Source organism: Papaver somniferum, chromosome 6 (genome assembly GCF_003573695.1).
Source record: "Papaver somniferum cultivar HN1 chromosome 6, ASM357369v1, whole genome shotgun sequence".
NCBI lineage: Eukaryota > Viridiplantae > Streptophyta > Magnoliopsida > Ranunculales > Papaveraceae > Papaver > Papaver somniferum.
In genome coordinates this window covers 93382124-93454212 of record NC_039363.1, presented here as the reverse complement: position 1 = coordinate 93454212, position 72089 = coordinate 93382124, and the positions used below count along the sequence as shown (strand labels likewise).

Genomic DNA, 72089 nt, shown 5'->3' with positions numbered 1-72089 from the left:
TGAGCCAAGTCCGCGAACTCAGTCCGCGAACTGCTGAAGTTCTTAAACCCGAGAATTTCTGCTGGAGTTGACAAACTACTTGCGTGAAACTAAGTCCGCGAACTCAGTCCGCGAACCCAGTCCACGAACCGGCGAAGTTCTCATACCCGAGAATTTCTGCTGGAGTTTGTAAACTCTGCCCGGTAACTTAAATCCGCGAACCTAGTCTGCGAACTTGAGAAGGTTATATATCTGAAGATGATTTCTGAACTTAAACTTAAAAAGACTAAGGAATGCAGTTTACAAACCGTGGCTATAAAAGTTCATGAACCGATTCAAGTGAATCAAATCATCTTTGCTTCAATTGTTTCTTGTGTAGTACATGAGATTTCCTTGCAATTGAACAACTCTCTAACTAGTTCATTTGAAGTCATTTGAACTAGTTATGGTGAAGAAGAACATGGTTGATATGAAATGCTCATATGGATAACCATTTGGTTAACTATTGTTGAACCAACAAGTGCATACGTTTGGGTACGGTTAACAAACCTAGAAACGTGCATTGTCAAGTGTGTGTAACAAGCTAAGTTTTCGATCTAACGGTTGAGAAATATTAGCTTGGTTCTAAATCAGGTTTTCATCTAACGGTGGATATTGATTGCTTTGTACCAAGGTAACTTAATTGCAAACTCTGATTTGAAAGACTATATAAAGGAGACATCTAGTATTGTGCCAAAATAATCCCCACACCTTACGTGTGATACTAGTTTGCAAGCTAGAGTCGTTTATCCTTTAACCTTTGGTTTTCTTCTTCTAAAACCAGGTTAACGACTTAAAGACTTCATTGGGATTGTGAATCCAGACCGATACTACTTTTATCATAGTTGTGTGATCTGATCTTGCATCTTCTATCGTACGAGTACAATCAGATTGATTGGATTGAGATTGATATCTCCGATAGGCAAGATATAAAAAGTAGTCACAAACATCTTCGTCTCATTGTTTGTGATTCCGCAAAATCTTGTTTCTCTACCATATGATTAATATTGTTGTGAGGTGATTGATAAATCTAGGTTGTTCTTCGGGAATATAAGACCGGAATATCAATTGGTTCCTGTTCACCTTGATCATTATCAAAAGACGGAACAAAAACTTTAGGTTTTATCTGTGGGAGACAAATTGATCCTTTGATAGACTTATCCGTGTGAGACAGATTTGTTTATTGTCAAAGCCTGCGATTTTGGGTCGTAGCAACTCTTAGTTGTGGGTGAGATCAGCTAAGGTAATCAAGTGCGTAATATCCTGCTGGGATCAAAGGCGTAGGGAGTACAACTGTACCTTGGATCGGTGGGAGACTGATTGGGGTTGAACTACAGTGCAGTCCGAAGTTAGCTTAGAGTAGGCTAGTGTCTGTAGCGGCTTAATACAGTGTGTGTTCAATCTGGACTAGATCCCGGGTTTTTTCTGCATTTGTGGTTTCCTCGTTAACAAAATTTCTGGTGTCTGTGTTATTCCAATTTCCGCATTATATTGTTTTATCTTTATAATTGAAATAATAAAGGTTGTGCGTTTAGATCATCAATTAGAGTAATCCAACCTTTGGTTGTTGATTGTCATTGACTGATCCTTGGATATTGGTCTTTCGTACCATCCAAGTTATTCCTTGTGTTTGATTAAAGACTCGCTGATATCTACTAGCTTGAGTAAATCAAAACAAGAGAGAGAGATATTAACTCCTTGAGATACTTTTACCTAGATTGAGTCTGACTGTCTAGTTGATTCTCTAGAAAGTATTTCGGAGTTAGTCCATACAGATTGCTAAGATAAATATTGGGTGTTGTTGTTAGACCCCCGCTTTTTCATGGTTCATCTGACTTTCAAGAACTATGCGATTGATCAAGAACACTCAATCGCAAATCATGGGTGTAACGGTCTACCAAAACAAGTTTCGGTTCTACCTCCATGTGAGTATTGTGCATAGTCACACTAGCTTTCCAAAATTCGGTTAACTAGGTACTAGGATCGGTTCCCCACATATATATGGTATCTAACTTATATGTGTTGCACATGTCCATACGATGGTTCCCCTTTGCCTAAAAACGTGTTGCACATGTCCATAGGATCAGTTCCCCTTTCTGCTATAAACCTGCTGCACCTATATAAGGATTGATTCCCCTTTTTGATGTACTCCACCTCTTACTAGGATCGGTTCCCCTTTACCCAGGTTTGGTCAGACACAAACACAAACTCGATCATACTATCTCAGGTGATTACATAAGATCGGTTTCACTAATAAAAGTCATACCAATACATAAGTCAGACCTTTGTGAATAGTTCTACCAAGAACACAAACAAATCGTGAGCGGTTATACTAAATCACACATATTGGTTGTTCATAAGATATGCAATTAATAACAAAACCAATAACGCCTGGCGATTTCCTTTTCGATTCACAAACCAAGTTCATGAATTTACTTCCTTAGAACACATGTAAAACATCGTTCCCTAGGATGAAATCCTCACCTCATACCCATACATAATCACAATAGCATTCAAATAATTATGGCGATGTCTTATCTACAAAGTTTAATGGTTAAGAAATAAACCTTGTATTGTATTCCTTAATACTATGTCTATCTAGAGTTCAATCATGCTTTGTAGTTTTTTTTCAATATGCACGACTTGAAAGATACGTTAGGGAGTGAAACACTTCAAGTCAAATATCACTAACCTCAAGTGTAAGGATGAAGTTGTCGTTGTATCTCCTTGCTTCTTCACATCTTCAAGTCTTCGCAATACTTGTAAAGTATTATTATCCTAATACTTTCAAGCTAACCTGTACGAAGTTGACTCTAGTACATAATCAAGTGACTCTTAACTTGAGTTTTGATTCACTAAAATATGACAACCAAACTTGACATATCAACGCTTGGTGGATTCAACAGAGCTATGCTCTAACAATCTCCCCCTTTGTCAATTTTAGTGACAAAACTCTTACATCATATGGATAAACAAATTACAAGAATTCATTACACATACGCTTGATTCCCGAATTCAACAGCACAGTAATCTGCATATATTCAATCCTTAAAAATGTCGTTGTTGACATTATAATAACAAAGCTAATACCCCCCCCCCCCCCCCCAAAGGAATATAGGTAGATTTTCAATCTGCACGTATTTGTTATACCACTTAATATGATATGTTACTCCCCCTTAGTCTATTCTTTCACTCTTTTCGTTTAGATAAATGTTTAAGCATCAATTGTCCTTTTCCTTAGTGATACCAATCAATATAAAATCAATGCCAGTATCACTTGTTTACTCCATATATTTCTCCTCCTTTTTGTCACAGAATGGCAAAGAAAAATAAAATAAAGGACAAACCGAAAAGAATCTTACAAATCTCAAAATAGACTTGCAACCTATAGAGTTAGGCACGAGGGTTCCACACACCATGTTCTGATAACCAATATCAAAACCGAAACTGCAAGTAGTTTTATTTTGATACGTTACCAAGGAAACAATTGTCCAAACAAATTTTCCCACTTTAGTTTAGCAAACCAAAAATCAACTAAGCGCCTTAGTTCCTTTTCTAAACCGATTGCAAAAATACAATCGCTTAATTTGATAAGACCAAAATAAAGATAACTCTATTTTTCTTATCAGGTTTTAGTTATCCATAAACTTAGACCTTTCAATTTTAAACAAGACAAGTACTAGGTTAGTTAACTAGTATTTCTTGTTAAGGCATTCGATTAGACTTGAATAACCGAAACCTCACTTTGATAAGTCTAACTAAGATCAGAGTTAACTTAGTTTCTTATCAGGAATCGAATTGTACTAAACAACTCATCTCGTAAACCTTTTCTTTCGTTAATCCATAAATAATTCATACAAACCAAATAAATCAACTTGCATAATTATTCACCTCAACCGGAAGCAATTGAAACAACATAGACATTAAAGCACCGCAATTGCACCGAAATTTTGTAAGCCTAAACAATTGATACCACACAATAAATCAAGATAACAATATTGGAATAAGTCCTGCCAGATTTCTAAAAGAATTTTTGGGTGTGGTTTCTAGACCCCCACATTTTCAATTGGTATCAGAGAAGGCAAACACATTAAAGACCTCATAAGTCTGTATTTGTAGCGATCTGATATGGACAGAGGTGTTATCTCTATAAACGTACCACCAGTCTTCGATGGCTCAAATTACTTGTGGTGGAAAATTGCTATACGTGCCTTTCTTCAAGCGCCTGATTTTCAATCATGGGTTTATGTAGTTAATGGCTATGATGCTCCTGTTGTGGCAATAGAAAATGCGACCGTTCCAAAGAATATTGGTGCATATGACGCTGCCGAGATACTTGATTCAAAGAAAAACTTCGATGGTTTGAATGTCATCATACATATCATTACCCCAGATCTTCAGCACCACGTAACTACGTGCACTCGGTCTAAAGATGCTTGGGATATCTTAGATACCGTATTTCAAGGAAATACCAGTGAAAAGGAAGCCATGCTTCAAAACCTAAATTCCGATTGGGAAAACCTTCGTATAGCATGCAGATGAATATTCACTTGATGAGTTTAATCACAATGTGTCTGAAATTGTTAATGCATACTTTGTATTGGGTACGACTATTCCTGAAAAGCACATTGTGATGAAAATTCTCAGACCACTGCCATCTAGATACGATTATAAGAAGCATGCCATCGTTGAAGGAAATAACCTTGATGCTCTCTCCAGAAACATGTTGGTTGGAAAGATAAAGATCTTTGATCATGAGCATACATCCAAAATCGGAAAGGATGTTGCCTTCAATGCACAAAAGAACACTAAATTACTTGACAAAAGTAAAAGTGTTCATGTCTCTGAGGATGATCTTTCTGAGGATGATTCATCAGACGAAGATCTTGACAAGTCAGTCTCTTTGATCACAAGACAGTTTAGAGGTCTCTTATTGAAGAAAAGTAAACGGTTTTCCAAGGACAAACCTAGGTCACTATTTAAACCTCGCAATCGCATTCCTCCTAAAAACAAGGATGCTGACGAGGATGATGACGAGGATATGCCATAATGCTTTAAGTGTAAAGGTTTTGGTCATTTTTCAAGTGAGTGTCCAAACCGTAAAAAATACACCGGGAACAAAGGTTTTGCTGCGACTCTTGATGAAATGTCTGATCATTATGATTCCAATGAAGACGAAAAATCAAGTGTTGCAATTCTTTGTGAAGATATTGATTTTTATACATCAATCTTGATATTATTCCAGAAGAAGACTCAACCAATCTGGAAGAAAAAATTAACCTTTTTGTTGGTTACTCTCTGTCTGATTTTTCAGGCTCCACTATGTGTCTAGCAGCTTGCACATCTTGGGCGTCTGAATCATCTTATCCATTGACATGCTCTTATTGTTCACTCAAAGGTCATGAACTCTCAAAGTGTTTTAAGTACAAACACAAGATGAGATATGTCAATAAACTTCAACGAAGAGAAAATCGCCTAGCAATCAAGCTTAAACTTGTTCAAAAAACCGCTGAGATATGTAAGATTTTATCCTCTTCAAAGAAGTTGGTTTCTAAAGATAGGTCCAGACTACTATAGAAAAGAGTATGGTCTAAACAGTTTGATAGATAGGGTCTATGAATTCCTTTCGAAAAGGTTATGGTGGACAGATTGTTGTTCACCGCAGCACAACTTGATTGTGTTGTTGTTTGTGCATCTTGTCTCATGTGCCTGATTAAAAGAGACAAGATTGTGCACACCTCATGCTTTAAAAAAATGTTTTTGTTTTTCTCAGATTTTCCGTGTGTTTTGTGAAATTGGAATTCTTTCATATTAGAAGGGAGTTCCATGTTTAATCAATAAAAGAGGGTTATTCTTTACAATTCTACTCTCTTTAGGGTTGTGATTTTGCGTGCTTGAACCTGTGTGGTTAAAGGTTTCTTAACCCTACATTCCTTTTCCTTCTCTGAAACTCTTTTCATCTTAAGACTGCCTGTTGAGTTTAAATTGTGATTTCCTCTCACAAACCCATACACGTATGGATACTCCAAGAATCATATGTTCTGATGGAAAAGATGTTAATATGATCGTTAAGCCATCAATCATGAAGGAAAAAGAGAAATCTCCGTTATCTCCAACTTTGAAAAGAAAAAGAAGGAATGTGAGGAAGCCAAGAGTTGTTCCTTCAAATTCTCAAAAGTTTTCTGGTGTTCTTGAAGAGTTTAAGGAAACAAGGAAGGAAATTCATCAAATAAAGGCTTTTTTTATAAGAACTATCGAAATTCATAAGGCCCTGGTTCGACATCATCAGCCTAGAAGGTTTGTTGGAATTGACTCTTTTCTCCACGAACCTTATGTTCCTATGGATGTTGACGACAAAGAGTTCGGGGACAATAAAGAATTCTTCAGAGGTCTCAATATCTAGTAAATCTTCTAAGAATAACAAGGGTTTGGAATATCCATTATTGTGAGTATACATAGCTATGTCTAACGTTTTCATATTCATGTTTTTAGATTTATTTATTTAAATTCTAAGTTTTTTGGAAGATGATTTTTGCAATTTTAATCTTTGTGATTTTAGATACTGCAAATTGTTATGGGATATGTTGTTTACGTCCATGAACCTATGACTGTCCCATACTTGTTCAAAAGTTATCTCTATTATGTCGGTATGAAAGTATTGATCAAAGATAAAATGAACTTTTGACTAACAAAAGTTAATGCCTTTTATGTCATTATGATGGAAGAAAGGATGAACTTTTGTTTACAAGGATTATATCTAAGATATGTCATTGTGCAAATAATGATGGAGAATAGAATGAATCCTCGTGTATTCCGCAGTATTGGTCGATCTCCGATCCACATTTTTGTGCACATACTGTGTTGCTCTGTAAGTTCTCTTATGTCGAGCATGACCAATTGAGTTGATCATCTTTTTTTGGTTGACTCAATTGAGATTGTTGGATTTCAAATTCATGTTTTCATGTGATTTGATTATATCCAAAGAAATCCTTATTTTCTTGTAAAAGCAAGGTCGCCTTTGTTGTTCTTTCGGGAATGACATTTTATGGGGGAGAGTTCTTAATTGAACTTGTGCTTTATTGCCAAATCTTTGTGGGGAGTGCGGCTGTGGAGTATTATAGGGGTTATATTGTATCTTTATAAACTCCTTGATGAATGCATTTAGCTTCGGCTTTATGATTGCATCTAAATAAGTTGGTATGTTATTCTCTTTTGGTCATGAAGTATCTCTATGAAAATTTCATGAGGATCCCACTAGTTTTCGTACCTTTGCCAATTTATATTAACAAAAAAAGAGATAATTAATGTGTAGTTTCACACTACAAATACATATGGTTTACGAATTATTATGTAAAGGGGAGTGGTTTTCATGTTGAGATGAATTATTGACTAAGGGGGAGTGAAACATATCACCATAGTATTGTTTTCAAAGTTGTGATACAATTGAACTTTGATGCCGTGTAATAATACCATGACATTGTATAACAATGATCAAGAGCATTTGTTTTCTCATTGTTATCTCTATGGATCTTATACAACTATAATGCTGAGTTGAACACGTTTAGAATCATGGAGTACTTGGAAGTGACGAAGTGAAGTTTTCGATTCGTATTGAAGATGCCATGGAGATCAAGCATTTGGATGAGAAGCTACAATTTTTAATTATTTTGTATCCACATGTATTGATAGTTTTGTCACTAAAATTGACAAAGGAGGAGATTGTTAGAGCACTGCTCGGTCGAACTCGAATGCGTTTTTATCTCAAGCATGTTTGTCAATGTTAGTGATCAAAACTATAAGTCTTGATTTCTAGCCTATTTATAGATGTCTCGGACCAGGACATAGATTGTGTAGTTGAGCTTAGACTTCACGACGTTCATTATTTGAAGACGAAGAACTACTAAGGGGAGCTTGTGGAACTTCATCGACAAAATATATGTGGATACTTAAACTCATCTATCACTTGGAAACTCTATTTCTACTCTATATCCTATATTGAGACATAAGTCTTATTACGATATAGTTTTCTATATACACATTTGAGATTTCGAGCTGGTTTTATCTCGCTTACATATTTCTCGAAATATGTGTTGGAAAGCTTTCGCTTCGACCAAGTTCATCTTATATCATGTGAAAATTTCCGAGTAACATCATGGTTTGTGTTATACAATCATTTGATGTAGTCTTGGAATATTTCGTTATGATTATTTCAATAACTTGAAAATTGCTTTGATGTTAATAGTGTGTGAAAACGGCTATTGTCATCCTCTAAGAAAGTTTCACTGATTGAAATAAGAGTTTAGAACACTTAACCATTATTGAATATGTCATGTTGTGCACTCTTGCACATATGTAATCCATGTCCTGGAACCATAGTATGCGCACCAGTTCGCATACCTGTTGGTTTGAGAAATTCGGGAACCTAAGTATATGTACCCGTTTGCGTAATGTGTACAGGTTCATGTCCGAGAATTTCAGCTGGGATATAAAGTTCACGTACCCATTTGCATACTGGTGAACCTCAATCTTAGTCCGGGTATTTCAAGTATGCGTACCCGTTTGCATATTTGAAGGTTAAAGTTCTAAAATAGGTTATGAACATGAACATAAATATTTATATAATAAGGAATGCAATCTTTGCGAATCTTGGCTATAATGTTCATGATTGATTCGAGTGAATCAAACCGATTTTGCTTTAATTGTGTTCTTGTATAATTCTATGAGAATATAGCAATTGAATAACTCTTTAACTAGTTTCATTTGAGTCATTTGAACTAGTTATGGTTAAGATGAATAAGGTTGATATGAGAGTAATCATATGGATAACTTCGGTTAACTATTTGTGAACCAACATGGTTGATAGGTGTCTAAAACACCTTAACATTTATCTATTTTTTATGCTTTCTTTGTTAAGTTTTCTTGTAAATCATGTATCTTATGTTTTGTTTTGAGTTTTAGGTACTTTGGAGTCATTTGGAACAAAAGATGAAGAAACAGGGAAAAAGTGTCATTTCATGTGCAACTGATGTTGAAGGAAGATTATTTCTCATTATTTGCTTTTATTTCTTCATCTCTATCTGAAAAGCATGTCAGCTTTAGTGATGCAAATTATTATCTGAAAAGCATGGAAGCTTTAGTGATGAAGAGAAATTGAAGAGAAGAAGTGAATCTGAGAAATAAGAGACAACTGTTATTAGTGGAAGAATTCAAGGAACGAAAAAGACGTCGGAATGGCGGATTGCGTGCTTAAAGCTCATGTCAACAGAGTCATCGTCCAAGTGAGAGCTGCGATGTTGGACCAGCTGAGCATCAGGTGCTGAGAGTCTAAGATTAATTGCCACATGGGCTTAAAATTTAGCTTGGCAGTTTACAAGCCTGGAAACCAACATGAAGTAAATCAGACTACAAAGGTGTTAGTGGATTTCACCACCGAGACACTACACATGTGCAGGTGAAGAGAGAAAAATTAGGTCTCAATAGAGAACCAAATTGAGCAGAGACGCAGTATTCTTTTCTTTTGTCACCAGTTAACAAACAAAAAATGGGATCTGGTTGTTGTTGTCGCACCGTCGACCTAGTCAAGCAGCGGTGTTATGGCTGTTCACCATGGGTCAAGACCCCTACCTGAAGCCGAGAAGAAGAAAGAAGTGGGCACCAGTTTGTGGTCGATACAGACTCATGAAATTCAGCTGAACCAGGGAGATGATAATGGTGTTGCTGCTGATATTAGAGTAATAAATGGATGAGAAACTGAATGGTTTAGGTGTTTTTGATTGTTATATCTGAATGGGTTTAATGTGAACTGAACTTACATGAATCTGGGTGATTTAAGAAGCTGTAGAAGTCCAAAAGCTACACTAAGAATAGAATGGCACAGAGCATGTTCGAGAAAAGGCCTGAATGAGCTCTTCTTCACTACTGCAAGCTCATCTGATGCTAATTGAGTTTGTCTACAATGGGTTGTTGCTGCAATGGTATGTGTGAGTCGATATACGGGTTCTAGTGATTACTTGAAGAATGAAACAGAGGGAAGTATGGGTCTGTATTAGAAGATCTGAACTAGGAAAAGTGGTTGTTCTCTGGTAGTTTTTAGCTCGAATCTGTAGCTGAATTGGCTTCGACTTGAGAAGGATTTGAACTGGGTTTGTTAGGAGAGTAGAAGTATGCAAGGTTGAGTGGTGGTTGGATCAAGTCTTGGCTGCAGGTGCAATTCGAAAGACAAGCAAGAAGACTGAAAAAATGACTCGAGATCGTGGATTTTGGTCAAGATTTTATGCAGACAGTCAGGCAATGAAACTGATATTGTGCCATAGTAGCTAAATCTTATATTATTGGTTAAGGATGTAGTCCTATATCTACAACTTGTGCTTGATTAATACATTAGTTTTCTCTCTTGATTATCGTTCGAACTTCTACTGTTTTTACAATCACTTGATTAATGTATTTTGATAAGACTTAGATGTTTGATTAGTTAAGTGGACAATCAATTGACCTTGCATCCTTGTCCATAGCTATTTTAGGGTTTTCATCAAGCGATTTCCCCAAATACAAGTAGCATGATATGATAACGGTTTGTAGTGATACACTCTTGTAATCATATGTAGAGTTTGACCCTTGTCCGAATTGTCATGCGCAATGTATGACAATTGCATTGATTAGCCAATTTATGAAACTTAATACTCATAGGAATTGAACTTAATTAGCGCAAGGCGTTAGGTTATTCTTTAGGTAGAATTCACATGCGCAGCTCTAATGTGTGTGTTGATGAACTTAGGAAATTAATGGAATATCTTGCTCTCTTGATACTCTAGGCTTTTGATAATAAAAGAGATTAAATTGTAATTTTAATCATATATGCAAGCACTCGTTTAAGATTGAAGATGAACTCCTTGACCAATTTCTCTCTCTATTGATTATTTCCAATTATTTTATTTGCTTTGCTTAATTTTATTGCTTTGATAAAATAAAAAAAAAACCCTGGTTACTAAGAAACTAGAATTTTGTAACAACAATTGCCTCTCTGTGGAAACACACTCTTCCTTACCTTGTACTTCATTTATATTTCATTGAGTAAGAAAGTGAATTATTTTTGACGCATACGACTGCGATCAATGGTGTACACGTTTGGGTACGGTTATATAAACCCAAATGAGGGTACATTTCATTTGTGGGTAACAAGCTAAGTTCGATCTAACGGTTGAAAGATATTATCCTGGTTGAATAAGGTTTTTTATATAACGGTGAATATTTAATGCTTTGTTACCAAGGTAACTTGGATTGCAAACCCTGATTTGAAAACAATATAAAGGAGAGCTCTAGCAACTGGAAAAACTAATCCCCACACCTCTTGTGTGTTACTAGTTGCATAACTAAAGTCGATTATCCTTTAACCTTAGGTTTCTATCGAGACCCTGTAGGTTAACGACTTGAAAGACTTCATTGGGATTGTGAAGCCAGACCCAACTATTTCCTTTGTAGTTGCGTGTTTTAATCTTGCCCGATTCTATCGTATTGAGTACAATTTAAATAATTGACTTGAGATTAATTTCTCCTATAGGCAAGATAAAAGTAATAGCAAACACCTTCGTCTCATCGTTTGTGATTCCACAATATCTTGTTTCGCTAGTCGATTAAGATTATTGTTAGGTGATTAATAATACTAGGCTGTTCTTCGGGAATATAAGTCCGGTTTATCAATTGGTTCATGTTCACCTTGATTTATCAAAATACGGAACAAAAACTCTTGGGTATATCTGTGGGAGACAGATTTATTAAATCTATAGACTTTTCTATGTTAGACAGATTTGTTTATCAAGTCTTCGACTTTGGGTCGTAGCAACTCTTGGTTGTGGGTGAGATCAACTAAGGGAATCAAGTGCGTAGTATCCTGCTGAGATCAGAGATGTAAGGAACGCAACTGTACCTTGAATCAGTGTGAGATTGATTAGGGTTCAACTACATTCCAGTATGAAGTTAATTGGTAGTAGGCTAGAGTCTGTAGCGGCTTAATACAGTGTGGAGTTCAATCTGGACTAGGTCTCGGGGTTTTTCTGCATTTGCGGTTTCCTCGTTAACAAAATTCTGGTGTCTGTGTTATTTATTTTCCGCATTATATTTTTGTTATATAATTGAAATATCACAGGTTGTGCGTTAAGATCAATCAATTAGAATATCCAACATTTGGTTGTTGATTTACATTGATCGACACGCGAACATTGTTTTTTGGTACCGTTCAAGTAACTCCTCTTATATTTAATCGGGATCGTAGATTTATATTTGTTGATTGCGGATTGAATTAAGAGTTAGAGATATTAAACTCTTTGATATACTTTTCTCTAGATTAAGTCTGGCTGTCTAGTTGATTCTATAGAAAGTATATTGGAGTAAGTCCTCTCATATTGCCAAACGAATTGTTGGGTGTGGTTGTTAGACCTATGCATTTTCAATAAAGATACAAGATAACTCCTACAATATTCCACATCCGCACTCCCCACAAATATTTGGAAATTAATCACAAGTTCAATTAAGAACTCTTCCCAATAAAATGTCATTCTCGAAAGAACAACAAGAGCGACCTTACATTCACAAGAAAAGAAAGATTTCTTTGGACATTAACAAATAATCATGAAACATGAATTTGTATCCAAAATACTCAATTAAATTAACCATAAGAGAACCCACAATTGATTTAACCGGAAATGTTCACAAAAAAACTTACGGAGCCGCACAATATTTACGCAAAGATGTGGATCAGGGAAAGACCAATACTGTGAAATATTTAAAGATTCATTCTATTTTTCATCACTATTTGCATAGAGACATATAACAGACTTAATCTTTGTAGACAAAATTTCATCCTATCTTCCATCAATATTTGCATAATGACATAATAGGCTTAACTTTTGTTGTCAAAAGTTCATTGAATCTTTTATCAATATTTGTATAATGACATATGAAAGACTTAACTTTTGACATCTATGGGACAATCATAGTCCACGGACACAAACATACATATCCCATAACAAGTTGCAATATATGAAACCATAAAGATTAATGCTGCAAAATCATCTTCCAAATAAACTTTAGAATTTAAATAAATAAATCTAAAAACATTGCAAGATGAAAATCGTTGGCAATAGCTATGTGTACTCACAATAATTGTTATTCCGAATCCTAGTTATCCTTCTTAAAACACAAGAATAAATTCTCATAAGAAGTTTCCTAGACAAACTTATGCAAGAACTGAAAAAAAATTCACTTACTTTGAAGACTCTTCTCATATTCCCTATAATCATCACGTTCATCTTCGATTCGATCAATCCTGGATTCAAGATTATCCATCTTGTCTTCAAGTATCTTGGTGGAGGACTCTAGTTCACTCTTTAACGCCCGTACTTGCTCCAGGACAAGATTCATGGTTAATGAGAGTTTATCAAAATGACAACTAGTAGGATTTCCATCGGAGGATGAATCATGTTTATCTTGATACATCTTATTAGAAGAACCAAAACGAACTTTCTTAGAGGGAAAAAGAACTGTCCAAACATCATCCTCTTTACTGGAAAGACTTGAAGAGGACATGATAGAGAAGGTAAATGAAATGGTTGCTTATGGGGAATAAATCTCTTTTAAAAGGAAGAAGAAATGACAAAAACCCTAACAAAAACTTAAAAGAGATAGAAAAGACCTCCAAGTGTTCAGAAACGATTCTTAGCTTAATAACTAAAACTAGAGAAATTTAGGGAAATGCACGAACAAGTCAAAAGGAATCTTTTCACATCCCTCTTGGAGATTTTTATTCTTGTCCAATGGAAAATAAATAAGAACAATCTCAAACTCTTACAATGAGAAATTTCTCCAACCAAAAAAGGATCGGGAGGATTCTCAAGAGAGGAGGATAATTTTGTTAAAACTTGTTTCAGATTCCTCTTTGTGGAGTGAAATTCAAAGAGGAACTTTTTCTTCCCTCGTGCTTGTTTGTGCAACTAAGTACACTCGCACCATTTTCTCGGGGCTTACTCGGTGGTGGCCCATATGAACGAAAGGTGAATATTTATTACTAATCTATGGAATTCAGCTGAGAAAACCCGTGAATTGAAGTAATAAAATATTATGATGAAAATAGAATATTTTTTAGGAATTCAATTGATGAATAATGCACTCGAATTAATCAGTTGATGTCTCTATACTAGCAGGAAATCTGTCTAGGAGCATTATATTTATTCGAGAATCGAGGTATGAGATAGTATAAGCATTTACTCGTTCTGAATGCTTATTTTGCATAGTCAGGGAACATTTGCGACATCCTGAAAATGTTATTACTCTATACTAGTGGTCAATCCATCTAGGAGCCGTTCAATCATTCTTGATTCTATACAGAAGTGAATACTGGAATTAATCATTATTGTTGATGAAATATGCAAAATATTGAAAGCTCAGCTGAGAGGCTTTAATAATTACATATTCATGCATATTCTGAAGAGGTCACACACTCAACCAGAAATCATCGTGACATGAGCTTTCATGTCTAAATTCTAAAATATGAATTTCATACATTCGTCTGAAGTTGTTTCGGAAATATACAAATTATGATGTTACGACGTTAGCCTTCGTCAAAAATCCACCATTAGCATGAAGTCCCATTCTTAGCGAGGGACAATCATGTTCCGTAATAAGCAATGAATGGTGAACTTTTTAATCATAAATGAAATAACTAATTGAACTCAGTCATTAGAGAAGTTACTGGATTCCTTGAGTGGATCCAATGATGTCAAATGCGAATAATGGTTTAAATGACCCTGGAAATATAATAAAGCGTCGTCCGGTGAGCGTGAATCGATGAGGCATCGTTAATTTTGATGGAGGAATGACCAACTTGGTAGGTTTAGCACTTGTGGGCCCCGCCACCCAAAAAGAAATCCTTATCTAATTAGGTTTAAGAAATAAAATTAGTATAAATAAAAGAGAACTAAACCCTTTTATTTTAATTTTTTCCCAACCGACTAGAGCCTTATCATCATTCTTCATTCTCCCATACTCGAGCAGCAAGGAAAAAGAGAGAAAATTCGTCGGAGCTCCACCGTCTATCGTCACCGGCAAATATCTGAGCAAGTTCCAGCCGGCGGCACTGACTAGGTAAGCAAATTTTTTTTGATGGATGTTTGTTCATTTAGTTAGTTTTTTCTTTGATACGTGAGTTTTCACGATTTTTTTTTGAATTGACGTCTGTCCGATTTCGAAAAGCGGACGACTGTCTATAATAATGTTTTTAGAAAAAAATTTACGTGAGTTTCTCATGTTATTATTATTTTTTAATTTTATTTGAAAAGGTGGATGCTCGTCCATAGTAAGAAAATTTTTACGTGAGTCAATCATGTTTTATTTTATGAAAATCAAGATTTGATTTTGTTTTTGAGGACACTTGTCCAGGGTAAAATAATATATTTACATGAGATTTCAAGATTTTAGACTGAATGGCTATCCATACAACAATTTTTTTTTTACGTGAGTTGCTCACGATTTTTGAAAAATCAAGTTATGATATTTGAATACCGAACTTTGCTCGCTTTTGCAGGTATTCTTTGTGAAGAAACGAGCATGCCTTTAAAGTATCAACTTTTGTGTTACCATCACTAGTTGCTAGTGAAATTGTAAACATGTAAGAGTTTCGATTGTTACCATTTTGTAGACTCATATTGTTTTTAGTTAATGTGAGCATATTTATCATTCAATATTGTTGTGCCTCAAGTCCATTGCGTGGTTTGCTGATAGTTGCATCTTGTACGATTGATATATTCAAGTAGACGTATTGCATGAATATCACAACTATCTTACAGAGATGTCAGTCAATAGCTATGATTATTGATGACAAAGAATAATGATCAATAATTAATAATACTCCGAATATGGATGATGATTTTTTTTAGTTCAGTATAAACCTAAAAAATATCCTTCATGTTATGTGTTTCATCTCCTCATAAATCCCAGCATTACTCAGAGAAAGCTGACATCTCCCCAAGAAATAATTCAATTCCGTCTGCAAGGAGGACATTATTCTGCTTCGTCCATAGATTTCAAACTTTTTCGAAGACCTTTGACAGACTTCTCAGGATGGACAAGACATATACTGGGTCATGATCATGTTCGAGCCATGTTAGACAATGCTCAAATAACTGAGGCCATCAGTGCAGCGGGAGATTTGTTCATTAATTATGATGTGCGAGGTATGGTGGTTCTGCTTTCTCGCAGGTGCGTCCCTACTCACACTTTCATATGCATATGGGGAGAGTTCACTATCACTTTGGAGAACATGGCATTCTTGTTGTATCTTCTTGTTACATGTACTTTTCCTGAAAAGTCCTCAGCAGAAGAGGCTGCAAGGGTCTGAAGTGTTGACAACTAAGATGCATGAGATTAATAAGATGCCTATAAACTATTATCCCCAATGGTTGAGGTACTAGTCGCCGTTAAAAAAGGATCCCAATAAGCATGCGGATAGCAGTCTATTGCTGCTTTCTTATCTTTATGGTTATCCAGAGATGTGCTTAAAGATGGTGTACTTTTGTTGAAGCCGTCTGCTCCTCTCGCTATCAAAATGGCTAATGGTGGGAAACTTCCCATTAACAGTCTGTTTCTGGGTTTATTATATTCTAACCTGGACTCTTTAGTTATAAACACCATTGTCTCTAATGGCTTTATGAAAAGTGAATCATATGTTAATACAATATTTCCCCAAGCATTATTGTGGGAACGCTTCAACAATATATTATGCACCTACCCCTCGTAGTGTATTGCAAGGGCCAGGTGTTGATTTGTGTCATGCTTTCCTTGAAGAAGACAACGCCAGGATATTTTACTAGTATACTAAGTTCCTCCGGTCTAAAGAACACCTCGTTGAATTGTTGGTCAATGAGTCTGAATTTAATGGGTGTTTGTTCCTCCTTTTATTTCTCGGTTGATTAGTTTTAATGCTAAAATAAACATCATTTTGGAATCCGGTACAGACATAATGATGGTGAAAGGTCTTTTATGTTGAATAGTAGTCTCGGCCATTTGGTACCTATGATAGGAGACTTTCTTGTGGAAGAATATAAAATTGAAAGGGAAGCACGACAGATGGGTCTTGATCAATGTGTCCCATGTGTTCGAATTGGTAAACCGCTAGTTGAACAACTTAACAATTTTTTAGATCACAAAAATGTGAGTGGACGTGGCTACTTGTTTCCTCGTTTAGACCGAGCAATAAATATGACTCTGGGTTATGTAAACTTACGGTAAGAACAACACGAGCGTCTTTATAATTTTGTATTGGCCGTTCATCCACTGGATCAAAAATCTCCTACCGCTGAAATGATTTCTGATCGACCGAGGTTAAAGGAAATCTCAGGTGACAAGCGGAAAATACTTTTAGGGTCTTGATCAATGTGTCCCATCTGTTCGAATTGGTAAACCGCCAGTTGAATAACTTAACAATTGTTTAGATCTCCCACATGAGAGTGGACGTCGCTACTTGTTTCCTCGTTTAGACCAAGAAACATATGTGACTCCAGGTTATGTATACTTTTGATATGAGCAGAACAAGCGTCTTTATAATTTTTTGTTGGTCGTTCATTCACAGGATCAAAAAGCTCCTACCGCTGAGATGATTTCTGATTGACCGAGGTTAAAGGGAATCCCAGGTGACAAGTAGAAAATACTTCAAGGATCTTCGCAAGTAAGTATTTCTCTTATCTTTTCTGTAGAAGTATGATAGCTACAACTCTAATTGTTCCATTAACCTTCATTATATGATGAGCGTGTATTGAGGCCGTGATTGATGTAAACTTCATGGATATTGAGGAAAGTCCCCAAGGTAAAGAGAGTATAAGCAAGACTTATAGGATTTACCATATACTGTGAGATCTTCATTCACCTATGTGGTTAGTTTTTAATGCTTCTTTCACGATGAGTTCTTGTCCATATAATTAGGATCGTAAAACAAATATTTTTGTTACCTTATTCCAGGTTTTGATCCATTAAATATTGACGGTCTTCGATTCACCTCAGCTGGATAATCCACTCACGAACTTGATGACGATGATGATAAAGATGGAGAAGTTGATGTAAGCAACTCTTTGCACAATCATTTTTGATACTTCTTGGATGAAATAATAATGCTTGTCGATGATCTATCCAGGAGGATATTTCCATGGAAAATCAAGATAGTAACAATATCCATTCGTCTTCGGAGGATGATGAGTAAGAGAGCTCCCATGAATCGGAACCGAATAGAGGTGATGATGATCTTAATGGCGACGCCGGCAATCCTAACTCCTCAGATGGTTTAGAGACCACCCAAGTATCCATATTGTATTGTATTCATAGAAGTATGAAATTATTAATTTATGATTGAATGAATGAGGATCCATATGAATGAATGAGAAGTTTTGCCATAATACGTCGTCAGAAAATTCAGAATTCGGTCTTTTAGCAAAAACGCTGTAGAATCTTCATCTGACATCAATTTTTGTGATTTACCCCAATGTTTTTATGCCCGGGAAATTTCCTAGCTTTAACACAAACTCGTTTCGAGTTTTGAGCTCATTTAGGGATCGAAATCGATGAAACAGTAAACTTCCACGTAGTCTTCATAAACTTTTCCGCTGTCATGTAGTTTGACCACATCTTTTGGCTCGTTTATTCAATTACTGTGAATTTCGGATACGTTGTAGAGGACATCCGTACAAAGAGAATTACATATGACTCACTCTTAGATTCTTTACCAATTGATCCCAGCTCGTAGTCTTGTACATCGCAGTGTAAAATCGCCTCATACGAGCTTGCTGCAAAACGTTCTTTGGGTCCATACACTATTTCTGTGTGTCTTGGAGTCTTAATAATGAATTTTGATGATGTTAATTCACTTACATTCTGAATTTTATGATTTCTATTTAAATTCCACGCTTGAAGCACTCATATAATATAATTGTAGTATTAGGTGCAAAACGATGAGATAGAGAATAATAGGGCTAATAATGATGATATGAAAATTCTTGTGCACCGAAGTGGTGATACAACCACTTTAGAAGTATGAATACGTAAAGATAAAATTCGGCATATATTAATGTGTAAAATATATCATTTTTATCATAATTTCACTTTTGGTTAGTTCAAGGTTCTTCTCTATTCACATTTTTTTTTAAAAGTTAGACGCTGAAAGATTAAAATACGATGATATGTTGATAATGTGAAGACATATTATACGGAAAGTTTAGTTCGTAAATACGCATATAATTCATTACAGACCGGAAATTCGCTACACTAAGTCATGATTCCGTATGTACATGTATGATACACATATAATCCTGAATCGGAAAAAATTGTATATAATACGTGTATAATTCAGAATTACTAACTAGATGTGGGACTACTAAGGTTTAGACGAAAATGTAAAGCGGTAAACAATCCGAAAAAAATCTCCCAACCGTCATTCTTTACCAAATGACTGTTGTATAATTTTTAGTGATGTTGCTTTTGATAAAAATTCTAATCTTTCTGGAATTGGTCTGGTGATGCATGATACATGTTTCTTTCTTGGATGCAAAATTAAAGCAGGGTCAGTGAGGAACGAAGAGGAAGTTGAAAGTCTTGCTCTTCTGGAAGCTGTGTTGTGTGCGAAGACAAAAGGATTGGAGAAAGTTTGTTTTCTATGCCAAAACAATCATTGATTTTCTTAAAAGACTGTAAAACAATCATTTCTTGTTCTAGTTTTGTCAAGTTTGAATTCTTATGCAGGAACCATATTGTTATTGCTGATCAAGTAGTAAAATTTAGAAGAAGATCTAGAAACCTCGGCATAATGGATGGGAAATATCTATGAATTTCTCAACTCTATTACAGTAGAAACTCTTTTAATTAATACTCAATTATTTAATAAACTCTCTTAAATAATATTTTTAGCCGGTCCCGAGTTGAGGACAACGTGCCAAATTAATAATTCGCTAAAATTATAAGATAATACATTTTTTATTATCTATGTAGACCCCATATGAAATATAAATTAATAATTCAGTATACATATAATCAATATATAAATGTTTTATGAGGATTTTTTGAAAAATGATTCAACTGTCTTCTGTTTTTTATTAAAATCAATATCACATTGAATTTCGTCTCTAATTTTTCTCATCATCAAAAGAATTTCTGGTGTTTTTTCCTCATAGCTCAGCAAGAAATTATTTAATGTGATTGTCACTTTAACAACTTTGTTTCTTGAAGGGAGATCTATTAAAAAACTTTTATCATCTTCTTTCCCATCTTTATCAGTTCCCATAACACTCAATTATCTCTTCACCAATCAACAAATATTACCTACATTTTCTTCTGAGTGTTCTGGACATCTTGACATTTATTGAATTGCAACCAACTTTTCAATCAAATTATGCAAGTCTTAAGTGATATCACCGTCTAATTGCTCACTCGAATTATCTAACCTTGTGTTATATGTTGATCGAAATTTACAATGAAGCAAAGTGGGAGACTAAAGAGTACGTTGAAGAATATATAAATTAATAATTATCAATTTATTGATTAATTAATATCTCGTTTAATTAATAAATTTTGATGGTCCCGACAACATTAATTTATAAAGTTTTTGTTATATGTAATCTTTATTTTTATCAGTAAAATTTCTTTCCCGGCAAAAGAAGAAAAAAACAAAAAAAAATAAATCCGAACTTAGATTCCAAAATTGAAAGTCTTCAATCTTCATTCGTCGAAGACATAGGTTCGAACCAGTCCAACTGAGAGAAAAAAGAAAATTGTTTTTATCTCACAGTCTCACACACTCGCTCTCTTCCCCATGGAAGTAAAGTTTTGACAAAAATCTAGGGTTTCTCACTCTCTCCTCTTCAGCTTCCATGGAGAAATCCGAGCTTCAGAGAAGAGGTGAACGCAGACTTCCACCATCACCTAAGGTTGCACCATGGCTTGTTTTCCCACATGGTAAAGATGGTAAGTTCCAAACTTTCTATAACATTTGTGATCATCAATTAAACAAGAGAAATTCAAACAAATTTATACCAGAATTAAGTAAAAGAAGATTTTGGCAGAAATCTTGCCACAAAGGGTGGGTAGTCAGTGTTTGTGAGGATGATGATACTGATCCTAATTATGGAGATTGTTCACTTTGGAATCCCCAATCACTAGAAACCATTCACTTACCTTGTTTGCCCAAAAATGTAATTGATGAATACTTGATCAAAGATTATCTTTTGACTTCACCTCCTCAGACCAACACCAGCATTAGCAGCAGCAGTAGTAGTAGTGACAATGATGATTATGATGCTGATTCCATGGTTTACATACTTTTTGATTGTCGTGGTGAAAGTCCCGACGTTCTTCTATTTTGTCACCCTGGTGAAAAACAATGGAGAAAGCATGTGTTTAATTATGTCGAATTTACTGAATCAATGGTATATCTCAAAAGTAAGTTACATATAATGTGTTGGAGCGGTTTCTACTTGGAGATAGAAGTACAGCGTGGGTCTGATTTCGATGATGAAGAAACCCTTGCAGTAAGTCATATTCGTGTTTGCTTAGATGGCATTTCAAAAGAATCACCATCTGGAGGTTTGGGTCGTTCTTTTAATGTGTATTATGTGGAATCATTTGCTGATGTCTTCCGAATATTTATAGCTGGCATTAGTAGAGGGATTCATCACAGCGTATCCCAAATTGGAATCGTAAAATTGGATTTCTCTGCAATGGCTTGGGTGGGTGTCAAAAGTTTGGATGACCATGTCTTATTCCTTAGCAGTTGTACACGGTTGTCTTGTTTGGCCTCGGACTTGGGACTTTCAAAAGGTTGTGTGTATTATACACAATATGAAGAAATGAGCTTGTACAAATATGACTCGGAAGATCAAAGTATTTCACTTTCTTTACCATGCCCTGATCTGCGGACACCATGGTTCTTGCCTCAGTGGCTGATGATTACTACACCTCCGAGGTAACTTTGAAGAACAATACATTTTTTGTCTCACTGATTTATACTTGCTTTTCTCATATTGATGATCTACTGACTTGTGCCTTTGATGCTAACTGCTAAGAGATACAGCTGTATCAGATGAACCCTGTGTAGTTCATATACTGCTCAGGTCATACAACCTCGTGTCTTAAGTAATGTAGTTCATGTTAGAGTATCATTGAACTGAATTTATGTTAAAAAGGACGCACTGTATTTTCTTTACAAAACTCACCCTGACTTTAACCGATTTGCCACATAAATTTATGTTTTCGCTAGCTATGCTTGTTCAATTAAATGTCTAATCAAAGTTGTAATCACATTAGGTAACCGAGCCTCCTTTAAAGATCCAGGAATTTTGTGAGCATCCTCCCTATGCTTTCCTTCTTAAATAGTTACACTACTAGGAATTTTGCAGTATCTATTATGCTATTTTATTCCCTTCAAACTCTACTTGCTCTGTATCTAAGTCTGAATAGTTAGTTCAATATGGGCGTGCATATTAGGTAATCGTGACGCATCAATATCCTTACACCGGCATCGTGAACAAAAAATAGTTCTATATTTTGGTTGCTGCCATGAGTTTTCATTGTTTTGAAGTGGTACACATGGATGTTGGGCATGTGTTTGCCAAATTGGTTTTATAGGTTTCTCTCATGTTTTTCGGCCCCGGTAGTACTTCTTTATATCTTATCCATGTTTTCTCACCCTGTTCTCATATGTAATAGAGATTGAATAGATGTTGTTGCTTGATGATGTTTTGGTTCTTTAATTTGTAAGGTTGACGATAGAAGAACAGCAGACTGTAATTTAGAAAAGGTGGAACACATGGATGAAGTTATAAAGGTAATGGAAAACATAGCTGGTAGGGATGATGAGAAAGAAGATACCGAAAAAGGAAGGCTAGGGATTATGCCTATTGATGATTTGGTATGGTCAGTATCAAACTATCTTCATACATTGGATTACATACATTTACGTGCAGTGAGTAAAAGATACCGTGCGATGATGAATCTCAGAAGATCCTCTTCTATTAGAACTTTCAAGACCACAGATTTATCCCCGTGGCTGGTTTTCTCCGACTATGATCGATCCATCTACAATTTCGTAAACCCACTGCATAATAATGAGAAATACCTCATTAGTATTCCTGAAATGGTAAAAGGTTCTAGAATTTGCTTTTCGAAAGGTGGGTGGTTGCTCATGGTGAACGGCCTGACTTTGTTCTTCCACAATCCCTTCACGAGATCCGGTATTAAACTTCCAGACTTCCCAAATAATCGTGGTGCCCCTTTCTCAGGTATCTCGTTCTCTTCTTTGCCGACTTCTGCAGATTGTGTAGTTTTCGCCATAAAAAAACAATTGGATGCTAGCATGTCCATCTTCTTCATTAAACGGGGAGAAGAACACTGGAGGTGTGATTCCTTTGATGCTACTAGTTATTTACCTCTCAACAGGAAACAAATGGGATTCGAGATGGATTTGAACAATCCAGTTTTCTACAACGGAGTATTCTATTGTCTAGACATAAACGGAAATTTAGGTGTATCTAAACAAGAGAATGACAACGTAAGTTGGGAAGTTTTAGCCATGGTAAGCGGACCTAATTGTGGGTTTATCTATAAGAGTTACTTGGTGGAGTGTGAAGGAAAACTTTTGTGTGTGTTATTAGGCCATTTGGGGAAATGGGTTCGTATTTTTAGATTGAACGACACTCAAATGGTTTGGGTTGAAGTTAAAGATCTGGGGAGGCATATGTTGTGTGTTAGCAATACATCTTCTATCTCGGCAGTTGCTCCAGTTAGTCAAATGGAGAACAAAATCTACTTTCCGAGGTTGCATGAAGATGGTATCTTATTCTATTCCCTTGATACAGGTATGTATCACTGTGTTGGTACTACTAAACATTCTGCTAAAGATTATCGTGATACGAAGGTGAAGTTATTCTGCAGTTGGATTGAGCCCAACTGGTCAGAGACCTCAGTTAAGTCTCTTGATTGGCTTAGCATTTAGATAAATTTGATGGCTTTGTGGTGTAGTTGGTTATCACGTCATTTGAAGGTCTCAGTTCGATCCTGAGCGAAGCCGAATTTGCCCCTCTTAAGGAAAAAATGAATTTATTTGGATAAGTTAGCATGTGGTTTTTATTTTTTATGAGACAGTAATCTATTTATGTTCTGGGTGTCGTTTCTAGCCTGCCCCAACTTGTTTTGGAGCAAAGGCTTGGTTGTTGTAACGTAGTAATCTGGCTTGGTTGTTGTAACATAGTGATCTATTTATGCGAGTGGAACTGTTTTAGTTACTTGAGGTGTTCCTTTTAGTATTCGTTTGTCTTCTGTTTATGTTGTTTAATTTGTGTTTTTTGTTCGACAAAAGTGCTCATTCAGTCATGGTCCATTGATAGACGATTGTCCTCAACCGAGCCTCGCCATCTTTCTCTCTTGCTCCACTTTTTGGTTGCCATGTCTTTCTTGGTAATTTCCTAGAATTACTTCTATTTCTAGTTGCCAAAATGCTACAAAAGAACTAAAATGATGTCCTCGTGGACACTTCGTGAGGCTATGGGTTCCAACCGCCCACCACACCAAAAAAAATAGAGAGGAAAAATCCAAGGAAGCGCCAAGGTTGTTTCGACAAAAGTCAAACACGCACAAAGATGGTGTTATTGGCAACAAATTGCCGCTCAACCTGGTTTTTTCACTGCCACACATAAATCTTCTGTCCCATTATTATTACTAGGATATAACCCGTGCCGTAATGGCACGGGCTTTGGGGTTGTGCTATATATCAGAGATTTGATGCACTAAGTAAGCTTTCTTGGTTGTTTTTTTTCTTCCTGTCAGTCCAATTATAATGCCAGGCTATGAGAAGCACGTCATTCCACATTGGTATTTCATTATCCAAATACTTGTCCTAGAAGTTCTAATCTTTATTCTACACTGTAATCGGAGGATCACCCTGTCACCATTTTAGTTACGATTCATTTAGTATGTGTCATGTATTTGTCCATGTGATGTGAAACGTGAGGTTGTTTACTTTCAGATTACATATGTTTCAGGAGGAAAAATATGACCATCTATGTAAATAGAGATGGTAATAGGTCTCTCTCAGTCCGGATGCCCCAAGTTTATACTTGGACTCAATAATCCAATGACAATACTTTAAAAAAAAAATTATGGGAATATATCTGGTTGGCTGCGAGGATTTGTTTTAACGTAAGAATTAAGAATTCACATTTGTTTTAATGTAAGAAATATCGTTTAACCATCATCAGTATCAGAATCGTTTAACCATCATCAGTATCAGGATCGACCATTAGCTAAAATTTGATGCAACACATCAGCTTTTCTTTTGTTGTTAACTGTTGTTAAATAACTGAGATGCATAAGAACTTACACATGCTTATGCCAAATGATATAAAAAAAAATACCCAAGAGTTTCAGTTCAGTTATAACCTGAACATACCAACTCACTGAGATGTGCTGTTTTGGTTGACCATCAGAAAAACGTGACAGACCCCGTTTTTGGTTGTGTACCATTCCAAAAATTGATAGGACCTCGCATGCAGAAGGCCAATTGGTGTTCAGAATTATCATAATTTAAATTGTGTTCAGAATTATCATAAATTAAATTTTAAAAACAAAAGTATAACATACAGGACAAAGTCAACAACTATAGTGGCAAAGTTTATTACATTGTTCAGAACGAACTGATGCAAGTCATGTTAGGCATGAAACAGACATTGGAAATGTCAAAAGAAGGAAATCTGAGCGCAAAATAATTAACCAACAAAAGGAACTTAGGGACTTAGGATTACACATTTTCAACTTCAAAGGTTTAAAGAACCACCGCAGGACTGTAGTTGCGGTCACACGACTATTGGAAACCATATTTGATATCACGTCCCTCCTTTCAATCTTAATATAGGGAAATCACAGAGAGGATCACCATATTTTGCCCACGGCGTGCCTTTTTAGAGGGTTTTCATCCTCGGATCCAGGGAGACCCATTCTTGACAATGGGAATCCCTTGGTTTGTGTTAGGCGCAGGATGTTATCTTAAAGGATTTCGCGAGTCATTCTGAAGGCTATGAGTCGCTTTCTTCTACATGTTGAACGCGTTAAGCATTGTTCGGTATTCAATATCTCTACAAAAGATGCAACCACCTTAGCCTTGCCTTCCTCCTTTTTTCAAAATAACATAAACGTGGTTTGTGCTGAATGCTTGATTGTTGCAAGAACGTAATCATGATAGATATTGTCCCGGTGGTATATGATAGGTAATTTAGCTAGAAAAATATAATGTGGCATACCTCTCCGGTAATGACTATATCCAACGTAGTCCTGGACCACACTACCCTTTTATCTCACTATCCAGTGCAGCAAATGCGGTTGACCGATATGGTGCCGAGACTTCACAATGAAGCTTGAACCTGCAAAAGATTAATCATAAGCGCCTCACAGATTATATTGCCCTCCTGAAGTATGACAGTCGCTAACAATCCATCTAAAAAAATTCATGTACTTTGAAGCTACTTCAAACATAATTATACTGCCTACCCAAAGACCAATGAAATCAAATTGGTCTAAATGAAATAAGGAATTAGTAATTTCTTAACTAATTATAGGTTATTTTCAAATTTTCTTGGAAAAATCATGTGGCTTTGAACTCTTACCTAACTGTTAAAATCAAGCTGTAAATATGATTACCACTTTCCAAGTGATTTTTAGCTGGTTCACAGTTATCTGAGAAAAAATTAGAATTACTGATCCATACTAAAATGAAAACAAAAAGAGAGCTACACGAATATAAAGATAGTCTCACCTGGATATAGAACCCAGACTACCTGTTCCTTTTGTACAACTCCCCGAAACCATGTTTCCTTATCAAGCAAAGGAAAAAAAAAATCATTGTAGTGCAACAACAGAAAACTAAAAATGATAAATAAAAAATTACGCACATGAAGATCTAAATGAAGAAGACATTAGCAACTTTAAATGAAATCTTGATATTCCAATACATACTGACTTTTAACTATTCGAAGAAAATCTTCAAAGTAACCACCTTACAATGAGACCCTTCACTTCAGATCTTCAAAACAACAAACCAAAATAGGTAAACAGTTTATTAGGGAAAACTTAAAATATGTTCTAACCCCGAGAGATAAATTGAACTGCAGAGGTACCTAAATGTTATAGTTGCAGGACATACGCAGGGCATTAGCCTGTATACTAAATCACTTATACTGCTTATTTCACTACACACTATCAACAAATGAAATCTGACCATGTGTAGTTTTTTGGCTTTGGTATATAACACAACGATTGCGTGAATAATGCTTTTATCTGAAAGGTATTCACCTAGATATTATAAGAGTGGATAAATTATCTGGAGTTAACTACATCAGAAGCTACTTCAATGCTTTCTCATGAATTGAAGATGATCATTTGCATTTTCACTTTTACTTTATATTCCTGCACCTAATTTATCAATTGTTCTTATCTGGAGTTAACTACATCAGAAGCGAACTTTTAACTTACTTTACTTAAGATTATACACTCTTGAATAGAAGCTTGAACAGAACAAAAGATGAGTAAAATATTTACCAAATGATCGTTTTCACTTCATAAACTCTTTTCATTTTAAATCTCTAGCTTTATCCACACAATTAAGATTCTGATAAGGCACACCCAAAATCCTGAGGGGAAAAAAATTCAAATCAGTACCACGGACACCAACAACAACAACAATGACAAAAAAACTAAATGAGTACCTAGGTCAAACCTTAAAACTACTCAAGATTCTGATAGTTAGATCTTAAATAAGGCACACCCAAAATCCTTAGGGGAACAAATACTCAAATCAGTACCACACATAAATTCAGCACACCAACGACAACAACAACAATAACAAAAAACTAAATGAGTACCTAGGTTAAACCTTAAAACTACTCATAAACAATACCAACCATTAATCAGAGAACCAATGTAATTGCATAGAACATACAACTAAGAGCAATTAATCTCAGCAAAAATAGAATTAAGCAATCATAATCCAAACTTAATCTCAGTATTTTTTTCATAATCCCCAAATTCAAAACTCCTTTTTGACGCTACACATAGCTCTAAATTCCAGAGGTAAAGGGATTGAAGGTCTAACTATACAAATCACCGTATCGCCAAATGGAATGACGAAAACCTAGAAATTAGATTAAGAAGAGTCTCCAAGTTTAAACGAAGAAAATGAAAGAAAATGAACAGATGATGCAGTGAAGAAGATTGGAGGATAGCTAGGATTTATAATTGATATTGATTAACATTGATGGCTGAGAAAAATTGAAACACTTCAGAAGTTAAATTCGATGAATAATGTAATCTTCCAGCAAGGACTGAATTAGAATAAGGCTGGTGTAAACGTAAGAAATACATGGTGAGATCTCAGCCGCATTTTATAACATGAATCTGTGGATCTCCGTACAACATGTAAAACCTGAGAGGAGAGTATAAATGAATATTGGTGGTTGAATCTAGACCGTCATTTATCTATCCAAACTGTAGACGTCCGTCCATTGGTAAAAACTGGTCATTCCCGTTTTACAAAAAAGTTTCATGCGTTCCAGGAGGTCCCAGGTTCGAGTCCTTAATGGCGTAATATTGCAGGAATTAACATGGAAGATAGAGTTGGCTTGTCCCCTTATGACACAATCTCATCCCCCATCCGCTTCGGTAGAAGTGTTTAGCTTGTTCGGTTTCCAACTAGTTAATGTAATATTCTTTATCCAATAATAAAAAAATAATTATTTAAATAATTATTATTATTCTTTTTTTTTTAATTATATTATTGGATAATGATTATTACATGAAACTAGTTGGAAGCCTAACAAGCTAACCTCCAACAACATATTATTACATTAATTGAACAGGTTGCTGTGCTAGCCTACCAGCGAGCCTTATCGGTAACCTAGCCAAGAGAGCCAAAGCAGATAGGGGAATGAGATTGTGTCACAATGGGCAAACTAACTCTACCTTCCATGTCAATTTCTGGCAATATTTCTCTTCAATGTCAAAATTTTTTATTTTTTTTATTTCTCTTCTTGTTTTGGGAGCTTCCCCACCTTCACTAATCGCCGTACAAAATTATACCATCGCTTGGATTCAAAGACCAACCGTGGTAACTCTTTTTGTCAATTAGCATAACGGAATCTAACATTAATTACAGGCGGTGACTAAATACAACCCATAATTATGTCAAATATAACCCTTTCCAAAAACCAAATTATCTGTAGAACAACTTCACGAGAGTAATTGAAACACACCGTTATTTTCATCGTTGTTTTAAATTTCCTTGTTTTTCTGTGCTTGTTCCCATTTGTGTCTTAATTGTCGATGCAAACCTGTTTTTCAACAATAAAATCCATCACTTATCTGTTCTAGCCTAACATATTAAGACTACCTTGTAATTAATCTTTTTACATATGTGGATCCTTTAAAAAATTGAAATTGAAATTCCAGCGAAGAGTATTGTGGTATTTATTCGGTTTGTTCAAACTTTATGTGGTGGTAATGGTAATGTTGGCAAAAAAATTAACAAAACAAAGACATAGACAAGAAGGATATGCTTCTGCTGGAGATGATCTTGATTCTTGACGATGATCCATGTTTAAGTATAGTAGTGTTGATGGATAAAAATAATTTGTTGATTTTCGAGGAAAAGGTGGAGGGTTGTGCACTTGGCAGATCCTCAATTAAGAAAATTGTCTAAACCTTTAACATAGGCATTGCATGGGAGTTCTTTGAGTTCGAGAGATCAATCTGTATGATTCCGGCCTGAACCAAGACAATGGCCGTTCTAGAATCAATTCGATCACAAAAAGGGATGAGGGTCGATCTGTAGGAGGGAAGTTGAGACTTGTGAGATAAATAATGATTGAAGGATTGTGGAAGTGTGGAGACTTCTGCAAGTTTGATGAACCGTCAATGAATTCTGACCAAATTGATTGAGTTACGTTTAGTAGTATTCGACTGAGATCCATCGAATTGAGTTAAGTAGTGTTCAGATATATTCTCAAATCATAGATTGATGAACCTATTTATATTACAGAAGTAGTTTACATTGCGCGAGAGACTTGGTTGATTTTCCATCCACTACTTTGTTAACTCCTTCAACTGCTAGCACGACTTACTCACATTTATCATCGTGGATGTACTGTTACATCACACGTGTTGTAGGCCTCCAGACCAAAACCCTAATGAATATCCCCCCATGTGACATGATTGATGTCTCATGTATGTGGAGTCTGCAAGACTGACGTGTATGTTTAATTGGTCAATTGTTAACTTAGCTAGACCATGTGTCTTAGCCTTGATGAGTCGAGCATTATTGAGGAATGTGGGGTGCTCTGTTACTCGTGGATTGAGCATACTTAGCTAGGACAATAACAGTGCACATACGTCGAGTTTGATGAATTGTGATATATTATTTTACCAGGTGAGGCAGTAATGATGATCTGATGATTTGGATCGACGAACGTCGGTCTAATGAGATTCCTCGATCATGGACCTATTTTAATGATTATTTAACGTGAAATCTGCTACGTTGTATAGAGTACTAATTCCTGATATAATATGTCATGACTTGTCGAATGACAAAGTAGGAATTACAGTATTAGTAAGTATTGGACTCACTGGTCGGTCAATAAAATATTAGATGATCTGCCAAGTGTATGATTATCCAATATTATGTTACTTCTTGGACAGTCGAGCAACAAAATGTTGGTAGCAGGACCGAATATTTAAATATTAATTAAAATATTGATAGCTGGATTAATATGAAAATTATTGATGTTTATCAGAATTATCATAAATCTGAAACCCTAGTTTTGGAGAACTTTGGATCCAGGAGATGGAGAGCTCTCCAACATGGGTGGAAAAATATCTACCGACCAATGGGTATGATGACCGTCCATTGGTGGTGGAGAGACTGGATGGACGGTGTATGGAGAATTGTCCAACTGGTGGAGAAGGATTCACCAAAATGTGGAGAAATATCCAAGATATGGAGGATTATCCAAAGTGGAGGATTATCCAAAATTAATCAAGGAGTGTGGGACCAGCCGTCCATGATGTCCAAGTCGACCGGCCAGGTCCGACCACAGTGGTGCACGGGCCACCATGTTGAATGTGCGCCTATTCCTAATAATTTAGGTATTTTTGTTGGAAACTTGTGCCATAGTTTGGATTTTAAAAAGAGTTTGATCTTGAATGAAACTCTCAATTTTTTGCATGAATGAGCAAGTAGGATTTTGCTCACACGTCCAATATTTTTTAATATTAAATTAATGTTATTTTAATATTTATTGGTGAAAAGGCATAACGCTGGTGGGACCATTTGATTTTCGTAGGCTTTTGGAGAATTGAGCAATATTTGAAGAAATATGGAAAACTAAGAGTTTACACAAATGTGGGAAATCAAGAGTTATGATAATAATAATAATAAAATAAGGAAAAGTGAGGAGGCGCGGGACTGGCACTGGTCGTGGCATGGCCGGGCGGCCGGTGGGCCCGGTCCTTGCGCCTCTTATTTATTTATTTATTTATTTTCCTTTCCTATGTTGCATAGGTCTCCATACATCCACATTCGTTCATATTTTTAGGTGCCCGTTCGTGCATTATTACTAAGTACACTCGCACCATTTTCTCGGGGCTTACTCAGGGGTGACCCATATGCCCGAAAGGTGAATATTTATTCATAATCCATGGAATTCAGCTGAGAAAATCCGTGATTTGAAGTAATAAAATATTATGATGAAAATATAATATTTTCTAGGAATTCAATTGATGAATACTGCACCAGAATTAATTAATTGATGGCTCTATACTAGCAGGCAATCTGTCTAAGAGCATTATATTTATTCGAGAATCTAGGTATGAGATAGTAGAAGATTTATACTCGTTCTGAATGTTTATTCTGCATAGCCAGGGAACGTTTGCGACATCCTGATGATGTTATTACTCTATACTAGTGGTCAATCCTTCTAGGAGCCGTCCAATCATTCTTGATTCTGTACAGAAGTGAATACTTTAATTAATCAGTATTGTTGATGAAATATGCAAAATATCGAAAGCTCAGCTGAGAGGCTTTAGTAATTACATATTCATGCATATTCTGAAGAGGTTATACACTCAGCCAGAAATCATCGTGACATGAGCTTTCATGTCTAAATTTTAAAATATGAATTTCATACATTCGTCTGAAGATGTTTCAGAAATATACAAAATTATGATTTTACGACTTTAGCCTTCATAAAAAATCCACCATCAGCATTAAGTGCCTTGCTTAGTAAGGGACAATCATGTTCCGTAGTAAGCACTGGATGGTGTTTTTTTTAATCATAAACAAAATAAGTAATTGAACTCAGTCATTAGAGAAGTTACCAGATTCCTCGAGTGGCTCCGATGATGTCATGTACTCATATGCGAATAATGGCTTAAACGATCCTGGAAATATGATAGAGCATCGTACGGTGAGCGTGAATCGATGAAGCACCGCTAATTTGGGTGGACAAATGACCAACTTGGTGGGTTTAACACTTGTGAACCCGCGACCCAAGAAGGAAATCCTTGTCTAATTAGGTTTAATAAATAAAATTAGTATAAAAGGGAGTTAAACCCTTTTATTTAAATTTCTTCCCAACCGACTAGAGCCTTCTCATCATTCTCCATTCTTCCATACTCGAGCAGCAAGGAAAGAGAGAGCAAATTCGTCAGAGCTCCACCACCGTCTGTCGCCGACAAACGTCCTACCAAGTTTCGGCCGACAACACTGACTAGGTAACCAAGAAAAATAAATTGATGAATGTTCGTTCATTTAGTTAAGTTTTTTTTGATACGTGAGCTTTCACGTTTTTGAATGGACATCTGTCCAATTTCGAAAAAAGGACGAGTGTCTATAATAATTTTTTACATGAGTTGCTTATGTTATTATTATTATTATTTTATTTTATTTTGAAAAAGCGGACGCTCGTCCATAGTAAGAAAAAGTTTACGTGAGTTAACCACGTTTTTAATTTTTGAAAATCAAGTTTTGGTTTCGATGATTTTGTTTTTGAAAGTGGACAATTATCCATGGTAACATAATATATTTACATGAGATTTCACGATTTTAGAATGGACGTCTGTCCACGCAACAAACTATTTTTTACGTGAGTTGCTCACAATTTTTGAAAAATCAAGTTTTGAGTTTTGAATAACGAACTTTGCTTGCTTTTGCAGGTACTTTTTGTGAAGAAATGAGCAAGCCTTTCAAATATCAACTCTTGTTTTATCATCCCAGTTGCTAGTGATTGTAAACTTGTAAGAATTTTGATTGTTACTATTTTGTAGACTCATATTCTTTTTAGTTGATGTGAGCATCTTTATCGTTCAATATTGTTGCGCCTCAATTCCATTGATTTACTGATAGTTGCATCTTATGCATATGATATATTGAAGTAGACGTATTGCATGAATGTCATAGCTATCTTGCTGAGATGTCAGTCGATAGCTATAATGATGCTTCCAATGATGACGAAGAAGAAGGATCAGTAATTAAGAATACTCCGAATATGGATGATGATTTCTTTGTAGTTCAGTATAAACCCGAAAAATATCCTCCAGGTCATGTATTTCGTCTCTTCATAAATCCTAGGGAAATTACTCAGAAAAAGCTGACATCTCCCCAAGCAATAATTCGGTTACGTCTGCAAGGTGGACATTATTTTGCTTCGTCCATGAACTTCAAACTTTCTCGAAGACCTTTGAAGGAATTCTCAGGATGGACAAGGCATATGTTGCGTCATGACCATGTTCGAGCCATGTTAGACAGTGCTCAAATAACTGAGGCCGTCAGCGCGTCGGAAGATTTGATCATTAACTATGATGTGTGAAGTATGGTAGCTCTGCTTGCTTGATGGTGCGTCCCTACTCACACTTTCATATGCAGATGGGGAGAGTTCACCATCACTTTGGAGGATGTGGCATTCTTGTTGCATCTTCCTGTTACAGGTAATTTTCCTGAAAAGTCCTCAGCGGAAGAGACTGCAATGTATGAAATCTTGACAACTAAGACCCATGACATTAATAAGATGTCTAGAAATTGTTATGCCCAATGGTTGAGGTACTGGCCGTCGTTAAAGAAGGATCCCAATAAGCCTGCGGATAGCACTCCATTGTTGCTTTCTTATCTTTATGGTTATCCAGAGATGTACTTGAAGATGATGGAATTTTGTTGAAGCCGTTTATAGATCCTCTCGCTATCAAAATGGCTAAAGGTGATAACTTCCCGTTGACAATCTATTCATGGGTTCATTATATTCTAAACTGAACTCCTTAGTTATAGACACCAGTGTCTCTAATGGCTTTATGAAAATTGAATCATATGTTAATACAATGTTTCCCCAAGAATTATTATGGGAACACTTCAATAATTATGCCTATATCCCTCGTAGTGTCTTGCAAGGTCCATGTGTTGATTCGTGTCATGCTTTCCCTGTAGAAGACAATGTCATGATCTTTTGCTGGTCTACTAAGTTCCCTCAGTCTAAAGCACGCCTCGTCGAATTGTTGGTCAGAGCCTGAATCCCGTTTCCTCCCTTGGGTATCTTTCCTTTTATTTCTCGGTTGATTAGTTTTAATGTTGAAGAGAACTTATACCATGCATGTTTACTCCGAACAGAACCATTGCAACTAATTCCAGAGATTGAATTTATCCAAATCTTGCCGGAAAATCAGACCATAATTTGAACTTTGTTGCACAAACTTTCCCGCCAAAAGACAAATTTGAATTGGAGAAGATGAGTGCCCTTTATCCATTCCCGGGGTGCCAATAGTAGTTTGCATGGAGGTGCCCTTATCCAACTGAGGGGTGGATTTAACAATTTTATGGGTTGTAAATATTACTTTTCTAGGGTGCCTTCGACGTATTCCCGGGGTGCCTTTAACACATTTTCTGGGTGCTTTTAGTAATTTTCTCCCAGGGTGCAAATGCCACTTTTCGAGCCAATTTTTGCACAAGAACTTATTTCTCCAAAAACACCTATAAAGACATAAAAATAAACAAATAAGTACAAAATCGAGCACTAACAATATATACAATTGAGATCAGAATAGACATATAAATGCGTCTATCAATTGGTACGAAGAGAGAATGAATGGTGATTTTGATCGATTGAGGATCATGATTGGCGATGAAAGATGAAACCTGGTGGGCCCGAAGATATTATATTTAAATGCAAAATGGTCCCCGGAAGCGGCGCCAAAAACTTGGTGGACCCGGGAAAGCGTCTAAAACTGAAGCGAAATGAAACGGGCCTACAGTAATACCGCAAGTGCACGGTCGTCGGTTGTAGCTCGTGCAAGTACGGGTCGATCCACAGAGACTGGGTGTGTTTGGAGTATTTAGCTACTTTGGGCTCTAAATTGCTATTGGGCTATGAATAATCAATGGGCTTTTGAGTGCTAATGGGTTATGAATACCCTTGGAATGAGTTGGGCTTTCAGTGGTTTTGATGGGCTGAACTTGGGTTCAGTTGGTTTCTGATGTGAATTGAACTGGGCTTGATCTTTGGATTGAACTGGGTCTTTGCCTCAGTGAACTGGGCTTCAGTTTGTACAAACAATGGACAGTGGGCTTAGAGAGTTTTTGGTCAAGAAGAAAAGAAGTGACCAGGAGAGACAGGTAACAGTGAGCAACAATGGCTCTAGGCCAAAAACAGCAAAGATAGAGGAAGAAGGCAGTGGGGCAATAATACAAAGGCAGTTAGCCTAAGGCAAAGACAATGAAGAAAATTAAACAAGGCAATGACTAAACAGCAAAGAACTAAACAACAATGCACTAAACAAAGCAGTGACAAAAGATTGTGAAAGTGATGAAGATAGTAGTGAAATAATGAGGCAATGGATGATAAAACAATAAACACAAGGTAATAGTGAGGTAAATGTGACAGTACAATGAAACTACAAGCAGAGAACAATGGAACCAAGGCCTAAGCCAAGGGCAGGGGTGATGGTGAAGGTGAAATGGTGAAGGTGAGCCTAGGCATACTACTAGAGTGGGAAGAGAACTAGTTTGCTCACAGTCACTAGTGAGCACTAGTTTCTCCCCACTGCTCAATCAACACAATGCTCTAAAGGCTTTAGCCTAACATTCACACAAAACAGTAAACATGAGTGATGAAAGAACACTAGGATGTTGAATCCACCATTAACCTAGGGGATATTCTACTCACAGCTAAAATAGTTACCAAAGTACTAATTGTCTGATTAAAGTACAACTAGTCTAAGGGCTTAACAACATTGGACACGAGCTGCACATGATGAAGACTATCTTATTGATTCATGGTTTCATCTATTCCTAGCATTTGAGGTTTAGAACATACATAACAAGAACATTAGAGAACAGGAAAACATAAATAATGAACAAAAGATGAACAATGAAGGAACAAACATCACAAACATCACATTAACAGCAGCTTAACATGAACAACAAATTGAACAGAACACATACATGATTAAACAGGAACAGTGCATGAAACAGCACAAATTGAAGAGACTCAAAAAAACATTAACAGAACATAACAGTTCTGGACACTGGCTATTCCAGCATAAGTTCACATCACACCCACAGTCCCCTTTTTATAGTTACAATCAATTCCCCCAAAACAGGACCAAAACAGTCCCCATTAGGGTTTGGTGAAAATCAAAATTAAATCACAATAATCCTACCTAATGTTGATAACAACCCTAATAGACTAACCCATACCTCAATTTAACATTCAATTGATTTCCCCCAAAAAATTCCCAAATCAGAAAAATTAGGGTTTTAGAAATTAAAATTAGAAATTTACCTAATCTTTGACTCCAATCAAACTTCAACCCATGCTTAGAATTAGTCTTCTCTTGCTTCCCATACCTCCAATTGCTCTCCTAACTCACCTAATTTACCAATTTTTCACACGTTAGGGTTTTGAGAAAAACGTGTATAAAAATGGGAAATTAGGTGGCTAGATAGGTTGTAATGATGGTAGTGGAGATGGGTTATGGTGTTTGGTTGATTTGAGAGGAGATGGTGGTGGTTGAGGTGGTGGTTGAGCGGGGCAGGGTAAGGTGGCGGACATGGCAGGAGCAGAGCTCGACTGCTCGAAGGAGGAAGATGAGAATTTGGGTAAGGTGCGTTTGGCTGAAGGGTATAGGTGTTCGATACTTGGGTGTTAGGCGGGATATCAAAGTTCGATGTTGGCGAATCTGAGTCACTGGATGCAAAGCTGGTAGGTGAATCGGATGGCTACTCCTGAAGAATCTGGTAGCGACCGTCGGATGTCTTGATACAACGAAGTTAACGGCTCTAGATGGGGTTAGGTGTTGAAGTGTTAAGCGGAAGTATCGAGATTTGATGCGCAGGCAAAAAAGCGACCGTAGGATCTAAATGTGATCTAATCTGAAGGCTTGGAATTTAGGCACTATGGTGTTTTGCAGGGACTTCAGATTTTGATGCACGATGAAGAAGCGACCATTGGATGATGAGATGGATCCAATCTAACGGCTGAGAATGGAGGCGGGTATGGATATAGAAAATGGGTTTGGGTAAGGGTTTTGGGCCTTGGGTATGCCAAACCCATATCTTCTTTAAGAACAATTCTTCCTTCTTGAGCCCATTCCTAGCTTTTTGGTCTTGTGCGCACCATTCTTTGCGGCTTCCTTACGTAATTTCTTCCGGCTTTTCACTACTCTTCAGCTCTTTTCTGCTCCGCAAGTCATCCAGACTTTATTTATTACCTAAAAATGCAAAATTAATTAAGAAAAATATTTATTCTTGAAAACAAGGAAAATACAGAATATGGGATAAAATGTAGAATTACTGCACAAAAGATGAGTTAAATGCCAACAAAAAGGGATAAATATATACGATATTTGGCACTCATCAAAACCCCTAATCAATATTTTATTCCCTTGATCTCTCTTTTTATTTACTTTCTGTTATTTCATTAGTATAATTTAATTTGTTTCATCACAACTCCTCTTTTTGGTTACATAAGAAGTCAAAAACAAATAACGATTACACAGCTCCTCGTGGGAATGATCCTTACTAATGTTGTAATATTTGTTAGTAACAACGGGAAAAATATAAACTAATATGATACGCAAATGACACACACCAGTAAACTATTTTGAGAATTGCAGTTTTGATCTCTCCAGGATTACACCTTTGTGAATAAACTGCTACAGGATTCCGTAAGATGTTCTTTAGGGATCGACTTACTTCCTTGAATGCGTCACTTCCAAGGAATAAGTGGTGAACTTTAATATCTACGTTTGTTCATGGATAGAGGAGTTATAATTCTTATGTTGAGTCATATCGCACTAGTTGTTCTCTTGTCCGTGACTGGCGTAGAGAATAGTTTTTGTCGATGATTACTTTTCTGATGAAAATCTTGTATATTAGTGCCTCTAACATTAATATCGCTATTTTTAAATTCTTTTTTCGTAACTGGCGAGAAGAGAGACAAACACATGCCGAATATTAGAAGAACTTGAAGTATGAAGAATTCAAGACGTGTATTGAAGAACCAAGGAAACCAAGCATAGTGAATTATGAGATGAAAAGTTTATTTATTTTTGAATCCAAATATATTGAATAATTTTGTCACTAAAATTGGCAAAGTGGGAGATTGTTAGAGCATTGGTCGGTTGAACCCACAAGTTTTGGTATCTCAAACTTGTTGTCAATATTAGTTGATCAAAATTATATTTTGATTTCTAGTCTACTAAGTCAAGTCTCGGACTAGGTTAGAATTTGGTAGTTGAGTATCAGAGATCACCTTCGAAGACTAAATATCGACGCAGATATTTGAAGAACTTCTATATCGGGTATGTGAAGACTGGACCATTCTATTTACTCACCATCTTAGCATTCTATTTGTTGAGATTATGTTGTATGATTTCTGGTAGAGTTACAAAGAAGAAGTTTTAGTAAAGATGTTCAATAGTCCTTAACAATATTAGTTCTAAGCAATTTATTGTTTGTGAATTAATTTGTGGATCAATTGAAGATTTCTAGTCTACTAAGTCAAGTCTCGGACTAGGTTAGAATTTGGTAGTTGAGTATCAGAGATCACCTTCGAAGACTAAAGATCTACGAAGATATTTGAAGAACTTCTGTATCGGGTATGTGAAGACTGGACCATTCTATTTACTCACCATCTTAGCATTCTATTTGTTGAGATTATGTTGTATGATTTCTGGTAGAGTTACAATTAAGAAGTTTTAGTAAAGATGTTCAATAGTCCTTAACAATATTAGTTCTAAGAAATTTATTGTTTGTGAATTAATTCATGGATCAATTGAAAATTGCCCATGCAAATGATCTTATCACCTGAGAATGTTTAAAACACCATAAGAGAGAAATTCAGAACTTCTGATATTTATGCTCAGGGTAGGTTCGCGAACCACTTCCCAAACCATAGATATCTGAGTTTCAGAAATACAGGGAAGGTTGGCGAACCAGTTTGCATACCGTAAGTTTAGTTGGGTAAAGTACATGAACCGTGGTGCATTGAATTTTGAAGTTGGTATAATATGCAAGAATAAGTTGGCGAACACGTTTCACGAACCGTGGTCAACTGAGTTCGGTAGTCTAGGGTTGGCGAAGCCGGTTCAAGAACCGTAGCATCCTGACTCGTGAACAATCTTTACGGCTCACGAAGCGTTCTACCATTTGTCCCAGCAGATTTTAGCTGATGCTCAAGATTTAAAAAAAAATATGTTTAGCACTGTTAGAACTCTCTTAGACACTTATAAGACTTCATTGATCACATAAACACTTATGTGCGTGCATCATGATTAAAATTTTAGGTGTTCTAATGAACATCAAATTGCTTTTAGTACTTTGGCAGACTTGCCAAACCGAAAAAGTCATTTTACACGAGTTCCGTAACCGAACCTGTTAGAGCATAGGTCAGTTGAACCTACCAACTGTTGGTATGTCAAGTTTGGTTGTCATACTTTAGTATCAAAACTCATCTAGAGTCGCTTGATTAATTACTAGTGTTAACTTCGTTTAGGTTATACTAGAAAGTCTAGGAATGTTGAGACTCACAAGTATTACTCAGAAGACCTGAAGAATATGAAGAAGTTTCGACTGCAACGAAGGCATCATCCTTCTACTTGAGGTTAGTACTATTAACTTGACTTGTTTCCATTCCTAACGTATCTTTCAAGTCGCTTTATCTTGAAAACAGAACATGCAAAGCTATATTTATAACATTCTACTGATTATACTTGGTCATAACAGTATGATCAAAGTGTCACGAAATTATATTAATTATGAAGTATAACGCTTATCTTTTGAACTTCGTAAGCATGACATCAACATAATCTATGTATACAGTTATTTAATTACGTGTGAGATATAGGTGTGATTTCATCCTAGAAAACTATGTATTATTACATTGGTCTAAGGAAGTAGATGTATGAACTTGTTTCATAATCGAAAGGGAAATCATAAGTGTGTTGGTCCGGTTTTATAGAATAATATTTGGATGGCCAATGCAAGATAACAAGGTGGAACCTATCTTAACTTATGTTGAGAATCAAGGTAGAACCGGTCATAGCCTATATTGTGTGACAAGGTATAACCGATCCTAACTATTTTTGGGAAGTAAGTGATAGACGCATTTATGTGTCTATTTTGTTCTCAATGTTATGTATTGTTAGACTCGATTAAGTACTTATTGTGTTCTTTTGTGTTCTTGTAGGAAATTTTAGAGAAATAATCCCTTGCGGCGAAATGGGCTCAAAAAGCAGTGTTTTACACCCCGGAGAAATGTACCGTAGGCACCCAAGAAATGCACCGGAAGCGTCCCAGAAATGTCCCGGAGGAACCCAGAAAAATTACTATTTCCACCCCAATTGATATTCGCACCCCAGCACTATGGATAAGGGGCACCTTCTTCAACAATTTGAATTTGTGTTTTTGGCGGGAAATGAAGTTTTCAACTGGCAGAATTTTGATTGTCAAAATGAATGGGTTAGAGTGCGATTCAATCGCTGAAAATTGGCAGAAAGATGTGATTTGGCATAAGGAACAAAGTTTGGGTGGTGGTTTCGATCAAATTTGGCTGGAATACGTGTTTTTATTCTCGAGTTCAAAACAGGGCAAGCATGCACTGGAGGATGATAATCACGCGTCATGGAGAGTTATGGACGTGTTCTGATGATGTGGAATGGCTCGAGCATCACTTTGGGTCGTGAAGAATCGATTTGGAGCGTGGAGGGAGGAAGTTTACGCAAGAAATTCCAAGTTTGGTAAGAAAATATTCGGAAAATATTGTTATTCACTGCCCGTATAATGAAGAATTATATTGGAGTTATTGGCGAGATTTGGAGCTGTTGTTGGGTATAAATAGGCTCTTTGGGTCTACTAGAGAGGGGGTCGAGAGTCTGGGGGGATGAGGAGAGCCATAGAAGAAGAAATTCGAGTTTTCCCAAACTCGGTTTCTGCTGCTGCTGATGATGAATATGAAGAACACGAAGAACGGACCTGCATCAGCAGTCGTTTTTCAACAGTGAAATAGACTCACAGACGTGGGTCGTAGGTGTGGGTCTTAGAGCTACAGTAACAATAACACTTCTTCTGTGTCGTTCATTTTGGACGCTTTCGGTGGGTCGCACATTCACTGTTTTATTATTTCATCTCCATTTTCATCCTTGTAAACACCCTTTGAGCAATAAATAAATACTTTGAGCGTGTTTTTATCATGATGAGCTAAACCCAACACTGGGACGACGGAGGAGGTCGAATTTCATCCATGTGGTAATTTCATTAATTCTTTTATTTACTTTTTGCACTAATTTTAATTGAATTAAGATTTTAAATTAATTACTTATGATTTCCTTTGATGGAGTATGCTTAGTCCTAGGAATTTTTGATATGCCATGCTTAAGAAATACAAGTAATATTTTATAAAATCTATCTTGGCAATAAACTAGAGTTAATATTTGTTTTTGTTTTTGAACTATAATTGCTAGAATTAATTTCTGAACCATTTGAAGAAAAAAAGACGGCCGAATCTTTAGTCCCAGTACTCTTGCCCATATTGTTAATATTTTTTGTATATATTTATTAAATCTAAAAATTCCATTTCCTTCACAAGTCTGAAACGAATCCTAATTACTACATCCCACGAAAAATCACTAATCAGTAAGGTAAAACCGGCCTATATCCAGTGAAATGGTATAACCGGTCCTAACTAGTTTCGAGAAGCATGGTATAACCGGTCATAACCTATATTGGGAAGCATGGTACAACCGATCCTAAATTAGTTTGGGAATCATTACTAAAGCTCTGATAAAATTGAAGACCCCCAATCATATGTTGGTGCTTTCTATAAATCTTCTATTGCTTCAAGAAAACCGATTAACACCATTTGGAAACAAACATTGGCCTATTGTCCATAACATAAACAGACCTTCGACCTCCTCATATTAATGCATAGGGAACAAATATTGATTATTTACTAACCTGTTCTTATTCATTTTCCTAGCATAACGTTGCAAAAAAACTTTTCAACCCAACCACTTTTAATCCATTTGCATTTATTTGTCTATATGCATCATTTTCCTCTACATGATTTGAGTATAAATTCTTACTTTCCATCTATCTTCTGATACCCAATTTAGTCTGTTAAATGGAATTCCCATTAACATATACAAATCTAACGGTGTAACACATATTTAACGACATATTCATAATTAGAGTTTGTTGAATTTTATAAAACCAAAAACATTATTTAAAAATTTAATTACAAGAAAAAACAACTTACCGCATTCAAAATCTTTGGAAAAGAACGTGTTTGTAGTCCTCCATCATCGTTCATATAACTTGAATTGTTTGAGTCATATGGTTTCTAGGTTGTATATGATATAAATATCGCGAAGAATATCTTCAGATTCTCTCTTGAACAACAGGGGGAAGTAACCCAAACACCATATGAAACTCAGACCACCCACCTCTTAGATTGACCGAATCAACTAGCCTGGGATGGCCAGATATGTGCTTAGGGAGTGCACCATCACCGGCTAATTGTCTAACATTTTGAAACTCATATTATTTATCCATAACATAACTTAATCCACTGGATTGGGTACTAGTAGATCCTTTGAGTTTTCTGTTTCTTTTTCTTTTCTCATTCATATTTGTTTAGGAAATAAAACTAAAGAGAATTTTGTTAAACTAGAGAAGAGAACCTAAGAGAAGAGAACATAAGAAAATATATGAGAAGGCAAGGGAAGGTGTGAAGGGGAATACGAGATGATGCAATATTTATAGGCGTTGGAAAGTTGATCGTTGACGTCGAGCGATATTCATGGTAGCGCTGGTGATAAAGACTTTACCGCTGATAGTATTATCTATTTCGGCTCGCTAGAAACTATGTCGCTCAGTGATTTTCCTATAATGACGCAACTCGTTTGTCATGCCACCAGTTGTGTTAAACAGATTTTTTTAACCTTGTGCATAGGAATAGGCGTGATTGGGTTGAAAATCAGCCCGTTGGAACTTGAAAAGGAGATTTTCAGGAGATTTTAAATAAGGTTGCTTGATTATTCAAGGGATTTTAAGACATTAATTTTGAGAACAAAAATATAAGTACCAAATCGTCCGGCCGAACATACTGACATATTTGCTATCCAAACGGGTCGCTTATTTTTATACGGGTGCACTTAGCTATTATTATGGGCATCGCACATTTTTTTCTTCTTCTAAAGAGGACAAAGATAAAGAGTTTGTTGCGGATGAATTTCGAACTCTGGCAAACTCCGGTCACATGAGCATTTCACCTGAGTGATTAAAAAACTTGAGGGTACCCCGGATAAAGGAAGTAGGTGCCATAAAAGATTCTTGGAGATTTTAATAAAGTGCGACACTTTCAATTTCATATTTAAGAAAGTGCCACTATTTTTTCTAGAATTTACTTAGTGCCATGCATTTGACCTTTTCCATCCAGTTTTTTTCAAAAAATAGTTAACATCCGTTAGTGCATAGGTGGCAGTAGTTCAGTTTAGTAAAAGACATTTACGCCCTTTAATCATCTCCCTATAGTTCGTGTGTTCTTTGGAGCATTTTACCGAACAGATAGACCACGTCGAGTTCATCCGGCAACAACAACATCTTGCCGTCTTCTCACTGCCCAAATTCAGTAGTTACATACAGACCATGTCATTTAGACCGAGAATCCCATATAAAATCACATTGATTGAATCAATTTCAGCCAACTCTTGGACCAAAATTGTTGGTGTGTTCACTGTAAACACCATTCACCAACACCAAGCCTAACCAACATGGATTCAATCCTCCATTGCAGCATTAAATTCATTCTGTAGCTTCATAACCAACAATACCAAACTCCCTGTAAACGCCTTCTTGCACCTGTAATTCGTCTTCAATTAGCTTGCAAAACTCATCTAGATAGAACCCCAGGCAACCACCAATTCGAGAGAACGAAGCCATGCTGGCACCCCCAAACTTAATTCCACCCGAACTTCACCATTAATCAACATAATTCGAGAGACACAGAACTTCACCATTAAAATTAGTATAAAAAAAAAAATCAACAAAATCTAATCAAGACACAGATCCATAAACCAAGTATCTTCTTTGCTCCATCCACGAGATGATGAAATGAAACCACGTACCGCACTACTTTATATTTGAAATTACCCCTTCATTCTTACTCCAATCTCTCCTTGCACCGATTGCAACAGCTCAATCATTCCTACCAATTCTTACTAGACTGCAATATACCATCGACCAACACCAACATCTCGTTTGCTGCCAGTTCACTCTCCATCTCCGTATCGGTATCGGTACAATCTCCACCCGAACGTTTTGTTGGAGACATAAACTTAATTTAGGATTTTGGTTCAACGTTAAAACCAAAGTGAACAGTGGTATCTAAAGAACATGAAAGAGATCGGATTTTCTTAAGGATTGTGAAGGGCAAATAGGTAAAAATGAAAATTTTCTTGACTTGTTCACCGATGACAGACCCGTTTGGTGGGCCTTGACGGAATACAAAATGGTCGTGGCATTTTATTAATTTTGGAAAAAACGGTGGCACTTTCTTAAACCGAAAATTGGAAGTGTGGCATTTTCTTAAAATTCCCAAGATTCCTTACCGAGGCCGAAACTGTAAACGATTCGTCATCCTGATACAAACACTCAAATTTTAGTTTTACACTCACACTGGCTCTCTTCTTCATAGTGTTAAAATTGTGACTGAAATTTAGGGTTTCTCTTATCTTCAGTTTCCATGGAGAAATCCGAGTTTGGGAGAAGAGGTGAGCGCAGACTTCCACCATCACCAAAGGTGGCACCATGGCTTGTTTTCCCACATGGTAAAGATGGTAAGTTCAAAACATTCTATAACATTTGTGATGATGATCGTCAATTTAACAAGAAATATTCAAACAAATTTATATCAGAATTGAGTAAAAGAAGATTTTGGCAGAAATCTTGTCATAAAGGGTGGGTAGTCAGTGTTTGTGAGGATGATGATACTGATCCTAATTATGGAGATTGTTTACTTTGGAATCCCCAATCACTAGATACCATTCACTTACCTTGTTTGCCCAAAAATGTAATTAGTAAATTTTGGATCAAAGATTGTCTTCTAACTTCGCCTCCTCAGACCAGCACCAGCAGTAATAGTAGTAGTAGTAGTGACAATGATGATTATGATGCTGATTCCATGGTTTACATACTCTTGATTGTTTTCGTGAAAGTCCTGACTTTCTTCTATTTTGTCACCCTGTTGAAAAACAATGGAGAAAACATGTGTTTGATTATGTCGAATTAACTGAATCAATGGTATATCTCAAAAGTAAGTTACATCTAATGTGTTGGAATGGTTTCTACTTGAAGATAGAAATACAGCGTGGGTCTGATTTCGATGATGAAGAAACCCTTGCAGTAAGTCATTTTCGTGTTTGCTTAGATGGCATATCGAAGGAATCACTATCTGGAGGTTTTGGTCGTTCTTTTAGCGTGTATTATGTGGAATCTTTTGGTGATGTCTTCCGGATATCTGTATGTAGCATGAGTAGAGGGATTTATGGTAACATATGCCAAATTGACATCGAAAAATTGGATTTCTCTTCAATGGCTTGGGTGGGTGTGAAAAGTTTGGATGACCATGTCTTATTCCTTAGCCGTTGTACTCGATTGTCTTGCTTGGCCTCAGACTTGGGATTTTCAAAAGGTTGTGTGTATTATACACGATATGAAGAAATGAGCTTGTACAAATATGACTTGGAAGATCAAAGTATATCACTTTCTTTACCATGCCCCGATCTGCCGACACCATGGTTCTTGCCTCAGTGGCTGATGATTACTACACCTCCAAGATAACTTTGAAGAAAGATACATTTTTTGTCTCACTGATATATACTTGCTTTTCTTTAAGTAGCTACTGTTATTGATCTACTGACCTGCCTTCGATGCTATGGGATACAGCTGTATCAGATGTACCCTGTGTAGTTTATATCTACTGCTCAGGTCATACAACCTTCATGTCTTAAGTAATGTAGTTCACCAACATGCTGAACAAAAAATAGTTCTATATTTTGAACGCTGCCATGTGTTTTCATCGTGTTGAAGTGGTACACATGGATGTTGGGCATTTGTTTTCCGAATTGGTTTATAGCTTTTTCTTATGTTTTCTGCCTCAGAAGTACTGCCTTTATATCTTATCCATCTTTTGTTGCTTTATTCTCATTTGTACTAGAGATCGAATTGATGTTGTTGCTTAATGACGTTCTGGTTCTTTAATTTGTAGGGTCGATGATAGAAAAACAACAAACTGCATTTTAGGAAAGGTCGAACACATGGATAAAGTTATAGAGGTTATGGAAAACATAGCTGGTGTTACTAGGGACGATGAGAAAGAAGATACGGAAGAAAGAAGGCTAGGGATTATGCCTCTCGATGATTTGGTATGGTTGGTATCAAACTATCTTCATATATTGGATTACATACATTTACGTGCAGTGAGTAAAACATACCGTGCGATGATGAATCTCAGAAGATCCTCTTCTACTAGAACTTTCAGGACCACAGATTTATCCCCGTGGCTGGTTTTCTCCAACTATGATAGATCCATCTACAATTTCGTAAACCCACTGCATAATAATGAGAAATACCTCATTAGTATTCCTGAAATTGTAAAAGGTTCTAGCATTTCCTTTTCGAAAGGTGGGTGGTTGCTCATGGTGAACGGCCTGACTTTGTTCTTCCACAATCCCTTCACGAGATCCAGTATTAAACTTCCAGACCTCCCAGATAATGATGGCATCCCTTTCTCAGGTATCTCGTTCTCATTTTTGCCGACTTCTGCTGATTGTGTAGTTTTTGCCATCGATAAACAATTGAATGCTAGTGTGTCCATCTTCTTCATTAAACGGGGAGAAGAATACTGGAGGTATGATTCCTTTGACGCTACTACTTATTTACCTCTCAATAAGAAACAAATGGGGTTCGAGATGGATTGGAACAATCCAGTTTTCTACAACGGAGCATTCTATTGCCTAGACATAAATGGAACTTTAGGAGTATCTAAACTAGAGAATGACAATATAAGTTGGGAAGTTTTAGCCATGGTAATTCCGCATAATTGTGAGTTTATCTATAAGAGTTACTTGGTGGAGTGTGAAGGAAAACTTTTGTGTGTGTTCTTAGGCCATTTGGGGAAATGGGTTCGTGTTTATAGATTGGATGACACTCAAATGGTTTGGGTTGAAGTTAAAGATCTGGGGAGGCATATGCTGTGTGTTAGCAATACATCTTCTATCTCGGCAGTTGCCCCGGTTAGCCAAATGGAGAACAAAATCTACCTTCCGAGGCTACATGAAAAATGGATTTTATTCTATTCCCTTGATACAGGTATGTATCACTGTGTTGGTACTAATAGACATTCTGCCAAAGATTACGAAGGTGAAGTTATACTGCAGTTGGATTGAGCCCAACTGGTCAGAGACCTCAGATCAGTCTCTTGACTGGCTTAGCATTTAGATGAACTTATATGGCTTCGTGGTGTAGTTTGTTATCACGTCATCTGAAGCTCTCCAGTTTGATCCTCAGCAAAGCGGGATTTGCCTTTGTACAGTGAAAAATAGAATTATTTTGTGAGACGGTCTCTCGACTGCCTAGCAACTTGTCCAAGTTTATTTTATTTTTGTTTTATTTTTATTTCCAACCCCCACCACACCAAAGAAAAGAGAGGATTTTTCTCTCAAAGAAGTTGTTTCAACAGAAATCAAACACACACACAAAGATGGTGTTGTTGGCAACAAATTGCCGCTCAACCTGGTTGTTTCACTACCACACATAAATCCTATGTCCCATTCTTCTTCTATTTCTGTTGTTGTTTTGGGAGCTTCTCCACTTTCACCAATGGCCATACAAAATTATACCATTATTTGGATTCAAAGACCAACGACGTTTGCAACATAAGAGCCCCATATTTACCTTCGCTACTAATAATAATCAAAGCCTAATCAAATTCCTACAAAAAAACCCATTTCTTGATTTTGATTTTTCTCCATAACCCAAAGTCAAAAGCAATCAAATTTTAGACTACCATCAGCTACAGAGAAAACCCATTTCTTGAATTGATTCAGATAGTCAATTCTTCATGGCTTTGCAAGTAACTGGTGCAAGTTTTTCTCTGTTAAAGAATAGTAGAAATCGTAGTAGTATAATAAGAGGTGTTGCTTCTGAAGAGTCTGTTACTATTCAAACCGGAGGAGAAGATAAGGTGAAATTGGGTGGTTCTGATTTAAAAGTTACAAAACTTGGGATTGGAGCTTGGTCATGGGGTGACACCAGCTACTGGAACAACTTTGAATGGGATGGTACAGTCTTAATTCTCATTTTTGTACTTCCTATTTGACATTTTTAGTAGTTCTATAACTAATGAATTGCTTCTTTGTAATGGCAGATAGGAAACTGAAAGCTGCAAAAACTGCTTTTGATGCTAGTGTTGACTCTGGTATAACATTCTTTGATACTGCTGAGGTTTATGGCTCAAAGGTGAGATTGTTAAGCAATTGTGTTTGCTTGTTGTTTCTATTTCAACTTACAGAATAGACACTTAAACAGATTTTGATCTTGATTTCGTGCCAGTTCTCCTTTGGCGCAGTCAACTCCGAAACTCTACTCGGAAGGTACTTATTCTCGATCTCTTGAATGGTTATTTTTGCGGCATGGGGCGTCCAGTCCGTTTGCTAATGGTAGTAGAACCTCAGTGTTGTGAAGTTTTAGACTTGTCATTCCAAGTGAAGTGTGTCATATGTTGCTAAACTGTCGCCATTTTATCACTTCATTATAGATTTATCAAGGAAAGGAAGCAAAAAGATCCAGGAGTGGAGGTAGCTGTTGCAACCAAGTTTGCAGCATTACCATGGAGGCTTGGTCGTGGGAGTGTCATCTCAGCGCTTAAGGATTCTCTTGATAGGCTCAATCTATCTTCAGTCGAACTTTACCAGCTTCATTGGTCTCTACTTAACAAAATCTTTAGCTACTTTACATGATTTTTCTTTCTAAAGACCATTGATTGACTGAATATGGGATTTTGTGTTTCTCTTTTCAGGCCTGGATTATGGGGAAATGAAGGTTGTTTGATCTATCCATTGTTATTTAGTAAAAATCTGCTTTTGTGTTTCAATTAACATTACAGAAAGCTCAGACAAAATCAATTTCAGATTATATTAACGGGCTTGCTGATGCCGTTGAACAAGGCCTTGTAAAGGCTGTAGGTGTCTCCAATTACAGTGGTAATTTTTCTCTTGATCATTTTTCATCTAACAGGATTTAGGATAGTTCTAATCTAGATACTCATTATCTCTTCTTCTGATTGCTATTGGATCATTTTGCAGCACCCACTAATGATAGTCTTAATTTCAGAAAAACGTCTACGAGCTGCTTACAAGCAGCTTAAAAGCAGGGGGATTCCTTTAGCTTCTAACCAAGTGAACTACAGCCTTATATACAGAATTCCAGAGGACAATGGTGTGAAAGCTACTTGTGATGAGCTTGGGATCACATTGATTGCATATTCGCCTATAGCGCAAGGTGCAGTTCCTAATATCAGTTCACTTGTCTCTGCTAACAATTTAAACTGAACAATGTGTTGGGATATCACATATGACCTATACATTCCGTTCTATTCCACTGAAACTAGATTTTGAACCCCGGTTACGGTCTATAGATACTTTTCTTTGACCACTGGTAATTGAATCCCAGTCACTTCTCTAGGAACTGGTAATTGAATCCCAGTCACTTACTAATGCAATTGTATCAATATAAAACTCTTGGTAAGTGTTCATTCTCTACTTGTGTAGGTGCTCTTACCGGTAAATATACACCAGCAAATCCGCCAACAGGTCCTCGAGGCCGTATATATACTCCAGAATTCCTCACAGAGGTAAGAACTGCAAAAAAATCTAAAGCACCAATGTTTTTCATTATCATAAACTACTCCAGATGTGAATTACTAAATGGCTGGCCACTGCAGCTGCAACCTCTTGTGAACAGAATAAAGGATATAGGACAAAGCTACAACAAAACTCCTACACAGGTACTTCACCTTCTTATATGAACCTCTGAAACTTTTTTACTACCTATGTCCGATATAAATTCCAAATTATCACTGAATTTTCCGTGGGACACCTATTCATGTCCATTCCATCAAAAGCGCTTCCTAAACAAAGGCTGGTAGCCATATGATCTTTCACATTTTTTCCTTCTGGTAACATAAATCGGCTGGTTAAAAATCCAACACTAGTAACTGGCAGGGGATTAACCTCTTTTACATTTTTGTTTCATTTTTTGGATATGGTCCTTACGGGGGATTAAACCAGTGACCGTTAACCTGATGAAAGCTCGAAGCACATTCTACTTTTTTTGTTTGAAAAATGAACCGAATGAGGTTTTGAGCTAGAGGCCTCAAGTACGAGAGTTTTACCCTCAGGCCAGCTGGGTATTCCCAGTTGGTTCCACATTTTGTATACTGGGACCTGTCAGATGATGGTAGAATGTAAAGTTTTCTTATACATCTAGTACACCCTCTGAATTCAATCAATTTACAATGGTTCAACTTTTTTGAAACAATCTGATACTACATGAGCACCACTTGTGTATGGTCCTGTTTGTGCTATAGAGGCTAGTTTATCTGGCTCTTTTGGTCTGACAAAAAGTGGTATAGCTTATTCAAACCTAAAAGCTAATGTAACACCAAACTTTTTCTTGTACAGGTTGTTCTTAACTGGCTAGTTTCCCAAGAAAATGTTGTGCCAATTCCAGGAGCTAAAAATGCAGAACAGGCCAAAGAATTTGCAGGTGCAATAGGATGGGAACTCACTAATGATGAAATCGCAGATCTGCGAAGTTTAGCATCAAAAACAAAACCTGTTATGGGTTTCCCAGTCGAAAAGTTGTAAATCCGTGCAGGAGATCTGTAGACCAGGCCACTTTGTAATGATTACAATCATGTTACACACCATTCAATATTGGTGCTAAATACAAGGTTTATAAACACAATACATATAATGAAAATATTTTCTCCACAAGATCTTCTGTTCTTTTTCTGTTGTTTTCCCCCCTTCAGGTTAATCATCATCAAACTTAGTTTTCTTTCCTACAGGAAGATCAGTTTGGATTTAGAATTTGTTGATGGACAAAGCAAACGAAAGAGGTAACATACATATTTACAGCGAAAGCTCAGGAATAGAAAACCTAACCTGAAGGGAAATGGAAGGGGCTTCCATGTTTGCCTATGCCGGCACCACCCAAACCTCTGTCAGAACCAGTTAAGTATCTGAAAGGGCAAACGCAGCCACCATAATGACTAAAACGTCGTCCTCTGTCTACCAGTTTTCTACCACCAGTTCCTCTAAGACTAGCATCTTCGATTGTCAAGGGGGAATCACATCGCAAGAGCTTTGGGGAAAGCTTCGGGATGAAGAAACTCAATGAAACCAATCCTGCAAATACGAAAGCATCAACATATGAAAGCTTCGGAATAACTTCAATTTTCAAGTCTAAAAGAAAAGTAAGGCTACACCTTAAGAAAAGAAATACCATACAAATGACGAAACCAACATTGCTTAATCTCACGGTTAGTCTGTACGTAGTCTCCATCTCTTCATTTGTGACCTCTTAGACTATTCATCTTCTTCTAATACTCCATCATCATTTTTTTTTTGATCATCTCCATCACCATTGTCATATTCATCGGCTTCATCGTCAACTTTATAACGAACGGCTATTCCTTCGTAAATCCAAGTGTCATGAATTTTCTTACCTTCAACCCTTTAAACTTGACCTTCAACTAGTACTGCTGGTAATTCACTTTCATTACCAACCCCTTCAGGATTATAACTGGTAGCATCATCCTCTTTAACATCATTCCATCGCCAACTTCTTTGTCAGATCAAGCAAAACCCGTACCCTCAAAAACATCATTCTTCCTTTACTCTTTCCTTCATCAAAATCAACATCTAAAACCACATGACCCGTACCTTCACAAATTTTCCTTCCCATTTCCCTTGACACGTAATCAAAAGGAATATCATGAAGTTGAATCCAAAATGGATAACTAGGACTAAACATAATCTTAGAAGGTGGAGTATCTGGACGCCACTCAGTCAAAAGAAGTAAGTATTGATAGTAGTCATCGCCAATGACCAACCATGGTCTAAGATCCATAACCAATTTCATATCTTCTTCGTCTTCAAAATGAAAACTAAACATACCACTACCAAGCTCCATGTTTGTGAATTTTGAGATACTGTTATCATTCCATGCTCTGTTGATATCTCTAACAACATGGTGTGGTCTAATGGATTTGATTTCAGTTATATGGAGCTTACCAATTAGTGTGTTTTTCCATTTCTTTTGATGAGATGGTTCCATTTCCTTTTTATAGAGAAACTTTGGGTGCGAGTTGTAGGGTTAGTGTGGTTTTGAGGATAATTTATATAGAAACATTTGGGGTTGAAGAAGTTGAAGGATTTATTATTCATTAGAGATGCGGCTTAATAAATGTGAGATGGGATGGGGAAATAACGAGGCGTTGATTTAAATGTCCTACGGTATTAAATAAATGGGATTTGACTTTGCATTCACTGAAGTATACGGACGACGATGGGGTTTCTAATCTTTCCAACTTCTTAGACTTGAGTTTGTTGCGACTCTTGATTCTAAGCCAGTGCAGGACTGCAGTTACGAGTTTCCATGTCCACATAGGAAATTGAACAGCAACTTTTTGACGGTTTGACTCTAATGAAGACCCAGTGAAACCTATGCTGAGATGGCTAAGCCCTATCGAGACAAACAAATACACTGTCTGTTTAACTTGACCATTTGTATCTGTAAAACTGTTTTAATTTTAAGCTCAAGGATTAATCCTAGTAAGAGGATAATAATATTACACGAGCAAATTACCCACTTCTTGTATTCATTATCCTCATGTAACACCACTCAATACAATAAGTACAGAACTCAACGTTTATAAACACAATCCCTTTAATACTTTAGAAGTACCAAACTCTACAATATAATGAAACACCACACCATATTCTGTTCTCGTTTCTGTTGTGTTTCCTGTAAAGACTTCTGTGGGGAAAAAAGAAACTAGGTAAGATCATCTTCGTTCAACGGTTCCTCTTCCTCATCCATTGATGCTCCATATTTGTGTTTGCTCACATCGCCTGTGGGAAGTTTTCTTGCAAGTTTAATGATCTGCAAACAATTTAATGTAGTGAAATATGTCAGATTGTGTTTAGTGTATGAGCTGAGGAACTGGTTAGTTAAAAAGGATAAAAACTAATGCAAGAGTGAGCTCGGGTTTGGCAACTGAACTCCCAGAATCACAATCCTTGGGTCTGTTCTGTAACCAAATTTTGAACTATTCCTCAGACCAGAATAAAATTTATTATATACAATAAAGGCCACAAGTAAAAAAGGATCCAGGAGGTGAGATGGCTGTGGTGGGATCCAACACTAGTAGTCCAGTTCAAGTATTGCTGTCTATGGAAAAGACCAGCAAGTGTACTACTCCATATTACTAAGAACTCCAGTTCCAAATGACTCCAATGCCATTATTGAAATGTTTGGGACAGCAAATGAGGGAACTACACCAGGTTTGATTTGGTTCTTGGGTTTAGGTACCCACTGAGACCCATAGAGTTGGCAATGACCAAATTAATATAAACCACCAATTAGAAGGACATCTATAAGGGGGGAAAAGGGCATGAGTCACCAGTGCTAGCCTTGACCCTGCTATTTGTCATACATAATTCCAACAAACAGAAACTCTAAAATTGACATCTGATCCTTCCTATACTTATCGAGTTAGTGGTTTTAGGTAAAGATATGTAAGTTACCATATGGTCGAGATGTGTAACAGTACTCGACTGTGCAACACGTTTAATTTCTTCAACATCACCTTCTCCATAAGCAGATAGAAGTTTGCTAGCACACCGGTTCTGATCGCTACTCAGAAAAGCATCAATCCTGAAAATATAATTCGAAGATTCTTTTTAAGTCGTAAGTCTTCAATCCATAAATGTATAGAAAAGATACAGGAAAACTGCATAATCTGAAATGGGCCTTGAATCCTAGGATGATGCACTGAAGACAAACTTACTGAGAACAATCGTTATAGCATTTTTCTGCTTGCTTGAAGTCGTCCGCGTACAGGTAGACTATTATTGCACTAAGATAAGCCTGAAAATCCAAGTAAAAAAGTTAAAGATCCACACCACTTACACATTTATGGATAATAAGAATAAGTATACGATGAGGTAGAAGTAACCATGAAATTGATCAAGAAATGTATTAGGAACTGAGAATGACTGCTTTGTTGTACCTTGCACTGACTGTTGGTAGCTTTGCATTGGTCAGCTGATAAGCCCAGTCGCAATAGAAAAGTTGCAGCATCGGTATACCTGTAAGTAAGCAAAACAAAATGCATACACTATTATTCTTATAGATGAAGGATATTTGTGCTCATTCTTTTTCACAACATACTCAAACAAGAAATTAAGCAACTCAGTCATCCAATCAAATGCTATGCTAGCGAGTATTTTCAAGAGGCCGACTGCAATCAGAGAAATTTTAATTTAAGACATATAACACGTGTTTCTTACCTCTCAAGCTTTATATAAACATTCGCCGCAGCACGATACAGATCGAAGGCCATTTGCTCCTTTTCATCTTCTTCAAGGATGGAACAAGCATCGCCATACATCCGAACAGCTTCATCAGGGGAGGCTTCTTCGAGAGCACTATAACATAAAACTTAACATCTGTTAGTTCTCTAAGCTACATTAACCAAATTTAGTATCTCATCTGTGAGCAATTTTATTCAAACATACCCCATAGCACTTATTATCTATTAATTGCAAACATGCTTGACAGCTGCAACTAGTATTGTGCATCCCCATGGAATGTGATTTAGTCTCCAAATACTAACTATAGTTGAAGGGATTATAACAAGAATCTTCTGCTAAGGGAAACTCTCACTTGAATCGTTTTCTTTTATACCAACTGTGTTGCCCCTCTGCAACTCCTAACAAAAAAAAAATCATAAAGAAGGCTCTAATATTTTCTGCTGGCATCTCCACAGGCGAGATGGATTTCCGAGGATAGGACATAAATCACACAAGATCATCTGACAGTTACTTTTTTTTGGTCACATTCAAATGAACCATCTACAGTTGGACGCGTTTGCGGGTGATTGTCCTGTATTAGCCCTTCACAATCTGACTTCAATGACTTTGCCAATGTTCTGTCTATGTTAGTGGATACTTGCAGGCCGGTGTTCATAAATTTTCCTTAACTACTATTTTGCTAAGAAGGGTGCAAGGTGCAGTGTGCAGGAAGAATTCTTTTGAAAATTTAACGCCTAGCATGTTCAGAGACTATAAAAAGCGTGTTTCTTTTCACAAGAAAATATGTGAAGCCTTTTAAAGGTAACGGTTGAAGAATAACTACATACCGAGCACCCTTTGCAAGAGCATCTGATGCTGGTTGTGATCTTCCGCATTCGGTGTACAATTCTGACGCCCTTCTGTAGAAATCAGAAACTTCACTCCAGTTGCCAAGGTCCTTTGCTACTGCACCAGCAGACTCCAAATGCTTTGCAGCATCCCAAGGACTATTAAGCTTGTGAAGGATACAATGACCAAGATACATTCAGAATGATGAAAAATATATAGAGAGATATTCACAATAGCAGCCACATCATTCAAACACAACTAGGATACGATGAGAGCATCTCCTGTCCCTTAGAGGCCTTCTCATATGCTGTTTTCGCATTCTGATTATCTTTAGAAAGCTTGAACCCAACAGCTACCAACAGTAAATAAAAGGAGGATCAGTTTAAAAAAAAGAAATCGTGAAAAGCATTTGAAATTCAGATTTTACACAGTAAAGTACCAATGCACAGAATTTACCAACCAGCCTGTTCATATAATTGAGTAGCATTCTGCCAATCGGCACTCCATCTTGTAAGAGTAAGTTTAGTTCTGAAGAGAAGGAAAATAAAACACAAATAATTCAGTGGACAGTATTATGGCAAATGAAATGAGTATTCTCTAAATTTGCTAATAATCTCTATCAAAAAGTAAATCGAGCAGCAGAATTGCAATTGAAATGCGTAGTCTCAATAATTTCATTAGATTCAACTTTAACGAATCCAAGGTCCTAATTTCGTTTGGCACCTATAGTTATCAGTTGAAAGTAACTGCAGTTGCACCACTAACGTTTCCAAGTTCACATAATATTTAGACATATATGACCTCTTTACACAAAATTTTCAGTTCAACAATCACCAATTCCTGCCACCATCTCTAAACAACCAAATGAACCAGCTCAATCATTTTTCCTATTCACCGGTCCAACTGATACAGCCTCCATTTACCAAAACTGAGCACATAGTCCGACTCCCCTAAGAATTCAGATCCTATATTACAATTTCAATTGTTAACCCTCTACAGACAATCTACATCTCCATCAGTTTAACTAGTAAACACCAAATCATAGCAGTAAACATAACTTAAAATCGACAAAACACCTAATTATACGGACACAAAGTAGTCTGAGATGAAACCAATTCAACAGGAAAACCTAAAGTTAGATCGCAAAAATGAGAAATAGAGATGAAAAAAAGCAGTCAAGAGTAAAATTGATAAAGATGGAAGAGAAATCTCACAATTTGTCAGCTTTACTCATTAATTTCTGCGGATCGGAAGTCGCCATTAGAGAAAGAGAGCAGGTGGTAGGTTTTTTTTCTTCTGTGTATGGTTTGGGTACTCCTTTCCTTGTCTGTTCTTTCTTGGCAATATAAAGAAACATTCTTTTTGACCCCAAAGAGATAATATCGACCGATGTGCGACAACTAATATTACAAGGCATGACTTTTTACTATTTACTGGTTTCTTCTGTACACAACTGCCTCACCCGAAATATTTTGGAACTATGATTTTGGGCATACTGAAATCTTTCTAGGCATACTGAATAAAAATAAAAAAGGTTATGAAATAGCAAATTCAGATAATCCCTTAACCCAAATATTTTTAATGACAAATCTGTCCTGTACGTATTAGTGTTAGTAATATTGATTAGTGATTAAATATTTTGTTTAGTGATTAAGATAATTTTCAGAATTATAAAGGTTGTTTAGATGAAAAATTTTGGAGAAAAAAAATCAAAGTTTTTATTGAGAAGGAGAGAAAGAGAAGGAGAAAGTGAGAAAATTTTAATTCTTGATTCAATGGAGGATGAGGAGGGTCATAATTCATCTAAAAAACCTAGGAAAATACACATCAACTACACCAATGATTCCCAAATGGATGATTTCTTAGATTATGAGAAGGATTTTACACCCACTCAAACTCAAGCTCAAACTCAAGATGATGATTTTTATGAGCCAAATCCTGATGATGGAGACATTGATGAGGAACCCAATGCTTTTGATACACAGGTACACTTCCATTCTATGCTTAATCTCACTTCTATAGCTCTTAACTATCAAAAGTTAGGTTTTTTGGATCATGGTTCGGCGAAACAGGTTGAGGTTCGGCTCACATCTATGAGCCGAATCTACCAATTGATGAACAGTTCGGATTATATGAAAGTTTCATAGTAAGCCGAACAACATCCTGAATAGCCCGGAAAAAAAACAATTACTGGTTCGGGTTATATTTCGCAAATAGTATGAGCCGAACATCAATTTGTTATTTTTGGGTTAAAATATTGTTATTGGTTCGGCACATATTGAGAATATCGTATAAGCCGAAACCTCTAAATGTTCATAGTTCGGCATATAATATGATTATCGTATGAGCCGAACATAAATCTTTAATTTTTGGGTTGAAATATTTTTATTGGTTCGACACATATTGAGAACATCGTATAAGCCGAAACCTTTAATTGTTCAGGGTGTGGCACATACTATGATTATCGTATGAGCCGAATATTTCTATTATTTTTCCTTTCAAGTATTTGAACCTTGTGATATTCTTTGTAGATCGTACTCATGGAAGATCAACCTGATACAGTAGACATAATTCACGAGATACCAAAAAATCACTTCCAAAATGATTTGGTATGTAAGAACCTTTTGTTTAACTTAATGTTGTCGGAATGTTCCAAAGTTTTGGAATGAACCTTTCTAATTACTTGTTTTGGAATGAACGCAGAGATGGAAAACTAAACCCGAAGTTCTGGATTGGCTTGAGGAACACGCGATGAAGATAAATTGTGTACTAGTTAAAGGACAACAAAGCCGATGGGATCGGTTTGAAATGATTTGTGAGCGTAGTGGAACCGGCGCTAGCAAGGTTAAAAAGGGTATTGTATACGTTGGGAAGACCGGGAGAAAGAATAGGACGAAGACGAAGAAAAGAAATTTCCCTTTCAAGATCGTTTTCAACCTCAAGAATAAGTCCTTGAACAAAGAATATCAATATTGGATAATGAATAAAGATATGGATTGTCGTCATAACCACCCACGTCCCAAAGACCTGCATGGACATGCGAAAGTAGCGCGACTCAAACCCGGTGAGATGATAGAAGTGGATAAAATGACACGAGCACGTTTGCCACCGTCTAGGATTCTTAGCAAATTGAAGGAGGACAACAAGAATAACAAGTCGACTATGCAAACTATCTACAATGCAAGACAAAAGATTAGAAGACTCAATTTGCAAGGTAGGATGGTGATGCAACAAGTAATGTGGTTAGGGGTGAAGAATAACTACGCTTGCCAAAATAAGTTGGATGAGTTTGGTCAAGTCACACACCTTTTTCTTGCCCACCCGGAATGCGTCCCATTGGCTCTATGCTTCCCACAAGTTATTATATTGGATTGCACGTACAAGACTAATAAATATGAGATGCCGTTGATGAACATTGTGGGGCATACTTCGACAAAGGCACCGTTCACCGTGGCTTTTTGTTTCTTGAAAAACGAGAAGAAAGAGAGTTATGTTTGGGCGTTAGAACAATTGAAGTTAATCTTCCGGGAGGGTGCTCTTCTTAAAGTGTTCGTTTCCGATCAAGATTCATCGTTGATGTATGGTATTAAGAAGGTATTTCCGGATGCATTCAATTTTCTTTGTACGTTTCACATATGGCGCACTGTGAGGAAAAAATGCCAATCGAAAATTCAACCACTTAAGTTGTAGGAATTAGAGAATATTGCTAAAATCCAACCGGAGGAGACACGAGTAAAGAAAAAGAAGGAATTCTTGAAAGAATATGAACATAATGAGATGTTATGGGCTTCTTTCCAAGGCGAATGGGAAGCTTTGGTATGGTCAATCACCGAGGATGTCTACGAAGAAAATTTTAAAATGCTTATTAAGCATTGGAAGACCGGCTACTCCGATGTCATTACTTACTTGGTTAAAGATGTGTTGGAACCTAATAAAGAAAAGTTCGTGTTTTGTTTCACAAATCGGCACAAACACTTCGACAACCAAGCCACAAGTATGGTAGAGTCGGCTCATTATCGGTTAAAGAAGAACCTTTTTGGATGTATTGACACTTTTGTCACAATTTTTGATGCAATTGATTAATATTTCAAAAGTGATGTTGTGAGAATTAAAGCCGCCTTCGAGCATAACCTTATGTTCAGACACAAGAATTATGGTAGTAAATGGCTACGGGAATTAACTTATAAAGTCTCACATCTATGCATCGACTTATTGATGGAAGAAGTGGATTTGATTAAGACATTAGGCGCCAACTTGGAGGAAGAGTGTGTTTGTAAAATGAAGACATGTATGGGAATTCCATGCCGCCACGACCTACTTCGGTACAAGGATGGTATCATACCATTTGAGGATATTGATCATTTTTGGAAACAATTAAGCTTCGATCCTCTTCCAACCGAAGAAGACGAAGATGATCTAGAGATATGGGACATGACAAATGGCAAAAAGTTGGCGGAGATGTATAGGAATATGGGCTGAGGTCAAAAGAAATTCCTATGGGACAACATGATGCCGGTCATGTATCCTTTCACCCAATATTTTGGCTGTGAAGCCTAGGCGTGTAAATGGGGCTTATTTGGGTCCAATATTATAGCAATTCAGGAGAAAGTGGGGAGTTCAATCCCCATGGTAAAAGCATATATAATTTTATAGTTAGGTTTGGCGGTGGGGCCGGTGTCACTGGCAGGGTTCGAGTAGGGATCTAGATCCGGCTTTGGAATAACAAATGAGAAATGGACCTCATTGGAGGAGTGGGAGGCACGTAGCGTAGGAAATAAGTGGCACAACCAAAGAAAATCAATGATTATTCACAGTTGCATGTCATGAAGATGATGATATTTCAGAAATGATTCCTTGCTTATTTGATACCAACAAATGGAGGATCGGGCGAAAAAATTGAGTTAACTCATTTCCACATTATTCAAAAAATTTCCCTCTTCTATGAATTTCTATTACTGATTCACCTTGTTTTCATCATCTGTTTCATGTTTTTAGATGCTAGCTGATTTCAATGTCTTTAGATTCCTTTGATCTCTGTTGTTGGATATTCCTTTTTGTTCATCATGTCTTGCTCTATCAATCTTCTAACATGCTGTTTTCTATATTCCATTGTTAATATTTAGATTTTTTTGCTTTTAGGTCTCATTTTTTTCTTCTCTTTATTTTCTTTAATTTTCCGTCTTGTGATCACTTATTTTTTTGAAAATGAATAATCGTCTAATGTGTAGCTAATCTTCTGCAAAACCTAATCCTCTCACCATGAAAGACATTCAGTTTTGGACCGGTATCTTTTCAGTTCCCTTCATGCAAACTATATTGTTGCAGTCAGACGCAATATGCTCTTCATCTCCATTGGCAGTTTTGCAAGCCATCAATCTCAGGATGGATTTAAACAGTATGTACCAGTATTTTACCTTGTATCATGTGTATGATTTCGATGATCCTTGTAAGTTCTTGGGCATAGACTCAGTTCATCAAAGCCGGGTTTCAAATCGAGATAGCTTCAATTTAGGAATTATTCAAAATTTTCAAGCGTGCAATTGGGGGAAGTACAGCTGTTCAACGTCAATCTCGCAACCATTACCAAAAATTGTTACTCCTCTCGTTCAACAATCGTTCAAATATGACACAATAATCTTCCCGCAATCTCCGGATTGGTTCAATGCAAAATATTCGCATTTCTTATTCTTGAAGATTTTCTCCCAGGATCAGAAATATCTTAGTTATCCATTCATAACTAAATATGGTTACATTTTTATTCTTAAGCATATTTAACAAGAAGAAACCAGTCTCTTCTCATTTCTATACAACCCTAAGTCCTCCTATCTCTCTGCAAAGAAAAATTATGGCCTTCTCTTCCAACAACCAAGTCTCAGCAATAACTAATCAACTTCAGAATGCCAATATTCGTGAGATCAGCGCCAAACAGATGAGGAAAGTTGTGGGTTCTGTTAGGGCTCTCTCTGCTGCAACCGAATAAAGAGGCCACACCTTAATTGGAAAGCTGTACGCTGAAGATCCCATCGAAACTGACAAGGTTAGGAAAGAACTGAAATCACTATGGAAGCAGTATAAAATCAGGGAAGTTCGCAAACTTGATATGAACATCTTTCTCTTCAAAAAAATTTCAAAAGAAGTGATGGAAGCAGTCCTCAAAAAAGGGCCCTGGAATGTATGCAAGGCTCATCTTAATCTCCTCATTTATGATGACTCCATTCTTTTAGAGGACTGTCAATTTATTCATCAAGATTGGACGGTCCAATTCAAAAATCTGCTTTTGGAACATCACTCAGTTCAAGTGATAGATGAATCCTTGGTTGAACTTGGTCCTAAAATTTGGACTGAGCCACCAAACTGCATGCCTTCTTATGGAAGTATGATTACAGCTAGGGTCAAAGTTGACTTAAAGAAGCCTTTATTCAGGGGAGGATGGTGGAATACAAGAGCTGGGGGTGTACCTTGGGTAAGATACCACTGGGAGAGACAACCACACAATTTGTGTCCTAAATGCTTAACTATTTTTCATGAAAAGGAGGAATGTTCTAATATGGAGCTAGATCTTAAAATCAGAAGATATACTAATGAGGAATATGTTAACTATTGCCATGAGTTAGCGAGAGCCTATGGAGTTGAAATCTATGAAGACCTTGATATTTTGCTTGAAAGAATTTGTGAAGCCAATAGAAAGAAATTAGATGAGGAGAGCATGGAACAAGAAGATACCAGAAGGACTAAAAGGTTGAGAAACTCTGAAGATGAACCAGATGAGACATCTATTACAAATCAGGATCTGGCTTTACAAGGTCAAGAAATCCCAAAAACAATTATCGAGCAGAATACTGGAAACAATTCATCCAATACCGAGTTTGATGGCGTGGAGCATGACCTGATTGATGAAGGAGAAGGAAAATAGAAGGAGTACTTTCATGATATGGATGAGGCTGCTGTTGGCACCAAGTTGGTACTTTCTAAACACATATCTTACATACTTTTGTTTCTTTGCAAGTTTTCAGTTCAGTGCTTCTTACTGATAGAGTTAGTTCTCTTTTTAAAATTTTGCTTAGTTACAATATGAAAGTTTTAAGCTGGAACTGTCAGGTTTTCTAGGGCAGGACACTAGAGACCATATTCTTTATCTCAACAATCTCCATAACCCAGATATAATCTTCATATGTGAAACAAAAATAAATGATAACAGAGTCATAAGACTCTCTAATTTTCTAGGAATGCCCAACAAAGTTTTTGTTCCGTCTGTGGGAACTGCTGGTGGTTTACTTCTTTTGTGGAAGGACGGCTTCAGGTTAAATATCATTCACCAGGACGATAAAATTCTTCACACTTCTATTGTCAATGATCCAAGCAAGGGAGAAACTCCATTCTTAAACAGTTTGGTTTCTCAGAAAGGTTTCGTCAACTCATTTCGCAATGCATATCAACAACACAAATAGAAATCATGTTGAACGACTCTCCTACTCCTTATTTCAAACCCACTCGAGGGATCAGGCAGGGTGATCCTTTATCACCCTATCTTTTTATTCTATCCATGGAGTCTTTCTCAAGATTTTTAGCTCATTGTGAATCTACAGGGAAGTTGACAGGCATGAAAATATCTCGCTCGGCTCCAAAGATTAATCACCTACTTTTTGCAGACGATTTTCTTCTGTTTTGCAAAGCAAATGATGCACAAGTTCGGAAGCTTCTTCAAGTCATCAATCAATTCTCCTTATGATAAGGCCAGTTAATCAACTTCAACAAATAGGCTGTCTATTTTAGTTCAAATATGGATCCGGAGTCTTGTCAAACAATCAGCGGTACTATGCAAGTAAGATCCCTAAATATCTCAGAAGAGAAGTATCTTGGTCTGCCTTTTTTTGTGGGCATAAATAAACGCATTCCCTTCTCCATATTATGTGACAAGATGGATCATAGATTCTCAAACTAGAGTGGCAGCAATATGTCAGAAGCAGCCAGATCAATGATGACTAATAACGTGTCTAATGCAATTCCAGTGCACCATATGACGAGTTTTAAGCTCCCGGATGTCACCATTAATCAAATGAGTTCTAAACAACAGAAATTCTGGAGAAATAAGAAATCCTATAGGGAAATCATATTATCAAGTGAAAGACTACTCAAAAGCCAAAGGAAGGAGGTGGTTTAAGGTTTCGAGATATGAAAATCTTCAACGGAGCTCTTCTCACCAAATCATCCTGGAAACTTTGTGCTGACAGTGATTCTATGATGACCAGATCTCTCAAAGTTAAATATTTCCAAGATGATGACCTGTTCAACATGAAGAAAAAATCTAACACCACCTGGTCATGGCGTAGCATAAGCTCTGAACTTGAGTTTGTTCTCCAAAACAGTATTTGGTGTCTGGGAAATGGAAAGAAGACTCTTATATGGAAGCATAGATGGATTAAGGACTTATCAAGACTGCCAGTACCTAAGCAAGGTTGTTATATACACCAGCAGTTCAAATATGTCTACCAGCTTTTTGATACAGATTCCGAGTCTTGGAATTTTAATATTCTCCAAGAATTATTTGAAGGCAAAACTTTCACTCTTATCTCCAGAATACAGATCCATAAAAATCAAGAGGACATACTAGTATGGCTGCTTGAAAGGAATGGTTTATTTTCCGTAAGATATTCTTATAGGAAAATGTATGAGATGCAGAATGCTTCTGAATCCGTGGGCCCTGGTATGATCAAAAACTATAAAACCCTTTGGAAACTTCCTTTGTTACCCAGGATTAAACATTTTTTATGGAAAGCTATCTCTAACCTCCTCCCAACGATAGATGCTCTGAGTTCAAGGATGCCAGGAATCCCTTCTGATTGCCCATTTTGTGAGCACACTCAAGAATCCTCTAAGCATGTTCTAATGGAATGTAACTTGGCTAGGTTGGTCTGGTTTGAAATCTCTGGTTGGTATTCCAACGGCCTGCTTTCCTTCTCGGACTGGATTAAGGACTGGTTCAATGATTTGCATAATAAGAAAATCTCAGAGGATGAAATCTGCAAAAGAGTGATCACAACCTGGTATATATGGTCAGATAGATGCGAAAAAGTTTTTCAGCTCATAAACCCTAACCCTGATAAAACCGTTCACAAAATTCGTCAGTTCATAGCAGAAAACGATGCTCAGAAACCCATCAAGATTCATGTCACTAATGGTAGAGTCAGTCGTAGTAATATCCATTAGATTCCTCCTCCTTTGGATGTTGTTATTATTAACGTAGATGGCTCTTACTTATATTCCAATAATACTGGTGGTGTTGGTCTAATAATACGTAATTTTGCAGGTGTCCAACAAGTTGCAAGGTGCATCTACATGAATGAGTCCATAAGCGTCGAGCATGCAGAATGTACCGGGTTAAAGGAAGCTGTAAGCTGAGCAGAAAGTCTAAAGTTAGAAAGAGTGCATTTTGAGCTCGACGCGAAGACGGTTGTGGAAGCGGTCAATAATAATACTGCAAAAGACTGGCAGTTACTCAACATAATCAAAGACATTCAAGTATTTTTTTTCTTAGGAATACCTCCTGGAAATGTTATTACATTCCTAAGGAAGGGAATAAACTAGAGGATATTCTCTCAAGACTAGCTAGAGAGAATACTCTTTCTTTCATATGAACAAGTTCTTCTCCTGATGAGATTAAAACTTAATTACTGGAGGACAACACTCATGTACTGATCTAATTATTCTCCATTAATACAAGTTATTTTGCTCCAAAAAAAAAGTCATGAACCAGGACAACCCTTCTCTGTTTTAGAAATGTTCTATCCAAAAACATTTAAAGTAGTTAAGAAAGTTCAATTGAGTTGAGTGGTAGTTTAAGTAAAAATGACTTTTGCGAATGAGGGGTATGAGTATCAAAAATTTCTCATAATTTCATATTGCATTTTATGTTGATTTATTTCCCCTAATTTTCTCACGGAAAGTTTTTCTTTTTTTTGTTCTACTAATTCCTTGTATGATTTTGTTGTTAGTCATGGATAAGGAAAAGAAGATATGTCTTGGGATATTTGTTCTTGTCTTGGTTGCCTGTGTTATAGGTCTTTTTGCTGGTGGTGATCCTAAGACGAATGATGAATCTAAGAGTCCTCCTGGTAAGTACTGTAAGTTAGATTTTCTTAGAGAATAAAATATTTTGAGAGTGAAAAACCCTCCCAAATTGGGGTATACCCAAATTTAAATGGACCTAGTGCCATTGCTAAGGGGTGGTTAAAATTGGTGATTTTACTTTAATACCCTTGAACTAATTAAACTTAAAAAGTATAACCCATTTCTTAATCAGTTAACCCTAAAATTAAAAACCTAAAAAACTCTTAATCTTTTATTATCTTCTTCATCCTACATCTTCCATCAACCTCTTTGCAAATCGTCTGTTTTGATTTTCCTAAAAATTGGTTGATTCTAAACGATCACGTAGCAATACATATTCAACATGTGATATCAAAAGATCCAAATCAGAGGAAAAAGGTAAGGGAAAAGTTAGATCTAGTGAAATCAGTGAAATCAAACATCCAATCCCTGAACATGTTGAAAAGAACCCACTACCGGCGAGAAGAAGACTATAAGTGATATCTAAACTCGAACTCATTATTATGTTGTGTGGTATGATTGTTATTAGGTTAGATTATCGAAAATTATGATTTCTGGGTCTAAAGTCGTCAAGGTTTAAAAAAAAATAGATGCCGACCTAAGGATGTTAGTGGTGGTCGTCTAGGTCGTATGATGAAGATCATTCCGACTTTTCATACTGGTAATGGCGACTGTGAAACATTAGCCTGGGCCGGCAAGGTAATCAATAATCAAAGATGACGACTTGTTGTATTTTCTTTAGTCGTCATCTTCTTAAACTTATAACATCACGACTTCATTTCACATAAACTTGGTTTTCCTGTGTTCAATTTTGTTATTAGTCGGCATCGTAGATTAATAGAACCCTTCCGACTAAGTATTAGTCGGCATTGTTGATGAATAGGGCATTGTTGACTAAGTATTAGTCGTCTTTTTCTAGATTATCGACCATGCCGACTAGTAGGTGACCAAAACCATGTTTCAATGTGTAAAATTTTCTCCCTCCCGATTTAGGTGTACGGGGAAGTGATGAGAAATTGATTTTTCACCATTTCCCCATACACCTAAAGTGGGAGAGAGATGAAAATTGTTATCCAAATTCATGAATGTACCGACCAATATCGTATGTTCAACACTGTTGTTTATGTTCATAGCTTGTACTTGTGTATTATTTAGGTTCCAAGAGGAAAACATATAAGGTATCCCTTGTCCTACCAATGTAGCAGAGGTATTATCTTGGATTGAAAAGGTTTATCCTTCTTTGGAAGATCCTTGTGATGAAATTGGAGAGAAGGACCCTATAAGAGACTTACTTCTGATGGCTAAGAATAATCTTGAACAATTTCTAAGGGGTATGAACATTCCTAGCAATCCCTTCAACTATATTAAATGTTGTACATCATCAGAGAGATAAGAAGAGGATTTTGGTCCAAGACTTTTTTTAAGGCATCTGACTTTTCTGGAGTGAACCCCTATTTCAATGAGGATGGTGACTACATAGGTCCATAAAGGAAAAAGCAAAAGCTGATGATGTGGAGGAAGACCAAGCTATTGATGCTGCAAACCCTGTGAAGTGAAGGAAGATAACAACAACGAGAAGGATCCATGAAATTTTGTTTCATATGCTTGTGTTGTGGAGCGTTTCTAATACACGTTATATTATGTTTTCAAATCATAGATTGTGGTTTTAGACTTGTCAGTAACTCTTGAACTCATGTTAATTTTCAGTTTCACTTGCTTTAGAAACTTAGTCTTTTTCAACAGGTTTAATCAATATTAGAGTAGTAGTAAGTCGTCATGGTTTGAAATGCTCAACCTTGTCGACTATTTGTAGTCGTTGGGGTACTAAATTATATACCTAGACGACTAATATAACCTATAACTTATAACATGTTGTTAGTATAAAAATATTATTATAAGTACAAAATTCAATTCATTGAATGCTCAACGGCTAGAATTTCAAAATCAAGAAATTAAGTGTGTTATTAATGTAAAAGCACTTTCAACTTCATCTTCAACCAAGAATAAAGAATGGAAGGTTCAAATGCACCATTACCAATTATTTGTAGTCTTTGTACACTAAGCGGTCATTTTGCAAGTGATTGTCCATTTGAAGGCAGTAAATGCACGGTTGATGGTTGTAAGGGGTTCTTATTTCTTATGAAAGATGCAATACGAGATGTATATCAACTGTATGCTTCAAAATGCACCCGTTGTGGGTTCTTCTATTGGATAGATGAGCGCCTAGCTCCGTATGAAGATGAAGTTGCTAAAATCGACCTTCTATCATGCACAGACCCATGTTGCGACGATAAATGGAGATACTTACCTCTCCTAAAAAATTGCGTACAGGAAAAAGATACTATATATGTCCCAAAAATGTTAGGGTTCAGTTTTTAAGGTTTATATTCTCTAATTAAGTGTTGAGTGCATCTCAGTGTACTAAAAATGTTACAGTCAGCAGGTTTTAATTTATATAAACCTTGACGACTTTTTTATAGTCGTCAAGGTTGATCCATATTACTATAAGTTATTTATTTCCAGTTTAGTCGGCATTATACAAAATTCTAAGAATGCCGACGGCAGTACGGTCAGCATTGTGTTTATTATACTACAATGACGATTATTGTGTGAAGAACATACAAGAACAATAATATTTTTTCCCTTTTAGTCGGAAAGGTTTTCTTATTCAACATTGACGACTAGTTGTTAGTTGTTGGTGTAAGAGGACCACAACAATGCCGACCATCACATGTTTTCTTTTACAGTGCTGTCAGGGATACGTAGTCGTCAACCTGAAAAAATTATATAACCTGCCGACCTTGGGGAAAATTCAAACTAATTATGTCATATTGTATGGTCGGAAAGGTCCTATGATAATCATGATACCGACCTATAAGTAAAACACTTAAGTCGTCTGGTTAGGAAATACATAACAATGGATGACGTAGACAAACTAGAAGGAGTAAACACCGAAAAAACCACATCCATTTCATTCATTTATATTACTCCAAAGTATAATACACAAAAAAAGAATGCGATTACAAAAAGATTCCTTATTTCCTAAGCACAATCACCCATCGCTCAAATATATTGGAGGGAGTTCATTCAAATCTATCAAACCTCCTTGAGTCAAATCTATGGGACCTTTGATAGACTTATGTTAAGCATTCCAAAGGTTCATGCTTTCCTCATAAAGTTTCACCCATTCCTTTCTATTGTTGTTTATGAACTTTTACCAAAAGCTAAACATAAAAAGAGAAGGTAATGAACATTCCTTGTTCAGTTATAGATCAATACAATGATTGTTATCCACCAAAGCCATTACAATTATTCTATACTTGAGTTGTTCCACACAAACTATATGTTTTGGTGCAAATGTTGGACAACCTCTGTTACTAAAAAAAATGAACTACGAATAACCAAGTATCCATCAATAGATGGCCACACTCGGCATTCTCATCCAATGCTCTCGTTTAATCGGTGCATTTCCCTCCGGGCCTTTAAAACTAGTAACCAATTCCTTGAAATTCGATTCTTTATCTTCTATCGAACCTTCTTATAACATCATTGAGATATAAAACTCCTTGCCTTTTTCTAGTCGGGAAGCCATCTTCTTTCTTATGTATTGACATTGGGTGAGATTCTCCGCAACCACTCCACCTAGGTGTCCCAATTGTTAGGAGGCAACATGAAACCGACAATTTCCATCCTTTGGGACGTCGTTGGTACCAATAACGAACTCTCGAATAATTTGAGGAGTTGTATGAGATACTCATCCAATACCGGTTTTACTACCTTCCATGGACGACCTCTTTTCTTCACAACATCTCCTTGACTTGCTTGACTTCCAGTAGGAGGTGTAGTCTTTGGCTTCACTTGTTGATCCGTTGGTGTGGGTCTTTCTTTCCTCGGCCTACCCCTTATGTTTACAATAACTTCCGCATTTGCTTGACTCTCAAGAGGTGGAGTGCTATTTGGATTCAAGTTTGAAACCGTTGGTGTAGTTGTTTCTTTTCTCGGACGACCTCTTTTCTTTTTATCCGGTTCCTCTTTGAATTCCGCCTCGGTATACTCATGTCCGGATGGATCAATCGCAATTCACACTCAAATATTGTTTTAACTATTCCCTTTGTTCCGCCCTTGTATTTGTGGTGGGTGTTCTATCCGTTGGATCTTGTTTCAAGGGTTCTTGAAGTTCTTCCATAAAAGGGTAAACAATCAACATCAACTTGTGCTTCATACTTTATTTATCCAACCTATTCAATGTGGGGTACTTTTCGAGGATTATTATCCCAAGTTCCATGTCGCCAAAATCTTCATCGGGAGCTTCTCTTGGATCCGGGGTGAAAGATAGTTGCTTCCAATAAGGATCAATATCTTCAATCAGAATCGGAGTTCTATACTTACCAAGCATATGACGAAAAGGAAGTCTGGTATCCTTAATTATCCTACAATTCCAAGGAGTGCTCGGGTTGTCATACTTTTGACACAACTTGAGATGTTTCATAATTAAATGTATCTCCCAATGCGAGATGTTTTGATATATACCAAGAAGCACCCAATCATCCTCTTTGTAGCACTTCAACTTTTTGTACCTATTTTCTTCGAATTGCTTTCCTATCTTGTTGATATCATTATTAGTGTACTCATGGATAGCATGGTGCACCGTCACAATCCCATTTTGACTCGTGAAAAGTAGACCTTAGATTTTAGTATCCCATGAGTTTTACATACACAAACCTTTGTTTGTGTGTCCTCAACCATTGTCTCTTGCAATATGCTAATACTTTGGGGTAATTAGTGCCCCAAGCATTCTCAAATTCCTTCAAGTTTCTCTCATATCTTTCCACACTCATCGACCAAACCAATTTATCCCATTCTCTCATGAATAAACCAAATTTAATCTCACCTTATTCCATTCTTCTTCCTCTCTCTTCTCTTTAGTTAGTTTTCTAAGACGTTCGTCTTCCTCTTTTGCACGTTTAGTACCTTTCTTTTCCTTTGGAAATTGGATATGATTCTTGCAATTCTTTCTAAGATTGCATTGTATGTGCCATGTGCAAAGAAAATTTTGTGCCTTGGGAAAAACTATCCTCATGGAATTCATTATTGTTTGCTCATTGTCGGTCATTACAAACCCCAGGAGTTTCATCTTCGTGGTAGAAAAGCTTCAAAGTTTCCAATGCCCAAATATAGATCTCATCCTTCTCATGATCCATAAAACACCATGCCAGCGTGAATGATTTCTTGTCCGAGGTTTGTCCTACAATGTTCAGCAAAGGCATGTTATACCTATTCGTATTATAAGTACAATCCATGAACAAAACTTGGTAAAAGCACCGGGTCAATTGAATCATATCGGGATGCACAAGAAAAATATGATCCGCCCTCCCCTCCAATAACTCATGTTGTCTCACCGTGTAGTTGTATTTGTGGGACAACCATTGTGATTCTTCCATTACCTTTATTCCATCCCATTCAATTCTTTTGATAGTTGCTTTGGCCGCATAAATTGTAGAGAATGAAGAAAGATTATTCTTTTCATACCTCTTGAACTTACTAAGGATCTTACTTGGTTTAATTCCCCAACTTGTTCTTACTTGTTTGAACTCGTGCGGTTTCAACTTGGCAACTTGGGGGTGTCCAACAAGACTTTCTGGATCTCTATGGTTATGCCAACCAACATCAACTCTATTCATTCTTCACATGTTATTGGTGTGTTCGTTCCTCCAAAAAATAATCTTAAATGGGCATACACACTCTTTTGACTTCGTCTTGTACACCTTATTTGTCTTAGCATACACATAACCCTTTCTCTTATGATGTATGTCCAACCCACTACACTCGCAAACCATTTCAAACCGCGTACCTTTTTGCTAGGTGTTTTTCAC

At 36.6% G+C, this 72089-nt stretch overlaps 3 protein-coding genes and 1 long non-coding RNA gene across 8 annotated transcripts; 2 read left to right on the top strand and 2 right to left on the bottom strand.

The window, feature by feature from the left end:
* The first annotated feature begins 20755 nt into the window (after positions 1-20755).
* LOC113288442 (F-box/kelch-repeat protein At1g57790-like) lies at positions 20756-24302 on the top strand. Its single transcript, XM_026537480.1, has 2 exons — positions 20756-22006; positions 22802-24302. Exons 1-2 carry the CDS (start codon positions 21965-21967, stop codon positions 24032-24034), a joined length of 1275 nt encoding a protein of 424 aa, XP_026393265.1. The 5' UTR covers positions 20756-21964; the 3' UTR covers positions 24035-24302.
* A 1372-nt stretch (positions 24303-25674) lies between these two features.
* LOC113288441 lies at positions 25675-28454 on the bottom strand. Of its 4 annotated transcripts, XR_003330626.1 has the most exons (7): positions 27990-28451; positions 27628-27719; positions 27050-27112; positions 26846-26903; positions 26697-26766; positions 26334-26453; positions 25675-26168 (listed from the first exon to the last, which is right to left on the bottom strand). It is a non-coding gene; the product is annotated as an uncharacterized LOC113288441 (long non-coding RNA). The 4 variants fall into 4 exon arrangements; XR_003330627.1 differs by having other exon boundaries at positions 25675-26205; positions 27628-28454; XR_003330628.1 differs by having other exon boundaries at positions 27046-27112; positions 27628-28450.
* A 16824-nt stretch (positions 28455-45278) lies between these two features.
* LOC113288440 (uncharacterized oxidoreductase At1g06690, chloroplastic-like) lies at positions 45279-51675 on the top strand. 2 transcript variants are annotated; one of them, XM_026537479.1, is made up of 11 exons: positions 45334-45456; positions 46887-48960; positions 49047-49138; positions 49232-49272; positions 49437-49601; positions 49698-49720; positions 49810-49881; positions 50012-50179; positions 50449-50531; positions 50622-50684; positions 51361-51675. In XM_026537479.1, the coding sequence occupies exons 2-11, from the start codon at positions 48741-48743 to the stop codon at positions 51544-51546; spliced, it is 1113 nt and encodes a 370-aa protein (XP_026393264.1). In that variant the 5' UTR covers positions 45334-45456; positions 46887-48740; the 3' UTR covers positions 51547-51675. The 2 variants fall into 2 exon arrangements, with proteins under 2 accessions (XP_026393263.1, XP_026393264.1); XM_026537478.1 differs by lacking the exons at positions 49047-49138; positions 49232-49272; positions 49437-49601; ... (4 more) ...; positions 50622-50684; positions 51361-51675 and having other exon boundaries at positions 45279-45456; positions 46887-48235.
* A 1800-nt stretch (positions 51676-53475) lies between these two features.
* LOC113288439 (gamma-soluble NSF attachment protein-like) lies at positions 53476-57462 on the bottom strand. The gene is made up of 9 exons (XM_026537476.1): positions 57324-57462; positions 56570-56637; positions 56377-56461; positions 56109-56267; positions 55258-55395; positions 54978-55056; positions 54756-54835; positions 54493-54622; positions 53476-53848 (listed from the first exon to the last, which is right to left on the bottom strand). Exons 1-9 carry the CDS (start codon positions 57368-57370, stop codon positions 53741-53743), a joined length of 894 nt encoding a protein of 297 aa, XP_026393261.1. The 5' UTR covers positions 57371-57462; the 3' UTR covers positions 53476-53740.
* Positions 57463-72089: the final 14627 nt, after the last annotated feature.

Bases quoted from the DNA above. Each gene is read 5' to 3' on its own strand.
- LOC113288442 (XM_026537480.1), top strand. From the start codon at position 21,965: ATGGTTCTTGCCTCAGTGGCTGATGATTACTACACCTCCGAG. The intron at 22,007-22,801 runs GTAACTTTGAAG...TTAATTTGTAAG, and splicing joins ATGATTACTACACCTCCGAG to GTTGACGATAGAAGAACAGC.
- LOC113288440 (XM_026537478.1), top strand. From the start codon at position 46,936: ATGGATAAAGTTATAGAGGTTATGGAAAACATAGCTGGTGTTACTAGG.
- LOC113288439 (XM_026537476.1), bottom strand. From the start codon at position 57,370: ATGGCGACTTCCGATCCGCAGAAATTAATGAGTAAAGCTGACAAATT. The intron at 56,638-57,323 runs GTGAGATTTCTC...CCTTCTCTTCAG, and splicing joins ATGAGTAAAGCTGACAAATT to AACTAAACTTACTCTTACAA. The intron at 53,849-54,492 runs GTAACTTACATA...AATTGTTTGCAG, and splicing joins TTACACATCTCGACCATATG to ATCATTAAACTTGCAAGAAA.